The sequence below is a fragment of the Pavona decussata genome, unplaced genomic scaffold (assembly GCF_977016875.1).
Source record: "Pavona decussata unplaced genomic scaffold, jaPavDecu1.1 SCAFFOLD_120, whole genome shotgun sequence".
Taxonomy (NCBI): Eukaryota; Metazoa; Cnidaria; class Anthozoa; order Scleractinia; family Agariciidae; genus Pavona; species Pavona decussata.
In genome coordinates, this window is record NW_028145534.1 from 635,187 (window position 1) to 707,072 (window position 71,886).

Consider the following 71,886-nt stretch of genomic DNA (forward strand, 5'->3'; position numbering starts at 1 on the left):
TTTGTCAAGTGACAGGTGGGCGTCTTCCGACGCTTCGAAAACAAATTCGAATTCTTCTTTCAACACTCCGCGTAAGACTGTTTCATTGAGAAAAGTAACTTAACATTGAGAAGAGTAACCAAAAAAGCTTCCAACGGCGAGAACTAATGGATGGAAACTTGCGAATAACATGTTACTTGAGTAAGCTCCAACAGAAAGGCAAAAATGTCATTTATCTTTCCAGGTGGGATTTACTTTTGCATGACACACAGCAAAATATTTAGATTGAAGATAACTCGATCATTCAGGGAACAATTGTTCGGAACTAATGGGTCTAAATTAAGTAACGTTTAAAAAACGAGCAGGAGTGTTTTATTGGCTTTTAAACCCCGAGGCTCAGCCTAGTGGTTCTAAACAAAAAACCTGCTGCGAGTTTTTTGAACGGCTTCAAAAACATTCCTGGATAAGCGTGTGTCAATAGAGTTCATAACAATTATGCTTTTGTCAACGTTAGGAATTAACATAAGAGAAAGACACGCATACTAATGAGGAGTGTTTTATCAGCTGACAAAACACCGCATACTAATGAGAAGTGTTTTATATCAGCTGATAAAACACCGCATAATAATAAGAAAGAGGTTTATCGATATAAAGTCACTGCACGTGATGTATTATCGACCATTTGATAGGTCAATGGGCGTATGAATTATTAATGATGTTTTTCAAGCAAATTAAATATTACGCTGCTCAAGTTGAAAGCCGAAAATGCCATTTCCCGCTTTTTTTACGCCCAGTCAACTGCTTAACAGGCTACTCACAAAGAAGTAGATGCAAGGAATTTTATTCTGTTCGTCATAAAAGTATCGTGATTTAAAGTGAACTGTGAACTTATAAAAAAAACGCTAGCCAGGTGCTGTACAATGTTTACGCTCTTATTTGAAGAGGACTGTTTCAAAACTAACCGACCATCCGCGTTATCCAATGACAACCGTCTTCAGGAATAATCACAAAAGGCAGAAGTATCAATATTATTTGAAAAGTAAAACACGCTGTCGGCTGAATAAAAAAAATAAAACATTAAAAGAGTTATGAATTTGCCTCTGTTGTTGTTTTTTTTTTTTTAGTGAATTTGCCTCTGTTGTTAGGATCTGATTTTAAAGCTTTCGTTCTCTAGATCTGAAAGTGTTTTGTCTCGGTCGTGGACAGAAGCGGATACTCGAGCATCAAGCTCTTACAAAGTTTTCAAAGCTCTCCTACTTTCAGGTACGTATCGCCCGTAATTTGTTTTATTTTTGTAAGTCATTTTTAACGAGTTTTTAGCTTTATCTTTTTACGGAATATTTTGGAATTTTTTCATTAAAACGTGTAGACTGAGAACAAACGTTGTTGGTAATGATACCAGGGCTAGAATTCAGTTAATCGGCTTTTTAAGTTGCCATTTTTAAAAAATGTTCCCCGTTAAGTGAAACCAAGGTTAGCACTAATAACATCCAATATATAGTATTACTGTGAGTTTCTGGGTGTTAGTTCCGTCTCGTACATTTCGCTTAAAAACTCGTAAAGTTTAGCGGGCGGCCTCTTTGTCACTCCAAAATATCAAATAGTTACCCTTTCTCAAAAATGAGAACAGCTAAGTTCACTTAATAGAAGAGAAGAAAAAGGTTGCTGATGTTCTTTTTCCGAGAGAAGCGGACCGGTGTATTAATTTATCGCGAGATCCAAACATACAGTATCAAAATATAAATTCAGAATAAAACGTGTTTTTCATAATATATGATTTCATCAATGATAAAAACGGAGCGGAGGTCCATTTAGCTAGACAAAAGTCACTTGCCTTGACGTAGTGATAAAATAGTGAAAAATTCCGACAACTAATGTTTGTGAGAAATACATTTTTTATTGAGCGACACAGGCCTGATACTAGGAATAAGAAAATGCAACTTCTCTCAAAAGAGTCAAATCTATGACTATAAAACTGCTAGTTTGGATGGTCTTAAAAAAACGAAAAAATATCAATTACAAGCTTTAGAAGCTGCATTTGGGCAAATAATGACCGTCGTAAATCTTTATTTCTTGTCTACCACATACATATACTCAATAGTGAAGAATATATAACAAAATTTTACACGCCTTGTGAGCTAGGTACGGTCTAAATTTTCATTTGTAATTTTCGCGTTATCCTTGCGCCATTATGCGGCTACAATAGGACCAGGATGTCTTTTCGACTCGAAGAAAAAACAATTTCAAGCCATGCAACTCCTCCTTACAACTAGAAATGTCAAACTGATTTTACAAATTGTGGTGTAAAATTACATCTTCATTCTCTACAGAAATGGCTTCACTCTTCATTACGTCATTTGTTGCCATAACACTTACAGCGAGTACATGTGGCGACGAGCCGTTAAGCGACGCAAACAACAACAAGGATCAACAAATTGAAGTAGAATCACTTCGTCAAATTGTGGGCGATCTTTCCAGGCAAGTCATGCTACAGCAGTTGTTTGTGGGCGATCTTTCCAGGCAAGTTATGCTACAGCAGTTGTTTGTTGAAGAACGCATCAGGTCTCATGGTGACTCCGGGGTAAAACAAGTGCGTCTCGGCCACGAGGGAACACGTAACTACTTTGCAGACACCCACGGCCACTCCAAAAGGGTCATGACCATTCATGAACACGCTAATAACATCCGTACTATTGGTCTGGGAGAATTCATCGCGGTCCTCAATGGAGTGGAATTCAGGACCAGGCACAATGATTACGCACTCGTCATGGCCAATAAAGCTAGTAAAGACTACCATGCAACAGAACCGATTCCATTCCCAGAAGTACCACCAGAGGTCCAAAATAAAGCAACCGTTGATGAGCAGGTCGTTGAGATGCGCGAATGGTTTAAGGCATGGAAAAATCAAGATCACTCTGTCAGAGATTACCGAAAGTACTTCAAACCAGTACTTTGCTATCTGGAAGGTGCATGGACGACAGCAACAGAAGACATCGATGAACCGTTTGAAAGTGACAGGCATTTTATTGACGCAAAAACCTGGTTAGATCTACAAGAAAAGATCCGCTTCACATCCTATACTGGAAGGAAAGACAATCTAGAGAACTTTTCCTTTCTACCCACCACCATCATAGACATCATCAATGGGACGATCCCTGTTTTCGCGCAGTGGAATTATCGTATTTTGTGTCATCCAGTGAGTCGTGACATCCCATTAAACAGGTTTCGTGTAGTTGATGAGTTTCATGCAAGACTTCCTGCGCGAACAAAATACGAAGAACACGCTGACACCAGAGCAGCGAGATTCCAACTCAACCCTCGAGACTCAGGTACGTGGGACAAATACGAGAGGTATAACAATCCAAAGTTTTCACTACTGGATGAGCTCATGGGTGAGATTCCTGGGAAAGATAATTACCAAGGGAGCCTGACGGATGAAGCGTTTAATCTTCCGGCCTACACAATTGACCCCAAGAAAACTGGAAAATTGAACGCGGCTTACTATCATCGCTGGTTCAAGGTTCTGAAGAGAGGTGCAATGGGCCAGTCCATAAGACATCGAGGCTACGCAGATGAAAACTTGTTCATGGCTATGACAACACAACCCAAAGTGGCAGGAATGAAACTGACCACCTGCAAGAAAAGGAGGGGGAAAGAACGTTGCAAGACAGTCAGCCAGAAGTTCTCGTACGCCATCCCACTTGAGATAATCTACTTGACACCCTTAAACAGATGGAATCCGTTTAACATTGAGTACAAAGGTCTTGCAGACAGTCCGCTAGGAGAAACTGTTTTTGCCGATGGCCGCAATGGAGGAAGATCCACAAAAACGGCGTACAATGGCACAAACAGTAAGAAGTATTACCACACCCCCTCAGCATTCTATTCAGGGGAGGAAGTCAGCACCGATGCCGCAGACACAACCCAAAACAGCGTTGGAGTTCTGGATAAGGATGGAGTCGTCAGGATTACTCGAGCCAGTGGAACACGTATTTTCCTTCCTTCCATTAGTGGAGTGGGTATATGTCGTCAGAGGTACCCCATAATGCCCGTCCATGGAGAAGGCAGCGCCGTGTGGAAGGAACTTGAAGCAACAAAAGACATCCTGATGAAGTCCAAGACGTATGGCTTCACCTACAGGGAGCCTCTTGGTGGAGACTCTGGTGTTAGACCAACCGAACCTAAAAAACCCTTGACACTGAAAATGCAGGACGCAACCAAGGATCCCCCAGGTGCACACAGCCACGAAGTTGAGTTGACGCAAACAGAAGTGGACCAGGCCAAGAGATTAGGAACAATCTTCACCTTGACGACAACAACTGGAGCCGGTCACCAGCACACCATCAATGTGCTTTATAGAGGTGAAGCTTGGCGGATAGGTCGTTGTGACGAATTCGATACACAGAATCACCGATGCCGCGACATGCATGGGAAGTTTCTTATTGAAGTCTCTGGCGTTTAGAAGCACTTAGCCTACCACAATAGTAGACAGCTATGTTAAATAAAGAATGCATCCCTATAGAAGAGTCAAGTAGAATAAAGATGCAAAATTGCGTGGAAAATTAAAGTGGGGTTAAATAAAAACGAGAAGCACAAAGAAGTGAACTAGTTTGTTTTAATCTCTGAGATTACCCTACGCTCCAAAATAAGAAATTGAATTTCTCTTTGTTTACGATTTAGCAAAACATAACTTTTACCCGGTGACGTGAAAACACGCACAAGAGTTCTTGGACATGTGGAGACGAAGGCAAGGCTAGCAAAACACAAACATGAGATACTCAATAGCATGCACTTCATGCCCTTGGTGAAATCAGGGGAGTTCAAAACCTAAATTACTTTTTTCATTCCTTTTCTGAGAGCTAGCATTATTTGAGAACGTAGAACGAACACATTTACGGAGTGACATTTTTAGCGAAACCCTTGCACCAAAACAATAACTCAAGATAACTTTTAGGCAATGATTTCCAAAACAAACCGTTTTTGTGCTACAATTCCCCATTTGTCGCTTTTTTCTGTGTTTTGTTCAAAACTATGCCACTGCATGATATTAATATTATAAAGGAAATAACTACTCTAATATTTGACAAGGCACCTTTTCACTAACATCAAATTGCTCCTTAGAGCACTGAGAATAAAATACCAAGGGATTATTCCAGGGAAGATCACACAACATCAGTTGCTTGGGGATTCCTTTAAACTACAGATGAAGAACTAGAAAAAAATTGGCCATTTTTTTCAATTCAAGTTCCAATCGATTTCAATCCTGGCCATCCATAACCAAAGATTATAAATACTGGTCTCCTTGCACTAGTAGGATAATTGTTGACAAAACTGAACCATTAATTTAATGTTCTTAATGATACTAATTTGTTTTTTGGGTATTCAAAGGGACACTAAAATAGGGGACAGTGCCCTATTGAGAAAAAGAAAATCGACCAATTCGACAACAACCATAACGCGACATTCAAAACTAGGAAAAATAAATTAAATGACTTATAGGAAGTTTTACTGAGAAAATTCATCCCAGCAACCTGAAACACTTTTAAGTGTAAATATATCAAGACATCAGACGAAATAGATCACATTAAAATCCTAATTTGGCGCCGAGGCTTAGGGGATTAAAACATTGGAAACTAATTATTCGTATTTGAACCTTGATGTAATTTGCCTTATTTTCAGAGTCAAGTGAGACAATTGGCCTGTTGGCCTTCTCACGTTTTTTTTAAATAAACATGAGCATGAAAACTTGTAAAACGTCTACGCGAAAACGTGATAAAGGCGAGCTTTCTCACACTGTCACGTGATCTAGCCACCGACTGCTCCGAGATTAGGCTATTAATTACCTTCACAATTGACATGAGTCGTCCATACTGCTGTAATCACGCCAAATCATGAAAAATTTAGACCACTTTACTTAATACGTAATAACCAGTATTAAAATTTATAGTTTCTCTCTTTATTACTTACTGCACTGAACTCTCTCCATATATCTGATTTGAAGCAGCGTTCGGGATGTAAGCGACTGAGTGAAACTTGTGTCTGGTACATCTGCGAGCAGTCCGCTTTGTTGTCAGGAATTACAATCGCACGGCGAGCGTAGAAGTTTTACTACACCAGCTGGGATGGAATTCACTTCAAAGCAGAAGGAAAGCAATGAGACTGCATATTGTATAAGTTGCAGATGGAATGCCGCATTTAATCCTAATGCGACGGGCCAGCAGACATCTGAATTCAAATACGTACGAATTACCATATTCAAAAACTAACCATCACAAGTACTCGTTTTCCCCGCTCACAATAAGGGAATGAAACTCGTTACCCGAAGATATTGCCACTCTGCCGAACTTGGACTCTTTCGAAAAAGTACTAGTTTAATGACCGTATCCGTTTGTTTCCTTTACTTGTCTATTTTTAGCAAACCTCAGTGACCGACTATCGCGTAACGCGAAATCTGATTGGCTACACAGGTGCCGTCTATCGATCGATAGACGGCAGTTTGTCAGAGCGCGTGCGATTTAGCATGCATCATTGCACAACTATATCAAAATTTATGAAATAAAAAGATTTTTTTGCTTCATAGATCGATCACTGAGGTATGCTAAAACAATTAGACGGCTCGCTATCGCCTTTGATAGTTGGCTCGGGGCTTCGCCCCTCGCCAACTATCAGCCGATAGAAACCTCGAGCTCGCCGTCTAATTGTTAAATATTTGTTTATTTATCGTTCATCTTTTTAAAATTTGCATACTGTTAGCCAATTTATTTATTTATTTATTTACTTTTAATGACCCCTCACAAGAATCTTCATTTTTGAAGGGGGTGGGGTTTCTTGGATGAAGAAGAAGAAGAAGAAGAAGAAGAAGAAGAAGAAGAAGAAGAAGAAGAAGAAGAAGAAGAAGAAGAAGAAGAAGAAGAAGAAGAAGAAGAAGAAGAAAAAGAAGAAGAAGAAGAAGAAGAAGAAGAAGAAGAAGAAGAAGAAGAAGAAGAAGAAGAAGAAGAAAAAGAAGAAGAAGAAGAAGAAGAAGAAGAAGAAGAAGAAGAAGAAGAAGAAGAAGAAGAAGAAGAAGAAGAAGGACCTACAGCGGAACTCCGCTACCTTGAACTCGCTTAACTCCAACTCCCTGCTAACTCGAACTTAGTTGTCTATAATTCCCATACAAACTACAGGCAATTTATAAAAGACGTATTGCACCCAGGTTATACGTGATTGTGAAGAATGATAATACCACAATATTTATTAGTTTTAAAAGGATAATGGAAATTCAAAGCTAAGCTAACCCCGCTTTATAACTTGCACTAATTTTTGTTTCCCTTCGGAGTTCGAGTTAGTGAGGTTCTACTATATTTTACCAAGGACCTCCCCGAGTTGGAGCACCCGACTTAAGTGTGGAAGTCCCTGTAATTCACCGTATATGTTGGCTTGACTGTGATTGGTCAAAAGGTGTCACGACGCAGTATGCCACATTTTTGATACATTATCACTACGACAACCAAAGTTTGACCGGGAGTCCCCAACATCTGCCATCTCACAGATATATACTTAAAGATTTCTGTAAGTTGTCGCAAATTTAGAAGTATTCTTGGTTTTCACCCACGTGACCTCCGCCTTGACGACGGTTGCTATCTGCCATGTTGGTGCCTAAACAAACGCGCTCAAAAGATAGATCACAGTGAGAAAGAAAGCGTGGCAATGGTGCTTTGCATTGTTTTTGATTGTGGAAGTCGAAGTGACCGAGACAAAGGGATTGGATATTATCGAATACCTCTCAGTGGCAACCAACAAAGGAGAACTTGAAGAAGAACTGACTACAGAACGGAGAGAAAATTGGATAATTTAAGCGATCAGTCGCGGAGACACGGCATCGAAAAACGTGCTCAAAAGCGAACGGGTATGTGGCAAGCATTTTGTTTCTGGGAAGCCAGCTCCTTCCTGGGATAAGCACAACGTTGATTGGGTGCCCACATTGCAACTGGGCAAGAAAAATTATCGTTCTCAATTAGACCATGAAGCGAACGCAGAGAGAGCTGAAAGGGCAAAGAAACGAGAGAAACTTGCGGTCGAACGACAAGAACGCGAAGTGTCAGAGAAACGTCGAAAGCTCCTAGAAAGCAGCCTTCCTTCTATTCCAGTTGCTCAGATCGACCTTAGGCAGCCAAGTACTTCGACAAAAGAAGAGGGAAGTCGAAACGAAGGGAATGAGGAGGCGTTTTCTTCAGATCTAGCGGCCATAGCAGTTAGCGAAGGTGAAAAAAAAGAACCGGAAACTGTTAAAGTCGACGCCGAGTGCCGAACCACCGAGTTTGACTACATGTTTCAAACAACTAAATATCAAGCCCCAAATAAGGATTTCTTTGACACTCACAGACGATAAAATTTGCTTTTACACTGGGCTACCGTCTATGGAAGTACTAATGGTTGTTTTTAAGCACGTCTCCCCACATTTTACATGACAAACACAGTCGCTCAACTGATTTTAAGAGTTCATCATTGTACTTATGAAACTAAGACTAAATGTACCGTTGCAGGATCTTGCATACCGGTTTGTTGTTTCAGTGTCAACAATTTCCAGAATATTTTCCCACTGGATTGTTTCGATGGACACAAGGTTATTTCCCTTTGTGTACTGGCCTGACAGGGACCAACTGTGGAGAACAATGCCACAGTGCTTCCAGTATGCATTCGGAAAGAAAACAACTGTTGTGATCGACTGCTTTGAAGCGTTTATTGAGAGACCTTTAAACTTGCTAGCCAGGGCACAGACTTTTTCAAGTCAAAATTTCAATCAAAATTCTTGTAGGCATAACACCACAAGGAGCTATTTCATTTGTGTCTGAAGCCTGGGGAGGTCGTGTCTCAGATAAATTTTTAACTGAGAACTGTGGTTCCTGGACAAACTGATTCCTGGAGACATGGTGATGGCCGATCGGGGATTCACCATCACTGAGAGTGTTGGACTGAGAAATGCTAAACTAATTATACCGGCTTTCACAAAAGGCAAATCTCAGCTCAACCCAGTGGACGTGGAGCAGACAAGAGGCATTGCGAATGTGCGGATTCATGTTGAACGTGTTATTGGACTGCTTTGACGGAAGTTCACTATACTGGAAGGCATCTTGCCAACTGACTTTCTGATATGTAATCATGAAAACTCTGACAGGCGTACTGCATTGGTAGATCATATGATAAGAGTTTGTGCAGCTCTTGTTAATTTTTTCCTCCTATTGTACCATTTGATTAGATCAACTTCACATTTATATACCTTAACCCTTTCACTCCCAAGAGTGCCAAATATCAAAATGCAAGAAAAATTCCAAATTTCATTTTGTACAATATTGGAAAACAAATGGTACCATGCAAAAGTACTGCCGAAGAGGTTTCATTTGAATAGTCACACCATAGGATTTCGTCCACAGACTAAAAAGTTAGAACTTTAAAATTACAGGTCTCCATAATTGACTCTGGGAGTGAAAGGGTTAAGTCTTCTGATTAAGCCACCTGGGTGTTTAATTTATTTCAGGGGATAGATAATATAATTTTAAGTTAATGTGACAACCATGAAAGGGAAATTGCAATAGTTAACAGCTTAGGCCTCTAAGAAAACAGATCTGTAATGCAATGGCCTCTGTGTTTACATCAAAAGGTCAGTTCAACCTCGTGCATATGACATGCGGTGTCATTATAGGCTAATCACAATACAGCAAACAAGCATCGTCAATCAAGACGGTGGGCTTCATTCACATTCCCGGTGTACACTTCATAATTCTCTTAACCTTTCCAATCATTGGTCCAAACATTGTCTTGTCTGCATATTTGCAACATAATTATAGCACAGAATACAAATTTTATTCAAAGTAATTAATCAACCTTGTGACTTTCTACATGGTGCCATCAATGTCACGAGAAATGATTATTACTTGTGGAATTATTTATTTTGGCTCACTTGTTATGTGATGTTAACCCTGGTGAAGGGTCTTTGTTCCCATTGAGACTTTGTTACAAATGTTATAAAATTTGGGAGGGGACGAAGAACTCCAGCTATCTTGATAGACTCAGACCCCAGGATAGCTGTGTTAAGATGGTAACAATGAGTACATAGTTGGTTGATGATCAGTCTTTTCGAGAGGATAAGGACCTCTCAGGGCCTGGGGATTTGGACCCCATGTGAGGCCAGGGCCTGGGAATTAGGACCCCACAGATGGGAATAAGGCCTCCCAGTGGCCTGGGGATGATGACCCCATGTGAGGCTTAGCACTCTCGTTGCCAAGCGACCTGACCTGTATGATCCTTAAAGATGGATGTGTATCGGCAACTCGAGTACTTCATCCCCTACCCCTTTTTCCCACATATTCGTTGTCATGTGTTATTTCATGGGTTGGGAACATTAAAGAAAAATTATACGCAAATCTCAAAATAGCGAAAATTTGTAAGAGGTCTTTTTTTGAAAGGGGAGGGATGGCTTCATAAATTTCTTTTTCTAAAGAGGGGTGGCTTAATTAGAGGATTGGTATGATTTTGTAAAGGAAATATGTAAGCCTCTGGCTACTGGATATTCTAAGTTTACAACAGTGTTCACTTCCCCTGTAAGAAAATGTAATGACCTCTGCCCTTTTAAATGTCCATTCCCCTTTTACGTTTAGGTATAATATTTTCTTGAATTTTGCTTTTGCAAACATTGTTACATCTGTAATGGTATAACTTTGTGTTCTTCGGCAAAAGAAATACAGGTGTCCCACACTTACTGACATGCAGTGCATGGGTGGTGAGAATGTGTGGTTCCAGAAAATATTCATTCCCACCCTATGGACGGTCGTTGGAAATTCCAAGAGGAAGGGGGTCTCAACAGCCAAAATTTATGAGGGAAAGTATGAACCTTAATTGGAAATTCCAGGGGGGGGGAAGGAGGGCTCAAAAGAAAAAACCTTCCATGGGGGAGGTGTGGATATTATCTGGAACCACACAATGGCTGCCTAATATTTTATGTGAAGGCTTTGTCTGAATTGCTTTAAATCAAAGCCACAGAATCAAAAATTGAAATGCCTGAAAATGATAAAATACAAAATTACAGTCTGACAATCTTCCAGGTTCCATTTACTGTTGTAAAATAGTCATCTGTTTTTAAAATTAAGGAAACAAACTGATTCTGCCATTTCTTAGACATGTTGCTAAATGAGGTCTCATACCTTGCACATCAAATTTTATAAATGTGGGGTCTACTCCAAACACTAAACAGGTGGCAAATGCAACTGCAAAAACCCCACAGTCACTCCCATTGGTTTGTTGCTGCACTGGCTTTGGGTCAAGGGCAATCAAACGTCCCCCTATCAAATCATTAGTTTGTTCCTCTACTTCTTGAATTATAACTGAGTCATGATAGAGGCTATCAGAAAGGTTTACATATCCAGGCACACACCCAATTGAGCTCACACACACCCAATGATCGTTTCCGGGGTGTGCAAAATTTGAACAAATTCATCACTAACAACATCAAAATTTCTCACAGGGCCAAGTGTTGGTCGCTGAAAACCTGCGATTGCCGGATTCTCAGCCTGTAATAAAACATGAGCTCGTTGAATGATATCACAGTCTAGCCATCCAGTAGGGTTAATAATTAATTCAAAATGGTCCAATTATCCAATGCACTGGTCTTATCAGTTTCACCCTGGGTGGCTTTTGTTATAACGACATCACTTTCATCCTCACTACTGGAGGAATCTGACAAAGAAGAACAAGTGGTAGAGGTGGTTGTAGCTTGGGCAGGAGCAACCTTTTTGCATGCAGGGCATTTCAAGGTAGTTCTGTGATTGTTTGGCATTCGCTTCAAATCAAGACAAGCAAGGTGGAAGTACTTTCCATTTTTGCAGCTTTCTCCATGGCACTCAACTAACTTGTCGGTGGGGGTAGGCTTTGCCTTGCAAATACAAATACTATCAATACTATCACATTTCATCGCTGCATGATCTGACACAACAGTAGGTCGTGAGGATTTTCTGGTATTCCTTTTCCTCTTGTACTGAGGAAGTCTGGAACAGTGAGGGCAGTACCAGGTCTTTGGCATTGCGACGGAGGTGGGAGAGAGACAAGAAGGATGAAACCTTTGGTAAGGGCAGTCCTTGTTACAACATAAAATGCTGTCCTCGTCTCTTTCTACGCGACAAAAACAAATTACATCCTTGCTTGGTAGTGTAGGTGGTACTGTGCACCTTCGGGTATACCACCGTCCCAAAATCTCTGGGAGAATGCATATTCTCCAGAATAATTCTAGTTTAGGCAAAACAAAGTTCCAGTGCTGCACATCTGGATATATACGCTGCACAAATAAATGAGTGTTTTTTGCCTTATCAATGGCACACACAACAAAGTCATCATATTGCAGATTTGGGACTGAGAAAAGCTGCTGCTGTACTTGATAGTAGTACCTGTCACTTTTTTTTTCAGCTGTAAATGCCCATTAACTTTTTCCAGACAGGAATTTTTATGTTTAACATAGTCCTCAAAGTTGCCATCAACAATGTCTATTGGACATTTAACTTCTCCATCTCCACTTCCACAGCAGTCACAGGACACAAGAATATCAGGGGTGGCATGAAGAAATGAATTCTCTTTGTTGATGAATAACCCACACTTCTTGACCTCTAAATTCACATGACGTGCTCTCATGGATGCTTCATATGCCTTTATGGCATCACTTTCGTGCTTTTGGCCATACCTCGTAGCTTTGGTGTTGACTTTATAGAGGCCTGGGTAATAAATTGTCTTAATCAAAGACTGGGAGGGCTGAGCAAGGTTTGTGTGAAGGGCTGAAAAGCACTGAGATGCACCAATTCTGCCAGCACGATGTCTATAAAAACCAGAACCACTTGCTTGAGCGCGTGTGCTGATTTCTACTTTGCTAATGTGTTCTTCAGGAACACCCAGTGTTACTCCAACACACATTTTGATTAATTCCGGGTAGTCCAGTTTAAGATTTTCCGTTTCAAACAAGTCAGGAATAATTGGCATCTTGCAGCTATCGTCAATAAATTGGTCGGCATGGGGATCGATTAGGCTAAGTGCTACAGCTTTGATTTTGCAAGCGTAGACTTCCTGCATTTCTCCAAATGATGGAATGGCATTGGATGCAAACTGGGTTTGATCGCAGCGTTCTTCTGTTTTGCTTCCTTCCCCAGTATTTTGATGTAATGTCTCGATTTTCTGTTCCAGCGCGCTTTTGAGTTTTTTAGCTGATGAAAAGTTTATGTCCCTTCCCTTTGCATATGGTACTTTGTTGACATATGTTGGTAAAATCCATGTGCATTTCGTTTGTGTACAGGCGAGCTTTCCATGAATCCGTGTCACAGCTTCCATATCAAACGTCACGCTCGCTAGATGAGAACAGGATTCAGCCAGTCCTGCCTTGCAGCCTAAGCAATGCAAGGAGATAATGGTGCCGTCCTTTTCTACAATCATCCAAATGTTCACAAGAGGATCGTTCATTCGCTGTGAATGTCTCACCTTGGCCACAACAACAATCTTGCCCGCGATTTCTTTCCCTTGAGCTGACGCAACGAAACCAGAAACCATTTGGTTGTACGCCTCCAAACTTTTGAAGGCCTTAAATTGCTTATTTGTTTAATAACTCGTTTCCAAAACTAAATAGGATAGCAAGTCCGAGACCTCTATAGGAGGCAAACATTCTGAGCTGAAATGCCGCTGGATCTACGCCAACCACAAAAATTTTCTTTAAATAGCGCACTCGGACGTTGTGGTTTTTGGTCGCTTTCTTGGGAAATATCCATTAGAAAGATGAATTACTCGAAGAGTTTGAACAAAAGCGCTTAGAAATGGCATAGATTTGCATACAATTTCACACCGCACGTGGGCACCAACATGGCGGAAACCTAATTTGCATAATCTAATGCCGTCAGCTGAAAACCGAGAATATACGTATTAGATGTGGGTGGACATTTTGAAAGGCGTTTAAGTGATATCTTCCTAAACTCCCTTGACGCTCTTAAAAATTCAAATCGTATTTAAAAAAATTGAAATTAAAATTAAACCAAGGAAATACTACGCCCTGTCGTCAAAGCAGAGGATTTCAGAAAGGTTAGATTCGTTCGTGCTTCCAGCCAAAATATTTGAATGATAGCAATCACAATAACATTTATTTCGTTAAGAATTTCAAGTCAGGAATCATATCATAAGTAGGGAGATTATGATGATCAGGGTAAGTGAAGCCGTTAGGGAGGACTATTTGTGGTGAAAACTACTTACGTTTACGTTTCTATAACCTGAGCAGAAGTCATCGTCAGAGACAAGAAATTCGAGTGCTGGCGTTTCGATGGTTATCCTTTCGCCAAAGCGAACCCTTCTGATGAAGGGCTAACGCTCGAAACGTCGGCACTGAAATCTCTTCACGGTGGCTTAAGTACCATATGAACTTTATTTTGCTGATAAACCAAACATTCGTTTCTACTCCCCACCGACGAAGCAGCGCAGTTTCTTTAGAAAAAACCCCTCTTATAAAGGAAATTGTAGATCGTCAGTAGATGGCTTATAAACCTGATTGGTCAACGAAGTCACGATGCGAGTAAATAAAACCAATCATTTGTTGATTGACCCATCAATTTTCTGAGTTGAGGAATCAGCATTTTATTCTCGAGAATCGGGCTTCTAACTTAACGCATTTGTTTTGGTTTTGTAGTAACCAATCACTTTTATGCGGGGATATGAGTATCTGCAGAGGTGCTGCATTCAAGACACCTGAGAAGGAAGTGATGAAGGCTATCTTTGTAAATAACATTGAAAAACTTGGTCATCATGATGCTCGAGTTTTTGATGGATCATGGTTTATTTGTTAACCCAGTTAGAAAGAAGTCACTGATGCGAATAAAGGTGTAGTTTTCTTCATGTAATTGACTCTTCATAACCAATACCGACACAGGGTTCTTGTTCGGAGTCGGTAACCGGTTATTTTTACCGTCTATTCACGAAGAAGTTATCGGCTATTGTAAAAAGACTGTTTCCGAAATTATGAAACCACTATCAAAATTCATCGCATTTTGAAAAAAAGCGTTAACCCATCCTTGGTTTTTGGAATTTCCTTTTCACAAAATAATGTAAAACGATCACACAGATAATATCACGTTCAAAATCCATCGCCTCTAAATAAGCCACTTTTGGTTTGAGCACTGAGCATTGAGTTGAAATGCACTGGTGGCTATTCCTATAGTAAGCACTTCCTTTAAGAACTTGACTTGAGGTTACTGAAGGGCTAGGGGTAAAATGTAAACTGGAAAATTTCCCTTCTTTTCACAGGCAGGGAAAATGGGATTTAACGCCCTGGGAATTGGATCTTGGCAAAATTGGGATTGTAAGATATGGGTTGGGATATGAGATTTGTAAACCCTACCCCTCTTACCTCAGTACCCCTGGTCACATTTTCTGACTTGTTCTTATACTTATGCTCCTTGTTAAGTAAATCGAGATTATATGCTATTTTTAAACGAAAAATCATCAGAATAATATAAAAACTGCATATTAAAAATTGAAAATGTTTGTTTGCAAGTGGCAGGTGGGCGTCTTACGGCGCTTCAAAAACAAATCCAAATTCTTCTTTCAACACTCTGCGTAAGACTGTTTCATTGAGAAAAGTAACTTAACATTGAGAAGAGTAACCAAAGAAGTTTCCAACGGCAAGAACAGTAATGGATGAAAACTTGCGAATATCATGTTACTTGAGTACGTTCCAACAGAAAGGCAAAAATGTCATTTATCTTTCCAGGTGAGATTTACTTTTGCATGACACACAGCAAAATATTTACATTGAAGATAACTCAATCATTGGAACAATTGTTCGGAACTAATGGGTCTAAATTAAGTAACGTTTAAAAAACGAGCAGGAGTGTTTTATTGGCTTTTAAACCACGAGGCTCAGCCTAGTGGTTCTAAACAAAACACCTGCTGAAGTTTTTTGAACGGCTTCAAAAACATTCCTGGAAAAGCGTGTGTCAATAGAGTTCATAACAATTATTCTTTTGTCAACGTTAGGAATTAACATAAGACAAAAAGACTGCATATTAATGAGGAGTAATTTATCAGCTGACAAAACACCGCATACTAATGAGAAGTGTTTTATATCAGCTGATAAAACACCGCATACTAATAAGGAGGAGGTTTATCAATATAAAGTCACTGTACGTGATGTATTATCGACCATTTAATAGGTCAATGGGCGTATGAATTATTAATAAGTTTTTGAAGCAAATTAAATATTACGCTGCTGAAGTTGAAAGCCGAAAATGCCTTTTCCCGCTTTTTTTACGCCCAGACAACTGCTTAACAAGCTACTCACAAAGAAGTAGATGCAAGGAATTTTATGCTGTTCTCCATAAAAGTACCTTGATTTAAAGTGAACTGTGAACTTATAAAAAAAAAACGCTAGCCAGGTGCTGTACAATGTTTACGCTCTTATTTGAAGAGGACTGTTTCAAAACTAACCGACCATCCGCGTTATCCAATGACAACTGTCTTCAGGAGTAATCACAAAAGGCAGAAGTATCAATATTATTTGAAAAGTAAAACACGCTGTCGGCTAAATAAAAGAAATAAAACATTAAAAGCGTTATGAATTTGCCTCTGTTGTAAGGATCTGATTTTAAAGCTTTCGTTATGTAGATCTGAAAGTGTTTTGTCTTGTTCGTGGACTGAAGCGGATACTCAAGCATCAAGCTCTTACAAAGTTTTCAAAGCTTCTCTACTTTCAGGTACGTATCACCCGTAATTTGTTTTCTTTTTGTAAGTCAGTTGTAAGGAGTTTTTCATTTTATCTTTTTACGGAATACTTTGGAATTTTTTCATTAGAACGTGTAGCCTGAGAACAAACGTGGCTGGGAATGTTACCAGGGCTAGAATTCAGTTTATCGGCTTATTTAAGTTGCCCTTTTTAAAAATGTTCCCCGTAAAGTGAAACCAAGGTTAGCACTAATAACATCCAATATATGGTTTTACTGTGAGTTTCTGGGTGTTAGTTCCGTCACGTACATTTTGCTTAAAAACTCGTAAAGTTTAGCGGGCAGCCTCTTCGTCAATCCAAAATATCATATAGTTACCCTCTCTCAAAAATGAGAACAGCTAAGTTCACTTAATAGAAGAGAAGAAAAAGGTAGCTGATATTCTTTTTTCGAGAGAAGCGGATCGGTGTATTAATTTATCGCCAGATACAAACATCCAGTATCAAAATACAAATTCAGAATAAAAATGTGTTTTTTATTGATTTCATCAATGATAAAAACTGAGCGGAGAACCATTTAGCTAGACAAAAGTCACTTGCCTCAACATAGGGGTAAAATAGTGAAAAATTCCGACAATTAATGTTTGTGAGAGATACATTTTTTTAGTGAGTGACACAGGCCTGATACTCGGAATAACAAAATGCAACTTCACCCAACAGGAGTCAAATCTATGACCATAAAACTACTAGTTTGGATTCTCTAAAAATTCGGTTACAAAAAAAAAACGAAAAAAAATATCAATTACAAGCTGCATTTGTGCAAATGACGACCGTCGTAAATCTTTATTTCTTGTCTACAACATACATATACTCAATAGTGAAGAATATATAACAAAATTTTTTACGCCTTGTGAGCTAGGTCTAAATTTTCATTTGTAAGTTTCGCGTTATCCTTGCGCAATTACGCGGCTAGAATAGGACCAGGATGTCTTTTCAACTCGAAGAAAAAACAATTTCAGCCATGCAACTCCTCTTTACAACTAGAAACGTCAAAGCGATTTTACAAATTGTGGTGTAAAATTGCATCTTCTTTCTCTACAGAAATGGCCTCATTCTTCATTACGTTACTCGTTGCCATAACACTTACAGCGAGTACATGTGGCGACGAGCCGTTAAGCGACGCAAACAACAACCAGGATCAACAAATTGAAATGGAATCACTTCGTCAAATTGTGGGTGATCTTTCCAGGCAAGTCATGCTACAGCAGATGTTTGTGGAAGAACGCATCAGGTCTCATGGTGACTCCGGGGTAAAACAAGTGCGTCTCGGCCACGAGGGAACACGTAACTACTTTGCAGACACCCACGGCCACTCCAAAAGGGTCATGACCATTCATGAACACGCTAATAACATCCGTACTATTGGTCTGGGAGAATTCATCGCGGTCCTCAATGGAGTGGAATTCAGGACCAGGCACAATGATTACGCACTCGTCATGGCCAATAAAGCCAGTAAAGATTACCATGCAACAGAACCGATTCCATTCCCAGAAGTACCACCAGAGGTCCAAAATAAAGCAACCGTTGATGAGCAGGTCGTTGAGATGCGCGAATGGTTTAAGGCATGGCAAAATCAAGATCACTCTGTCAGAGATTACCGAAAGTACTTCAAACCAGTACTTTGCTATCTGGAAGGTGCATGGACGACAGCAACAGAAGACATCGATGAACCCTTTGAAAGTGACAGGCATTTTATTGACGCAAAAACCTGGTTAGATCTACAAGAAAAGATCCGCTTCACATCCTATACTGGAAGGAAAGACAATCTAGAGAACTTTTCCTTCCTACCCACCACCATCATAGACATCATCAATGAAACGATCCCTGTTTTCGCCCAGTGGAATTATCGTATTTTGTGTCATCCAGTGAGTCGTGACATCCCATTAAACAGGTTTCGTGTAGTTGATGAGTTTCATGCAAGACTTCCTGCTCGAACAAAATACGAAGAACACGCTGACACCAGAGCAGCAAGATTCCAACTCAACCCTCAAGACTCAGGTACGTGGGACAAATACGAGAGCTACAACGATCCGACGTTTTCACTACTGGATGAGCTCATGAGTGAGATTCCTGGGAAAGATAATTACCAAGGGAGCCTGACGGATGAAGCGTTTGGTCTTCCGGCCTACACAATTGACCCCAAGAAAACTGGAAAATTGAACGCTGCTTACTATCATCGCTGGTTCAAGGTTCTGGAGAAAGGTGCAATGGGCCAGTCCATAAGACATCGAGGCTACGCAGATGAAAACTTGTTCATGGCTATGACAACACAACCCAAAGTAGCAGGAATGAAACTGACCACCTGCAAGAAAAGGAGGAGAAAAGAAATTTGCACGACAGTCAGCCAGAAGTACTCGTACGCCATCCCACTTGAAATAATCTACTTGACACCCTTAAACAGATGGAATCCATTTGACCTTGAGTACAAAGGCCTTGTAGACAGTCCGCTAGGAGAAACTGTTTCTGCCAATGATCGCAATGGAGGAAGATCCACAAAAACGGCGTACAATGGTACAAACAGTAAGAAGTATTATCAAACACCCTCAGCTTTCTTTTCAGGAGAGGAAGTCAGCACCGATGCCGCAGACACAACCCAAAACAGCGTTGGAGTTCTGGATAAGGATGGAGTCGTCAGGATTACTCGAGCCAGTGGAACACGTATCTTCCTTCCTTCCATTAGTGGAGTGGGTGTATGTCGTCAGAGGTACCCCATAATGCCCGTCCATGGAGAAGGCAGCGCCGTGTGGAAGGAACTTGAAGCAGCAAAAGACATCCTGATGAAGTCCAAGACGTATGGCTTCACCTACAGGGAGCCTCTTGGTGGAGACTCTGGTGAAGAAACAACCGAACCTGAAAAACCCTTAACACTGAAAATGCAGGACGCAACCAAGGATCCCCCAGGTGCACACAGCCACGAAGTGGAGTTGACGCAAACAGAAGTGGACCAGGCCAAGAGATTAGGAACAATCTTCACCTTGACGACAACAACTGGAGCCGGTCACCAGCACACCATCAATGTGCTTTATAGAGGTGATGCTTGGCGGATAGGTCGTTGTGACGAATTCGATACAGAGAATCACCGATGCCGCGACATGCATGGGAAGTTTCTTATTGAAGTCTCTGGCGTTTAGAAGCACTTAGCCTACCATAATAGTAGACAGCTATAGTAAATAAAGAACGCATCCCTATAGAAGAGTCAAATAGACTTAAGATGCGAAATTGCGTGGAAAATTAAGGAGAGGTTAAATAAAAACGAGAAGCAGAAAGTAGAACACTGGTTTGTTTTGATCTCTGAGATTACCTTATGCCCCTAAATAAGAAATTGAATTTCTCTTTGTTTATTATTGAGCAAAAACATAACTTTTACCCAGTGACGTGAAAACACGCACGAGAGTTCTTGGACTTGTGGAAACGAAGGCAAGGCTATCAAAACACAAGCATGAGATACTCAGTAGCATGTACTTCATGCCGTTGGTGAAATCAGGGGGTTTCAAAGCCTAAATTACTTTTTCCATTCCTGAAATGAGAGCTAGCATTATTTGAGAACGTAGAACGAACACATTCACTGAGTGACATTTTTGGCGAAAACCTTGCACCAAAAAATTAACTCAAGATAACTTTAAGGCAATGATTTCCAAAACAAACCGTTTTTGTGCTACAATTTCCCGTTTGTCGCTTTTTTCTGATTTTTGTTCAAAACTACTCTTATATTTGACAAGGCACCTTTTTACTGACTTCAAATTGCTCTTAAGAGCACTGAGAATAAAATACTAAGGGATTACTCCTGGGAAGATCAAGCAACATCAGTTGCTTGGGGATTCTTTTAACTACGGATGAAGAACTAGAAAAAATTTGGCCATTTTTTTCAATTCAAGTTGCAATTGATTTCAATCCTGGCCATCCATAACCAAAGATTAGCTAAATATTATAAATGCTGGTCTCCCTGCACTAGTAGGATAATTGTTAACAAAACTGAACCATTATTTTAATGTTCTTAATGATGCAAATTTGTTTTTTGGGTATTCAAAGTGACACTAAAAATTGGGGACAGTGCCCTATTAAGAAATAATAAATTCCGATCGACAACAACCATAACGCGGCATTCAAAACTAGGAAAACTAAATTAAATGACTTATAGGAAATTTTACTGAGGAAATTCATCCCAGCAACCTGAAACACTTAATATACTAAGACATGAGACGAAATATATCAATTTCGTTACGAGGCTTTGGGGATTAAGACAGTGGAAATAACTTATTCATATTTGAACCCTGATGTAATTTGCGTTATTTTGCCATAAGTCTCAGAGTCAAGTAAGACAATTGGACTGTTGGCCTGCTCACGTTTATTAAATAAACATGAGCATGTAAAACGTCTACACGAAACCGTGATAAAGGCGAACTTTCTCACACTGTCACGTGATCTAGCCACCGACTGCTCCGAGATTAGGCTATTAATTACGTTCACACTTGACATGGGTAATCACGCTAAATCATGAAAAATTGAGCAAGCTTTACTTAATACATAATAACCAGTCTTTGAATTTATAGTTTCTCTCCTTATTACCGACTGCACTGAACTCTCTCGATATATCTGATTTGAAGCAGCATTCGGGACGTAAGAGACTGAGTGAAACTTGTGTCTGGTACATCTGCGAGCAGTCCGCTTTGTAGTCAGGAATTACAATCGCACGGCGAGCGTAGGAGTTTACTACACCAGCTGGGATGGAATTCACTTCAAAGCAGAAGGAAAGCAATGAGACTGCATGTTGTATAAGTTGCACCATGGCCTAGTGGCAGCAGATGGAATTCCGCAGTTAATCCTAATGCGACGGGCCAGCAGGCATCTGAATTCAAATGCGTAAGAAGTACCCGATATTCAAAAACTAACTATCACAAATACTCGTTTTTCCCACTCCGGTAAGGGAATGGAACTCGTTACCCGAAGATATTGCCACCCTGCCGAACAAGGACTCTTTCGAAAAAGCACTAGTTTTATGACTGTATCCGTTTGTGTCCTTTACTTATCTATTTATATTTGTTTATTTATGGTTCATCTGTTTATAATTTGCATATCGTTAGCCAATTTATTTATTTTATTTACTTAACGACCCCTCACATGCACAAGAATCTTCATTTTTGAAGGAGGTGGGGTTTCTTGGATGAAGAAGAAGAACAAAGACCTACAATAGAACTCCGCTAACTTGAACTCGCTTAACTCCAACTCCCCGATAGCTCGAACTAATTTTGTCTATAATTCCCATGCAAACTACAGGCAATTTATAAAAGACGTATTGCACCCAGGTTATACGTGATTGTGAAGAATCATAATACCACGATACTTATTAATTTTTAAAAGGATAATGGAAATTCAAAGCTAAGCTAACCCCGCAATATAACTTGCACTAATTTTTGTTTCCCTTCGGAGTTCGAGTTAGTGAGGTTCTCCTATATTTTACCAAGGACCTCCTCGAGTTGGAGCACCCGACAAAAAGGTGGAACTCCCTGTAATCCACCGTATATGTTGGCTTGACTGTGATTGGTCAAAAGGTGTCACGACGCAATATGCCCCATTTTTGATACATTATCACTACGACAACCAAAGTTGGACCGGGAGTCCCCAACATGTCAGTCTGTAAGTTGTCGCAAATTTAGAAATATATGCGTACTAGATGTGGGTGGACATTTTGAAAGGCGTTTAAGTGATTCCATGACGCTCTTAAACATTCAAATCATATCTAAAAAAATTGAAATTCAAATTAAACCAAGGAAAAACTACGCTCTTTCGTCAAAGCAGGGGACATCAAAAAGGTTAGATTCCTTCGTACTTTCAGCCAAAATATTTAAATGATAGTAATATTTGAACCGTTCTGGTGAAGGGCTAACGCTCGAAACGTCAGCACTGGAATCTCTTCACGGTGGCTTAAGTACCATATGAACTTTGTTGATAAACCAAACATTCGTTTCTACTCCCCACTGACGAAGCAGAGCAGCGCAGTTTCTTTAGAAACAAGACCTCTTACAAAGGAAATTGTAGATCGTCAGTAGATGGCTCATATAAACCTGATTGGACAACGAAGTCAAGATGCGAGTAAATAAAACCAATCATTTGTTGATATCTTCGTTTGAATCATCAATTTTCTGAGTTCAGAAATCAGCATTTTATTCCCGAGAATCGGGCTTCTAACTTAACGCATTTGTTTTGGTTTTGTAGTAACCAATCACTTTTATGCGGGGATATGAGCATCTGCATAGATGCTGCATTCAAGACAACCGAGAAGGGAGTGGTGAAGGCTATCTTTGTAAATAACATTGAAAAACTTGGTCATCATGATGCTCGAGTTTTTGTTGGATCATGGTGAATTTGTTAACCCGATTAGAAAGAAGTCACTGATGCGAATAAAGGTGTAGTTTTCTTCATGTTATTGACTCTTCATCAGACCAATACCGACTCAGGGTTCTTGTTCGGAGCCGGTAGCCGGTTATTTTTTACCGTCTATTCACGAAAAAGTTATCGGCTACTGTGTAAAAAATATTTCCGAAAATATGGAACCACTATCAAAATACATCACATTTTGAAAAAAAGCTTAGCTTATCCTTGGTTTTTGAAATTTCCTTTCTGCAAATAATGTAAAACGATCAAACAGATAATATCACGTTCAAAATCCTTCGGCTGCAAATAAGCCACTTTTGGTTTGAGCATTGAGCATTGAGTTGAAATGCACTGGTGGCTATTCCTAGTACGCACTTTCTTTAAGAACTTGACTTGAGGTTGCTGAAGGGCTAGGGGTAAAATGTAAACTGGGAAATTTCCCTTCTTTTCACAGGCAGGGAAAATGGGATTTAACGCACTGGGAATTGGATCTTGGCAAAATTGGGATTGTAAGATATGGGTTAGGAAATGAGATTTGTAAACCCCACCCCTCCTCCCTGAGTAGCCACGGCGTGGGCATAAACGCAACAACATTTTCTTACTTTTTCTTATACTTATGCTCCTAGTTAAGTAAATCGAGATTATATTCTATGTTTTTGAGGGAAAATCATCAGAATAATATAAAAACTGCATATTTAAAATTGAAAATGTTTGTTTGTCAAGTGGCAGGTGGGCGTCTTCCGGCGCTTCGAAACAAATCCGAATTCTTCTTTCAACACTCTGCATAGGACTGTTTCATTGAGAAAATTGACTTACTATTGAGAAGAGCAACCAAAAAGCTTCCAACGGCGAGAACTAATGGAAGGGAACTTGCGAATATGATGCTACTTGAGTAAGTTCCAACAGAAAGGCAAAAATGTCATTTATCTTTCCAGTTGGGATTTACTTTGGCATGACACACAGCAAAATATTTACATTGAAGATAACTCAATCATTAGAACAATTGTTAGGAACTAATGGGTCTAAATTAAGTAATGTTTAAAAAACGAGCAGGAGTGTTTAAAACCACGAGGCGCAGCCGAGTAGTTTTAAACCCGTTAAAACAGGTGCTGCGAGTTTTTTGAACGGCTTCAAAAACATTCCTGGAAAAGCGTGTGTCAATAGAGTTCATAGCAATTATGAATTTTTTTTTTTTTTGTGAACGTTGGGAATTAACGTAAGAGAAAAACACCGCATACTAATGAGAAGTGTTTTATGGAGGTTTATTACTGTACATGATATATTATCGACCATTTGATAGGTCAATGCGCTTTTTTACGAACAGTCAACAGCTTTACAGGCTATTCACAAAGGGAGTAGATGCAAGTAATTTTATGCTGGTTCCCCATAAAAGTGAAAAAAAAAGTGAAATGGCTCTACTCAACGTAGCGAGCCTGGATAAGTGAACGGTTTTTTAATATCACCAACTTATAAAATAGCTAGCCAGGTGCTGTACAATGTTTACGCTCTTATTTGAAGAGGACTGTTTCAAAACTAACCGACCGTCCGCGTTAACCAATGACAACCGCCTTCAGAAGTAATTACAAAAGGCAGAAGTCTCAATATTATTTAAAAAGTAAAACACTCGAGAAGCGATGCAGACTGTTGGCTTCACGAGTCGACACTTACATCAACGTGTGGAGGAACACAAGCGATCAACAATTGGCAATCACGTAAAGGGCGAGCATGGACAGGATCCAGAGACCATTAAAAGCAACTTCAAAATCCTGAAAAAGTGTCAGAACGAACTCGACTGCTTGATCTTCGAGATGTTGTTTATTCGCGACCTAAAGCCGAAACTGAACAAACAATGCGACTCGATACGCGCGAAGTTATTTGTTTAATTATTTCACTTTTAAATACCTTTTAAATACCTTTTATCGTTTTTAGCGTTCCTTTCAATTTATCATTCACGCTATTATTTTCTTATATTGTTTAGATGTGAACATCTTAGAGCTTTTTAAGTCAGTATCTTATTAGTTTTTTCACAATTGTAAATAAGCACATGCTAATTTTTACTTCCCATCTTGAACTTGAAAATGACCGTCGGACGGTCGAAACGTCGTTCTCTTTTAGCGTTAACTTTTATTGTTAAATCCATTTCGAAAAAAAATTGTTGATTGGTAATTAAAATGTTCCTTGTAAAGTAGAACCAAGCTAGTTTAGCACTGATAACATGCAATACATAACATTATGGGTTCCATAATGTTTGCTTTTAGCCAACCCCCGAATACTCAAGCTGTTAGTTCAACACAACCGCAGAAGGTGCACGTTTATACGAAACCTGTTTTTCTGTTGCAGAATCCAAAATGGGCCTTGATTTCAGCAAATTCCTGGGGGGGGGGGGGGAAGTTGAAGAAGACGTGAAAAAGACAGTTCAAATACTGCAAAAGTAGTATCCGCTAAACTCGAAGCTTACGCTACAGAAATGGTGGCAAGAGCCTTTGAAAATAAATCCCTTCCCATAATTGCAGTAGTTGACAAGGTGGAGAAGTACACGGTACAAGTAAAGGAGGAACCTTCTGATGAGATCAAGAAAACGCTGAATGATGCAGGTTCAGCCTTGATTTCTTTACAGGTCGTTTTCGGCTGGTGAATTCCACAATTGTATTTTCAATATAAAGTACTGCTCCTGACCAATTTAACACGAGATAAAGGAACAGAACGACAAAGCGCCGGCTGTTTCGTTGACGGCGGTTTACACTTTTTACGGAATGCGACAGTTTTTCGCTTTCAGTGATTTTTAGCTTGTTCTCGAGAGGTAATTAGATTCCCTGCAACCCTATCCGCCACTTGTATCTTGCTTTTGTCTTTCAAGGAATTAAACAAGTTTACTTTCCTTTCTCAGTAATGTTTTACCTTTTCCCCAAACAAACGCTTTTGACTGAGTTGAAGATTCTTATAAAAAAGAGTGTTTCAAGTATTATCTTAACCTTAAATACCGTTTTGAATTAAGTTCATGGTCGTTGTGTTCTCCTACTTGATATACCTGATCAGTCCAACAAAACCTAACTGTTAGTAAACGATCTGGCTGTCACTGAAGAAACGTCTGGTGAGAAGGGATTTTCCCTTTTCCTCGGTGGAACTGGACAGAACAAATATTCAGAAAAGTTTAGAGAATCTAAACCGTCATTATTGGGTTTCCTTTGATTCCAAAGCGAATTCTACAGTAGGAGCACTGTAATGTTAAACATCTTTGATTGCAATGTGTCTGTTAGTAGTTAAGTAGCCTTACTCATAATATACCATACTTGTTAACTGAACAATATATCATCGATCTTGTTATTTCCCAATAAAATTTGTATCAGCAATTCGTGAGTCATGGCTTAAAAGAATATTACTTCTTTTCTCAGAATGAGTTGCACCACTTTCAATAAAGTTTTATTTTTACAATAAATTTTACTGCTTCTTATTAGAGTTGAAAGAATAATGCAAATAATCTTTCAATGTTTTTTCCCTGAACTCTACCATAATTTAAAAACTTCTAACAGCGGGATTTACGGGTAAAAATAAATCGCACATCTACCTGCTCCAGAATCGTCCTCAAACTCCTCCAAATCCTAGCGCCTCGATAAGGTCTTCTCTGCAAACAATTACAAAGTGAACAGTGCGCGATTCTAATTCGGATTTATATTGTACTGCACCATTTTGGATCGTTAGCGAAATTTTGTAAGGCGTTTGTTAAATGTTTTGTGTAGTTTTAGTTTGTTAAATGTGCTTTGTATTTCTGATTGTTTGCACGAAAACAGACCCTATGAATATTGACTCAACCGTGTATAACTGGATATTTTGATGGACAAAATGCACCTGGATAAAGAATAAAATCACTGCTTTTGTCCTTCTTTTGATCTGACTAGCATTTGAGTTTTGTTTTAAACATAACATAACATAACATAACATAACACAACATTTTATTCAGGAGGCTACAACATAAATACAAAAACATCCTGAAAAGGGAAATCGTGAGGTTAACCCTGTACAAAGCAATTTCCCTAACAAAAAACTTAAAATAAATTAAATTAAAACAATTGTATCAATGTCTAACCCATGGCTCTTTTAATTTTCTTGGTCTTCTTCCATAAAAGGGCAAGCCGTTCTTTTCTCACCTTTGTGGGTGTGAAATTCAAATTTAGACGCCGTTCAGTCAAGTTGTTGACTCGAGTGACCTCTGAAAAAATGTGCCTCAAAATCTCATAAATAAAATAAAATACCATGACAACAATACAATATTTCAGTTTCAAATTTGTTTACAAGGGTTTCTGATTCCGAAAACTAAGCCACTTTTATCCGGAATGGTGGGAGAAAAGATGTATGTTGTTTGTCATTTGTCAATTGTTTACGCTCTGACGGTTGAATGGCAACAAAAGTTGAGAATAGCCAGACCGATAGAAGTTTTTAAGGTTTCTACACAAATTCCCTGTCTTTATTTATTTATTGATATGACCTCTTTATTTTCATTTTTTTTTTTTCTGGTAAGAGGTGAGCGCCTTTCAACATTGGCACTGTATCAAGCAAACAGAGTAAAAAGACTAAAAAATAAATATCCCTTGGAAATTAATTTCTCTCATTTTTTTATCAGGTACATGCCTAATGAAAAGAGCACCAACGGGTCCTCGGGGTCCCATGCGAGGTGCCCAATACAGCACCCGTACAGCCCACCAATCAATTTGGTAACGTTCGGCATGCCACCCACTCAAAGCTCTGAGGATTGACTGAAAATATGTAAATTTAATACATTCTCTTCAGTTCACCTGACCTAAGACCTCATAATTTTAAGGGTGCACGTTGCGAATGATCCGTATAGCTGTCGACTAAAGTTTGGCAAACAACCGAGAAATGAGTGAAATTGAGCAATTTAAAAAATCACTTGACCTGTGACGTTGGCTTTTTGGCTCTTTGTTAATGATTCAGTATCAGTTTGCTAAAATGTGGCAGTACCGAAGATCCTTAACATGAACGAGAATTGCATCAAAATCAACAGTGTTTGAATTAATTCACATGACTTGTCACATCATCACACTGGGGATCACGTTTGGGGTCCATATGCTTTCTAACCTCCGATCAGAACCCATTTTTGTTTCGCTTGGTAAACCATTCTCAGGAGAAATGCGAAACGAAAAATAAGAGAAAATAAGAGTACTGCTATCTGATCAGACCTGGTCGAAGGTCATATATATTTCCAATAAAAAACGGTTAGCAACTACACACTGAAAAAATACAGCAGAATGTTTTCTTGACATTAAGGCTGGTTAAGTTTCCTTCCATTAGAGTGAGAGTCATTTTGTTACATTAAGCGTTGAAGTTTAGCACATTTTGGGTTGTTACTATAATAGCACTGATGCACAGTCGTGACCTCACAACACGCGAACGATGATTAATGCAATTTACCGCTCGCCATTGTAAAACTTCATAAAATCCCTCTAATTGTAATAAAATGCTCCAACCGTTCGCTAAAAAGAATTGCTATCTATTTTACTGAAGTGATGGGGAATACAAGTTTCATTTGAATTTTAATACCATTAACTCTGTTGATATTGTTAGGATGAAATCAAAATGAAATCCAAAGTATGTCACGAGCTTTCGTACACCGGTCGGCAAAATGATCTAACAACTAAGTAACTAGGAGAGAATTTTTTTTTTCCACTTTGCCTTTTCGCTAGGACTTTATTTTTTTTTTTTTAACAATTTTTATTTGCATACATGACATGAGATTTACAATACTGAGCACTATTAACATTACGTACAATACACAGAGTACTAACCACAGTAACTATATCTACATTGTTAACAATACTTACTATACTTAGAAAACTAAAAGTGCTTACAATGTCCACACTACTTAGGAATAACGTTATGTCTTTTAGTGAACACTTTTTCTTATTTTTACTAACAAAACATTTCTCTACATCAAATACAATTTTTACAAATTTTACAGTGATTCCATACAAAATGAACGAGCTAGAAAGCAACTGCTGAAGATTCTTACTAAATTTAAAGAAAAATATATATATATTTATATAAAGCAATTTTTAAGGAAGAAGAACTGCCCATCTAAGTCTAAAATTTGACAAACACTTATTAGCGACAGCAATCTGTTGTAGAGTCTGAATTTTATCGGAAAGTCGTGAAAGGAAGCTCTGGAAGCTCAGTACACCCCCGCCTTTGCTTGTACAGAAGATGTGGTATTTTGCTATGAGTATTGAGTAGTTTAAAGATAAAGATATAAAGCAATATAAAGATTTTTCGAAAAAGCCGTAAAGTATATTACTTTGATTTAAAGAAAGCTTAACATGGTTATTTTGTAGCCACCAGTCTTGAAATGTATTCCAGAAGGAGTGCACTTCGGTGCAGAGGACGAACAAGTGGTATAAGGTTTGTCTCTCATTTTTGCACAGAGGACAGATGTCACTTTCGGCTATTGCATCGCGGTGTAAGCTAAATTGGGTGGGTAGTATGTTATGTATAATTTTAGACTGAAACATCACTAGTTTGACCTCTTTGTAATTTTAAACGGTAACTGGTATACTTTGGCAAGTGTTTTAAGGCAAAGTCATGTCTCAAAATTTTATTCTGGGAGGTTGGTGGTTCAAATGTATCTGTTAAGATTGACGAGTAGATAGAGCCAGTTTGTCACGGAGTTTTCTTCAGCGTTGGTATGATTCTGCGGAGTTATTGTTTTTTCCACAAAGATGGAATGGCATCTAACAAACCATAAAATGTTGTAAAGGGCACCTGTAGGTTATACAAAGTCTTAAACTCAGAGTAGCTGCAGAGATTTCCGTGTCTGTTAAATAAATCACATACGTAGACGATGTTGTGGGACTAGGAGAGAAGTTGCGAGTAAGGTTCGTGTGTTGCAAGGTCAGGACCAAGCTTAAAAAGTTGCTGTCTAGCCTCTCTTTCTATCTTAGCTTCTCTTTGAGAGCAAGTGAGACAAACTTAAAATTTTTTTATGCTTTCCTTTACGACTTTAAAGTTCCGACTCAGGTTTATCTTCAGAGACCCTTTGAAGTAGTCGAATATAGGCTCCAAGAGTCTGGGCTTGACTCCCATCGTAGGCTCTTAATGTTGTTCAGCCTTCGGGGAGGGGTACAAAGTGCACGAGCGGAACATTAAAGCAAACACTATCAAACTTTACAATTTCTCCCTCGAGAAAGGACCCTGGACACGGCTGGTCATGTGACACCCATAATTAACCGCGATGCTTGACAAAAATTACCACTTAAGAAGGGTAGTACAGTATGCAGTTGTATCTTTGTAAGAAAGGCCCGAGAAGCCAGCTCCGTAGTTCGTTACAACAAGAGGTTTTATAACCAATCATTTCCACACTGACAGACGGACGCAAAACTCAAACCATGATGCATGGCGATCAGAACGGAAGTGTCGCTGGCTTTATGCCTTTTAACAGAGCTTGAAATGGAATGGAATAGAAAGCAATCTCAGTTTCAGTATTGCCGAATAGCGGATCACCAAGAAGGCTTGGCAAAAGCAGACGACGTATTGATGAAATTGCAATTGTTCAAAATACCAACGGACGAGAGTTCCCAACGTCTCTGCCTGACTTAAAGCAGTATTTTATAAATGAAAAAATATTTAGCTTAGAGTGCTGATTGCGATCAAAAACGATGTCCTTCTCAAAGGAAATCAAAGACCAAAACAATTTTTGTGTTTTGCGAATTAAATAGTATAAAACTGCTAATTATTGACAAGAACGTATTTGTATTTTCGTGTGAGTGATGGAATTATAAAGCTGTTACTGCAAGAATTATGGATGAACTTAGGCAGATAAAATTTCATTTTATACAGCAAACGATGTATTTCAGAAGTTTAAGCTTAAATAAGCGATTCTTCTGGTAAAATTTTTGGAAACACTTTTACTCCAAACCAAGTTGCCTGGGAAGTTGTAGAATTAATTATCAACCGCTGCTTCTTTGACCGCTTAAATTCACTAGATTCTACCTAATGTACGATTTTTTGCAGAGCTCATGAAACTGCACAGAATTCTCGCATTCATCTTGCTTTGGTGCCCCTTGAAAATCTCTGTTTGGCTATTGCGAACAAAATAATAGAGCCAGTCCAACCCAGCTAGGGAGAAGCCGCAACCAGGGTCCTTTCTCGTGGGAGGAAGAAAGAGGACCCTGGGTACGAGGCTGGAAGTTTTTTTTTTATGTGAAACAATTGGGCAAGCGTATGACGTCGTGAAATCCAAATGGCGGCGCATGGGAAATTTAAAAGCGAGAAAAGGGAATGATCAAATGCTGTTTTTTTTTTTTTCGATAGGGAAATATTATTTCCATATTTTCCAAAGAAATTTAAAATTAGATTGTATTTTCAACAACATAACGCTGAGAGTGGTAGTTTCCTTTAAGGCTAAATCTTACTAAGGCCAAGAGTAAATAAATAAAATGCTGGAATCCCATTTTTATTTCCCAATCTATTTGTTTTTACAGACAGAATAACTCGTCACGTTTCTATTTCAAATGAATTGAAAGCAACTCTGACTATGACTGTCAAAGGAAACAGAAATTTCACCCTAACCAAAGCAGCCTTAAAATATACGTTCCAAACGATAATAAATTGTATGGAAGAATGAGATTCTAGACGTTGGAATTCTCATTTAAGTACATCCCATGTCGGTCACGGCAACGATACCGTCCCCTGTCGTATTCATCACAATGCTTTATTCGCCATTTGCCACTTTTCCATTCCACATTAATGGTGTGTTGGTGACCAGCTCCAGTTGTTGTCAGCAATTGCATAATAGGCGTTCCTTTCTTGGCCAGCTCCACCTCCTCTGGGGTCAAAGTGATTTCATGACTGTGTGCCCCTGGGGGAGTCTTGGTTGCGTCTTCCATCTTCAGTGTCAGTGGTCTGTTCGCAGGTTCAGTAGGTACAACACCAGAGCCTCCTCCAAGCGGTTCTCTGTAGATGTAACCGTACGTTTTGGAGTTCATCAGGATGTCTTTTGTTGCTTCAAGTTCCTTCCACACAGCACTTCCCTCTCCATGGACGGGCATAATGGGATACCTCTGACGACATATTCCCACTCCACTAATGGGGGGAAGAAAGATACGTGTTCCACTGGCTCGTGTGATTCTGACAACGCCTTTTCTATCCAGTACTCCAACGCTATTTTTGGTGGTGTCTGCGGCGTCGGTGCTTACTTCTTTTCCTGAGTAGAAAGCTGATGGAGTCAGGTAATACTTCTTACTGTTTGTGCCATTATACGCCTTCTCAGGGGTTCTGCCTCCATACCGACCACCAAGAAAGACTGTCTTCCCGTACGGCGTCCTCTCGGAGCCTTTATACTCAAGATCAAATGGGTTCCAGCTGTGAAGAGGTGTCAGGTAGATTATTTCGAGTGGAATGGCGTACGAAAACTTCTGACTAATTGTATTGCATTTTGGTCTCCACCTTGAACCCTTACAGGTCTTAAGTTTCACTCCTGCCACTTTGGGTTGTGTTGTCATAGCCATGAACAAGTTTTCATCTGCGTAGCCTCGATGCCTTATGGACTGGCCCATCGCGTCTTTTTCCAGAACCTTGAACCAGCGATGATAGTAAGCGGTGTTCAGTTTACCAGATTTCTTGGGATCGATGGTGTGAGCTGGAAGATCAAATGCTTCATCCGTCAGATTACCTTGGTAGTTATCCTTTCCTGGAATCTCACTCATGAGCTCATCCAGTAGCGTAAACCTCGGGTTGTTGTACCTCTCAAACTTGAACCCTGCGTCTGAGTCTTGAGGGTTGAGTTGGAATCTTGCTGCTCTGGTGTTAGCTTGTTCTTCGTACTTTCTTTTTGCTGGAAGTCTTGCATGGAACTCGTCCACTACACGAAACCTGTTCAATGGGATGTCACGACTCACTGGATGACACAAAATACGATAATTCCACTGAGCGAAAACAGGGATCGTCCCATTGATGATATCTATGACGGTGGTGGGCAGGAAGGAAAAGTTCTCTAGATTGTCTTTCCTTCCAGTGTATGAAGTGAAGCGGACCTTTTCTTGTAGATCGAACCAGGTTTTTGCGTCGATAAAATGCCTGTCACTTTCAAAGGGTTCATCGATGTCTTTTGTTGCGGTGGTCCATGCACCTTCGAGGTAACAAAGTACTGGTTTGAAATACTTGCGGTAATCTCTTACGGTGTAATTTTGAGTTTTCCATGCTTTAAACCATTCGCGCATCTCAGCGATCTGCTCGTCAACGTTTGCTTTATTTTTGACCTCTGGTGGTACTTCTGGGAATGGGATCGGTTCTGTTGCATGGTAGGCTTTGCTAGTTCTGTTTGCCATGTACAGTCGGTAGTCATTGTGCCTGGTCCTGAATTCCACTCCATTCAGCACCCCGATGAATTCTCCCAGACCCACAGTGCGGATGTTGTTAGCGTGTTCATGGATGGACAACAGCCTCCCAGAATTTCCATGGGTTTCTGAAAAGTAGTTGCGTGTTCCTTCGCGATTATGACGTACTTGTTTCACTCCAGAGTCACCATCAGATCTGATACGTTCCTCGACAAACATCTGCTGTAACATGACTTGTCGGGACAGGGCGCCCAGTATCTGACGAAATGACTCCATTTCGGCCGAAAGTTTCTTATCAGCATCTTCGAATGCAGTTGTCACTCCACCAAGAATCTCAGCGTCGCCAAAAAATGCGCCGGGTGTAAGTGCTATGGCGAAGATCAACAGCTGTAAGGCGAGAGCCATTTCTGAATAAGAAAAGGAAAATTAAAGTCAGGTAAGTTACTTCAGTTGTCCATCTGGAAAGCACTAATATTGAACGTCACCTGTTTTTTTAAGCATCACTCGTAATTTATTTTTCTTGTGACTCGAACACAAAGTTAAAATTGTCTCATCACTGAGTTTGAAACTAACTTGGCTAACATTTTCTAAGCAAAATACATGTGAATCAACAACCTGGTAATCTAAACAATCTAAAATAGCTACTCTTGTGGCCTTTTTTCGATCTGATAACAATCAATGATTCTTTTTTCAATACATTTACAAAATCCATAGGATCAGTCTTAGTGGGAATAGGTATACTGTTTTAAATTATAAAAAGACAGTCATAAACTTTCACCCTGGATCTTTAAAAAATAGAAATTTATCAATGAGTAGCTCAACGGAAAGAGAAACTAAATTTATATTACATATATGCCACATCTACCTGCTCCAAAGTACAACCTCTCTTAAACTCCTCAAAAACAGCGCACTCCGGTGAGGTGCTCTCTTAAGGGAAGGAGAAAAGAAAATGATTTTAATTTCCGATGGTCTTTTCTTTTCACTTGTTACAAGCACAAATGAATAATGTATTGTGCATTTTGGCCCATTAGCAGGATTCTGTCAATAGGTTTATCTGTACCTTTTGTTTTTAATTGTTTACACTGAAAGGGTCCTGATGGATCAGATTGAATATCCTTGGGGTAAATAGTTATTTTGCCTTTCAGCAGGATTTGAAAAAGAAAGTTACACCTGGAAAGAAAGTAAACGCGAATGTTCAAATTTGTTTAACAACTCATCGATAGGCAATCTACAATTCTAATTTACTTGCATTAATTTTAGTTTCTTCTCCAATACATTTATCAGTATGAAAGTATAATCGAAGACCCGTTGGAAAACTGTTACTTATAACAACGAATATTCTCAAACAGCTGAATCGATAAACATAAATTTTTTCAACATTTTTTGCCTTCTTGCCATACTTTGCATTGGAACTATGAGGTGTAACCAAGTGAATTCAAAACTTATGATGCGCTCTCTTATCATCAGATCAGTGCAGGCCATTGTAGTGTTGCCGTTTCTGTGTTAAAACTGTTGTCCTTATGCGAACTCTTTTCACAAATGAACCTCATGCAATAATATGAGCTAAAACAGACTTTTTATTTTCACTGTCTGTCCCACTTTGTTCCATCATGATGTTATAAAAACATCACTGCACTCTTTCGCCCTTCTCTTTTCTGAAGAGGCCTTGAAAAATTAATTAACTCGCCTGCAGGATGGTGTAAAAGCAAACATCAAATACAACTAATTGGTTTTCGTCTGGAAATTTTCCTTTATTAATTCGCTTGTTCAAGAAATTGGCCACGGGGTTCACAGTTTCGTTTTCATGTTATTTCAAACAATTCTTGTTGACTCAAATTCTGTCTTGAAAATTAAAAGACAGCTTAAAGCATCGTAGGACACGCTGTCCGAAACTGAAACCTTGTTATCTTACAATCGACCGCTTACCGTTCCTTTCAACAAAAGGTCTTTAAAATGCTGCAGCTCTGTTATGAAAAACAGTGGTTCCGCAAGGGAAAAAAGAACAGAATCTAATATCATAATCCTACATCCCGCCATGAAAAATCTAATCTAGCAATTTTTAGCCCATATTCCGTGCAACGTGTGTCAGGCCTAACATAGCAACATAGAACGCTTTGGTGAGAGCAATGCTGTCATTAGAGCGCCGCTCAAAATTTCATTACTTTAATACCTTTTACATAAAACATCATATCCGCAGCACATTGTTATCTTATCATACACCAGCTTTCAGATGTTGATTGTTTCTCATGTAAAATCAGTTTCGATAAACAGGGACCGCTTATTATTAACACTGAAATTAGGGAGGTTCGTATATATTTCTGAAGACTAATGAAAGACTAACAAAAGGATTAGAGGAAGAGGAACACATGTATTGTGTATGGCATGATGTAGTAATAACGTGAAAATCGTGTGGATATATAGATATATTCTGTATATTGGATTTGTTTGTGACAAGCTATCAGAATTTAAACTGAGGAAAATGATTTCTGAAATTACTGTTTTATCTAAAATTAAACGACAAACACGTTGTGTACCGGTAAGTAGAAGAAGATAAAAGCAAGTTTCTAAGTGGACGGCATATCTTGCGTGATCCCAACATTTTGTTAATCCATTATAACGACTTATATATATATAGTGTCCCAGTAATATTTGAGTTTTAATATTCCCTTGAAAAATCCTGAAACTTCCAGTTTAAAGATTCAAGTAGATGGAGCATGAACCGTGGCGGATTGGCAAAGCTAAAGTTTATGCAAGTGTTATCCTGGTGATTAAAAGATACAAGCGATATTAGTCACCCGAGACAGAGAAAAAAAAAAGCATTACCAAGTGCGCACTGAAATACTACTAGACGGTGTAAAATTTTCAAGGAAAACCAACGATGATTCTTGTTATTCATGATGTTTTGTGTTTTTTATTATTATCATTTTATTTTATTTTATTTTATTTTACTTTCGTTTCGTTTGTGCGTGTCAATGTGTTTTTTTTTTTATGATAATTATTTTCAAGTCATACCTGTGTTAATAATGAACAGGTCCCTAAATAGTTAGTTCCTTTGCAAAAAGTCTACTTTTTCGGTGATTTTTTTGCAACAGAATTAAAATTCATTTCTCAATGAACTTGAGAATCCATTTCACTTCCTAGGTACCTTGCCAGTTCAGATGAGATTCGAATGAGATTTATTAAGGATTCTGCATTTGATGTTATCGATAACGCTACGACAAAAGCGAATAATTATGCCAGAGTTTCGGATAGTCCCGGTATAGCTTCATGAAAGAGTCTCAATGCTTCGTTGAACTGGTTCAATTCTCCCGAAATTTTAAGAAAAACAAGTGAGCCCTTGGTACAATATTGGTCAATATCTAGCAAAGCGTCGTTCAAGAAAGACAAGTGGATAGATTTCAACTCCTCGTTCTATCATCCGCAGGCGGCGGGTAAAAAAAAATTACTCATAAAGCGCTTTATTGTAGTCTCAAAACAATGAACTCTTTCTTTATAAAGGTCAACAATGCCTGAAGGACTACATGGCATCATGCACGGCCGAATGTTTTGATCATGTTTATTTAATGACAGTTTCAGCACACTTCAGCGTGTTTATTCTCAAATATTGAAATATAGATTTCTTTGTTTTACCGTCTTTATTCAGTAGTGCTATTATATCTCGGATAAACAGTTATTCAGTATTACTGAAAACAAAAGACAACCGTGAGATCAGTATATAATTGACATCCAGTTTTTCCTTACTTTCTCTATCATTTACAGTAAACTCTAATAGCACTAATAGTTATGTCTTTAATATTTCAAATTTGCTAGTTTTATACACCTCCTATTAAAGGATAATTAAAATAATTAATCTCCGGTAACGAGAAGAACTCTGACAGGTTACACGAGACTTTTCTAGCAGTCTTGCACTACTTACACAACCCTACTTTGTTTAAATCCACTTTTTTTTCTATCAGTTTTCATTATATGACGCTATTATATCTTGAACAAATAGTTACTTAGTCCCTCTGTCGAAACAATGATACAAAACAGTAAAAATAAACACAATTTTTCTCAGTTTCTTAATTTCTCGCCTTGCCTGGATTTTGTTTTGATGAGTTACTCAATAAATAAATGAATATTTTTTTTATTTAATTTTATACTGCCCCTTCATAAATATCTCTTCGTCAAAGATAATAACCTTCATCCTCTCTTGTAACCTTATATTAACCCCATATACGAGAAAGCTCAAAGTAGGTTTGATAAGATTTTTCAGCAGCCCATAACTTCTTGGCTCTCTGAATGCCAATTAAAATCATAAATTTTATGTTCATAAGTTGTAGCCCTCTTTAATAAACGTTTCTCTCTTTTTAATGTTCACTGGTTCCTAAACAGAACTTTCTAACGTAAATCTATGGAAAAAAAATCGTGCACATTTGTGAAAAGGCGCATCTGCAGCTGAAAAGCGTAACAACAGGCCCCAGTCCAGTTCAAAGAGCGGATAATTTTATCCAGTGGGTAAAATGGGTTAGTTTGAGTAAATTTTATCCCGCGCTAGATAGCGATTTATCCACTGGATAACGTTATCTGCTCTTTGATCAAACGAGCCCAGAAATTATAAATGATACCTGAGATAATGTCCAAAGTTCCAAAACGTCTCTTTATCGGGTTGAACTTTCAATTCTTTTTTTACGTGTGGTTAAAGCTAAAGTGATTCAGTATTCTGTTGCGCTGCTTTTTAAGGACGAGTTAATGAAGTATGAATCAATATTCTGACATCAGTAGCATGCACGAATGAACACTTTGTTTAACGATGGCAGTAATATTAACAGTCAACATGCGTTAGCTAGTCATTGCCTGAATTAACCATCATTTTTTTTTCTTTCTTATTGACCAGAGCACATTATTCACTCTGTATTGTGCACTGAAAGAGCTCTTCTTGTTGCTGAAAAATAAACCTTATAATAGCGAACTTATGTTAAACTAATAGGCCGTGAAGTTGTCATCATTCTTCGTGTGTACCCGCACATCTCGAACTTTCCAACAAAACCCAACGTGACTTCTTGGTCGTAACGGTTAGTACAAACTGCACGTAGACCACGTACCGTGCCTTGACTTATTGCACGTAACATGGTTCTAGCATTTAACCCTACGAACGAAAATCCTGCACCGTGACAATTCGAATAAAGCTACTGAGCAGTACTTTCCTGTGGTGCTATGCTCTACAAGGTGGATCTAGCTCTTGTGTCTGTGGATATGAAATACAGTAAAAAAAAAAAAGTCCTAAAGTATAATTAAAATGAAAGCTACTATGCTGTAGAAGGTGTTCCTAACTTTTGAATCTGTGAATGAAACTCTAAAGTGTGACCATTTAAAAGAAAACTGCTGAGCATTTCGTACTTTTCTGTACTAACTGTTTGGTCTGCAAGACGAAATTCTAAGGAGTGAATTATTAAGACGTAAGCTATTGAGCAGTTCCTCTAGGACTGTAGTACCGCTTATTATGACATAACAAGGTGGTTCTAGCTTTTTTCCTTGTCCGCTGATAAAACCCTAAAGTGTGACTACTAAATTAAGGACGGTGCCTACTAGTATCGAAGTATTTTTGTGCGTTTTAAGACTATGCGGGAAAAGCAGATCTTAGAAAGGCCTATTGGAATCCAAAACGAAAATTAGGGGTAGCCACGCATTTTTCAGAGATAATTAAGCAATAATATCTCTAAAAAGCGCCAAAATATGAAGCAATGTATGGGATTTTTTCCTAAATTGAAGCTTAATTATCTCTGAAAAATGCATGGTTACCCCCAATTTTCTTTTGAGATACCAAAAGCGTTTGCTAAGTTCTGCTTTCTCCGCATAGTTTTAAACCGCGCAAAAATATTCCTGTATTAGCAGGCACCACCCATAGGAAACCCGAGTATCTCGAGATGCACAGAACGTATGCGCAGTAACAATAGTAGGCACCGTCCTTAAATGCTACTGTTAGCCCAAGCTGAATTTAAGAGAACGCTAGCCAAATATCGGCGGTGTCGTGTTAAAGAGATTTGAATTACTTATGGTTAACTGTATTACTTCCTGTCTGTGCAATCAGTTTGATGATTTAATGCGTTTTAGCGGGCAAGGGTTCAGAGGCGGATACAGGGGAGGGGTTAAGGGAGTAGCAACCCTCCTTTGAGCAGCGTTTGTTTCTTGTCATTTTGTTTGATTCTTTCTAAATTAATAATAAATAAAAAAAAATTTACGAAATGTTTTCACTTCCACCATTCGACTGCTTGTCAAGTTACGATTTCGCGACTGAAGCAATTGGAAACATCAAGTCCGCTAGGAAAAACATTGACAGCGACTTTCAAGTTTGGTACAAACAAATATTAGACCTTGCTGAGAAACTGGGAATCGTTGAAGCTATTCTCAGAAAGACAAGCATACAGAGCAATCGCTCAAACATTCCCAGTTCAAGTCCAATTGATCATTACAAAAAATCTATGGCTATTCCCCTTCTTGATTCTCTGATTATTCGAATGCAAGACCGATTTTCTTAGGAGGATCCGTCATTTGCTTTATCTAGTACCCTCCATCATAGTTAATAACAACACCCTGGAGCTATCTGAAGCAACAGAAGGCATGTTGGTCTTCGAGAATGAGCTTCCCAAATCGTTTGGGAATGAGCTGCGAAGATGGCAAACTATGTGGCAGTCAGAAGAGAAAGAACTTCCAAGCAATTTTCAACGAGAACTTGGCACGTGTGACGTGACGAGGATGCTTTTCCAATCATCCATCGTTTTCTTCTCATTGCATGCACCCTACCAAACAGTAGTGTGGAAGCTGAGCGGTCCTTTTCGCTCATGAAACGGATCAAGACGCACAGGCACCTGATCAACGATGTCTGAAGAGCACTTTTCAGATCTTGCTGTTATTGCTATGTATTACCCTGAGAGATTCGAGGTAGACGAGATATGCAAGGTCTTCGTGTAAAAGCTCATCCTAGAAGACTCTTTCAGGTTACGTTGTTTGATTAACGAGGTATGTAGTGAAACGACAAATAACTATTGTTGATACTGCTGTCCCCTTTAATCATGCATTATTATTTTGGGGTTTCTGGCTGAGAAATAAGATAAACTCCAGATTTTAGTTCACAACGGCTTTTCAAGTCTCAGGAATGCTGCAAATGGCGCTTTAGATGGAATATCGGAAACATTTTTTTTTGGGGTGGGGGGGCATGGCTCCGGAACCCCTTAAGAGCTCGCGCCAGAGGCATGGGGCCGTCAGTCGCCTTCTACACCATTGGTGTTGAAGGTTACTACAATAGTGTACAATCCCCCCTTTCAAAAATCCTGGATCAGCCCCTGCCGGGTTATACCGTTCCCGTGTCCTTTTCTTTGATGGAAGGACACGATGAAGTATAACCGTCACTCACTAAAATCTATTAAATCAACAAAGTGATCGCACAGAAAGCAAGTACTACATCATGGAAGTATGGTAAGACATTTTTATTGCGAGATTTATTTTATTTCTATGTCCTTCGACCAATTCAAGAAACCCCATACACAATCTTATATGTTTGTTGTAACCATTACACAACTCAAATTCTTTTAACACACCACCGCCAATATTTGGGTAGCGTTCTCTCAAATTAGGCCTGCACTGCCTGTGACGTTATTTCCTGCAGAAGATACCGTATAGCCCGCATTTATCGGAACCGCCCGAAAGGTGCTAGGTGTAATTGCTGAGATCTAAGAGGTTGCACTCACTAAAATTTTTTTTCAGAAAATAAAGGGGTAACGCAGTGCGAGGCAATAGAAAATTCGAATTTTACGTAATAGAATGATTTATAAAACGACTTAATCACAGTTAAAGGACGGTGCCTAATAATACCGAAGTATTTTTGCGCAGTTTATGACTATTTAGGAAGAGCAGATCTTAGCATGGGCTATCGGAATCCAAAAAGAAAACTGGAGGTAACCACGCATATTTTAGAGATAATTAAGCAACAATTGTTACAAAAAGCAGTAAAATACATGACAACGTATGGCGGGTTTTTCCTAATTGAAGCTTGATTATCTCTCAAAAATTCATGTTTACCACTCCCCCCCCCTCCCCCAATTTTCTTTTTGGATACCAAGAGCACTTGCTAAGTTCTGCTTTCTCTGTATAGTTTTAAACCGCGCAAAAATATCCCTGTATTAGTAGGCACCACCCATAGGAAGCCCGAGTATCTCGAGATGCGCAGAGGGTATGTGCAGTAACAAAAGTAGGCACCGCCCGTAAAGGTTCAAAAGTAACGATAGTTGCGTAGTAATATTGTAGTCGTAGCTATACGCCAAGTTGTGATCGAAGTAACTGAAGTATCAGTAGCGGTTGAGTTCGAACTGAAATACGATAATTAAAAATATATTCTAACTTAGATAAAGAATTATAGCAATATTGGCAAACATAAATGCGGACGTGATAATTGATACACAAAATTAAACATAACTCACATAACAAAGTACGCTAAAACTGAAAATATCGTAACATAACTAGTCTTAGATTGAATTGAATCAGGCAGTATTGAGAATATCAGTCTTTAGAAAGAAACAATTTTGATAAATCGTACAAATGCTTTTGCTAGTGATAATAACGTTAACATGACAATATTGAATCTTGTGTAATTGATTTTAACACTGATCTTAGAAACTGACGTTCCTTGTGGCATAAAACACTAATTATTCAATAAGAAAACTGTTAAAAATGAAAATATAAAACTTACTTTGGTTGACGACTCGCACCAAAAGAAAGCAAAATACAACTATGATCCTATGATCCTAGCACGGTAGCTTGTGTTGGTGAGATTCGTTCGTTATGAGTCGCTTTTATAACATGTGGGTTCATGGATCTGCTTAGGGTGTTGCCTAAAATGTCTGTTTTAGGTTCAACGTTATTTCCTAACAGTAAATTTATCAGCGAATAAGCGAGAAACTGCAAATTCGTCACAGAAGCGTCATACTGCTGTGAGCACGTTTAACCAACCTAATAACGATATGTAATTTCCCCCACCACGAACACAACAACACAACTTGATTTGTGACATGATAGAAGTGTATTTCTAAGACCTGAAGCTTAAACGAGGACAGGCTGCATCAAAATAAGGATAAACCTCTCTACCACCTCGGGTGGGAAAGAGAAACTACCAAAACAAAAACTATCTTCATGTACGAACTACAAGAGCGTATACAATCTCACCAACTAAAAGCTAACCAAATTTTGACCGGGGACAGACTGGGGCAGTACCCAGGACGGAAGGGGGGGGGGGCAGTGTCGCGTAACGGCCGGATGTTAAGTCCTCTGCTGATGAGTGCTTAAAGGGAAACAATTACTAGAAACACTTTTGGGAGGAAATAAGCAGGAGCTGCACTTGTCTGCTGCGTTAATTAGAAATTTGTATTTCGTTCGCGAGCAGAATATTAAGGAAGGCAAAACGTAGACAACTGACGTCCCCAGTTTGTCCCAACAACTCATTTTACGAGTTACTTCTACTCACGTCGGGTTTTATTCAAGTTTGAAATTCACTGCAGGGAATGGGTCTCTATTTCCGTTGTGGTAATTTAAATTGACTTGCGGTCTATGGAGGCGTCGGCGTCGCGTAGGCGGGTAGATCACAATTTGTGATCTTTTCCTGCATTTTGCGATTTCAAAATATCGTGCCGTTCAGAACAGTAAACTTGAGTGATCCGGTACGGATCATTCAACGTTGGAAATCGTTAAGCGAGTGTCTAGTTGTGTCAGTCGTGTCTTTTAAATCGAGTAGTTTCACGGTAAACGTGAGTGATCCCTGATTTCTTTACACATTTCTTGCGAATTTCAAAGAAATTAATTCCCCCTGTAAATGTAGAAAAAATGTAGAGCCCCTTGGTAATGTTTTGCTGTTGCACAGTTAAACATAGTCTACGCTAACCTACAGAACAGGCGTTATTTTTATTTTATTTTTTTTCCGTTTTCAGTTATGGTATTACATCCTTACGTGAGGCCCACCACTGTACTGTAATAAGCAATTACGGGGGATCTTTACAAAAGGTCAACTGAGCTTGCTTAACATCTCCTTGCCAGACCTAATAATTGAGTTTTCTGTAAAGGATGTAAGGAAAAAATAAATAAAGATTAATCTTCCGCAGGCGAGCGGAGGCAAGCACGAGGCGAGCGCGAAGCGCGAGTCACGTGCGCGTCACTCGCGCTTACCTCCGCTCGTCTGGAAAAGGCAAAAAAAAACGCCTGTTCAGCAGGATGTCTACGCGTGGTATGGCGTAGGCTACTTAAATCATGGGCAGGAGTCCATGCATAATTTTAGTTCTTTAAGAAGCCCTTCATAGCGTCACAAGATTTCCCGGATATATCTCATGGCCTGTTTTAATTGAATCTTTTCTTTCACTTAAAACGCAAATATTTCTTTATTTTCGCTACCGTAACAAGACGAACTGTGGGCATCTCGAAAGACCTTGTCCTAGTTGATTCAGTTCACTTCTAAAAATTTGGTTCTGATCTTTGAAGTAAAACTGACTAAGGATGCGTTCGATTGACCCTATTCCGGAATAGGAATATATGCAATAATGACCAGAAACCCATCATGGAAGACTTAGGAGTTACTAGAGTACAAAATCGCCCTTAAATTATCATGTGTCAGCCAATTTTTGAGGAAATGTCTTCCCAGATTTACTAAAAGAGCGAAATCTAACGGCTATTCCACTTATTATTATTCTGGAAAACGGTCAATCGAACGCGACCTAAACTGCCACCATAAAAAGATTTGAACGCTGACGTTTCAAGCGATAGCCCTTCGTCCAAACAATTTTTAGTTTTTTGTTATTTTCAAGTTTGGAAGGGTGAAACTTTCATAGGCTACTGAAAGGAAATAAATAGTCTTAATGCCACGGTTCAATAAATTTATTTTGAAAAGCTCCAACATCGTACACAAACTGGTTAACAAAAGACAGCTGAACAACCAAACAAAAATCTGCATATCCGAAAACAAATGTCGAACGTAATTATGATACAGATTTCATATGTTTTCCAATCATTTGACTTATTTCTTATCTAAACTGAACATTTTGAATATAATACACGAAAAGGTGAATATTTGCATACTGTGTAAACTCAACCATATCTGCTGTAAATTGAATTTTTCCGATTATTTCAGTGTCGTCAAGGACGCAAGTTGTTTCCACCTTGAAATCTGCATCGATCATCTCAACAGTTAAATGTTAAGTTTAAGTTGGTTTCTATCCGATCGTTTGGTAAGTGTCTCGAATTTACATCAAGTGCCGAAAAATTGAGGCGATGAACAGTTAATATTTTTCCTTGATTTTTAGTGTTAGTGAGTTGAGAGTCAAAAACTCCAAGCTATCCTTTCGAGCAATCAAAAGACACAAATGACCTAAAAAGATTATCAGAACTCGAAGCAAATTCGTTTCGGCGTTAAACGTAGCAACATGTGTGCGAAAAAAAAATCTTCTGGCATTGGTCTTTTCTTCGAATTCTGATTGATTAAGAAAGTGGTGCGAGTATTTCTTAACAAATCACTGAACTCGTAGTTGAGTAATCCTAAGCAAACCTTCGACACTTTAAAGTGTCAAACCCTTTAATGGTCAAACGTACGAATTCGTTCGCTTTACTGGGTTACAGCTTTCAAGGTTAGCCACGTTGAAATCCAGAGACCTGAGTGGTTATTATGGTCTGTTTACAGTGTCAGCCAGTAAGTGCCAATAAACTGAGGATAACCTCTCTTTGCCGTTCAGTACAAAAATTTGTTTTCAAGCAAAACCAAAAATGCCCGTTTTACGCGTCTTGAAATTGGTGACGTCACAAGAGAACTTGAGTCCCCGATATTTTCGAGTAGCAAAAATTTCTAGGGAGACCTTCATATCAGACAACTAAATCCCTTTTGGTCGTCTACTTCCAGAAAATTGGCAGAAAAGAAAGAGTTCAAGGAATTTGCCGGTTAAGGGGTTAATTGAAAATTAAAACTCACTCAAATAATGTCCGAAATTATTTGCCTATATAACAATGCACATGACAAGGAATTTTAAAGTGGCTAGAATATACTCAACTCAGGCCTGTAGCTCAGTTTCATCGCCAACCCAATCGCTAATTATGCCCAGTCAACCTCAGGGTCACCGGGTCTAATTAATTTCCGTTCCCGTTTAACGTTTCATAGCCCAAAATTGCCTTGTCTCAAACTGTTTGATGCTTTGCGCCGCGGTTCAAGCTATCTGCTGTTGTGTATAGTCAAATGAAGAATGATGTTAAGAAAACAAATGAACCCAAAATTTTCCCTTAAGGTGCACTGCAACTATGAAGAAAATTATCATATAGGGCAGCTCTGTAACAAATTTATACGACCCACTTAAAGTATTCCTGTTGTACATGCAGGAAACAATTCATTCGACATACAAAAGCCATTCGATCTTTCCATCAGTTGTTAAGGAAGACTAAACACACAGATTCTGTAACCAGGAACATGTTATTAAAGTCTGAAAGAATACAGCTTAATTAAATAGTTTACGGTCTGGTTGAATTAAGATTTCCTTTTATTTTAATCATTTTTAACAGTTTTATAAGTTGGTATTTTAATAGCATAAAACAGCCGTTCTCTCCCTTTAAAAACTCTCAACTTTTCTTCTACGCAATTGCGGTTAGGAGCAAATTAGACCGTCGGAGTAAAGTGAAAATTCGAAGGATGTCCGTTGGTGGGAACTGATCCTGCAGTAGTCTTGAAAATGCTTTACTCAGTCAAGATCAACAACATTGACAAACTGTTACTGTTCCATAATAGGTCTCTGTCTTTAAGCGGAGACTTTGAAACATCTCTGGCGCTTAGGTTGGTAGACATGCAGGTCCCTGTTAAATATTTCCTAACACGAGGAGCATGTTGCATCATCGATCATCAGTTGAGGCATGAGGCAATTCTGGTTGTCCTAACAGGAAACGATTTCGATTTAGGTTGGATTAATGAGAAAGCACCACCAGTGTGACCACATCTCGCCCGAAAATGAGTCGGATTCACGGATTCGAGAACGAGTTTCATTTACATACAGAGACTATCGAAATACGAATCCTTTTTAAGTTCTGGCTTGTGGTATATAAATGTCAGTAATGTAGACAACGATTTTCATGTTTCGCTTCACATCTAGTGGGTCGGGAAAGGTTTTTGTGTTCAGGGTCTAATCACATTTTTTTCTGTAATTTGGAATACGGTATCTTCACGCTTCATACGATTGCCTTCTTTATAAAATTACGCTCCTAAGCACTTTGTCTCCTTCTTCTCTTTAGTCATCGTCAGTCCTCCACGCCACTTTTTTGTCTCTTTCTCGTTTCCTCCTGACTTTCTCTTTCCTTTTCTTCCTTTCTCTGTCTTTTTCACTTTGAATCTTTTGAGGCACCGATACAGGACCAGACCAGCGTGCTTTAGCTTTTGATCGATATTTATCCATGCGATCTTCCATTTCAGAGATAAAAGTTTCCTCCTCTGGGTGACCACGCATTTCTATTTTCCTCAACGATTTAAAACCTTTTCTCTGTGTCTGTCTGTTTTCACAGAAATCAGCGTAATAACGTAAAACGATTTCCCATGCGGCATTAGATTTCTTCTCTTTGCCACCAAAGACAAGTTGTAAGCGAGTAATCTCTCTGTAGAAGTCCCTCATGCGTAGTAATTCTCGGTGAAAATTCTGAAGCTGCTTTCTGTATTCTAGGTTGGGAATAGTTTTTTCAAGCCCTTGAATGACTAGTTCGAGATCAGCTTTCTCAAGATCCAGTACTCCCAATTGTACTACATAACAAACAGTATTCTTAAACTTGTCTCTCAAACCTTTGGAGCAAAACGTGTATTTATAAAGATAATAATCTACTCGCAGAACACTGTTGTTTGCAAAAACGACATGAGATACCATTGTTTCTGCTTCACCTTCAGATGTCTTTTCAAGTAGTTCATTTACATCTGTCACTGCCATTTTTACTAAGCCACCAAGAAACTTTGTGCGAAACGCTTCACTTAGGCACTTTTTGATTTCTGCAACAGTTGCCTTCTGTGTTGCAATCAAATATTTTTCTAATGTTCCGACCACTGTCGCTACTGGAAACCGTTTATCTTCAGTGGCCGTGACTCTCATTCTATTTGTCTCTGTTCCAATTTTAGTGGTCAACATTTGTTGGATTAGTTGGAGTTGTTCAATCGTTTCTTCTTTGTTATCGATTTCTGACTGTTCCGTCCCTTTCGTAAAGCTGCTCATCGTTTGTCCCATCAGTCTGTCGTGCTTTTGGTCCTCGGTTGGACCAGTTGCTTCCGAAGGTAATTACCTTAAATCGCGGTGATCTGAAATTAAACTGCTTTGCTGATGGACTTTGACACGTCTTTGGAAGTTGTCTTGTCATCAACAGTGACCGGAATAAAATTAATGCATGTTTCAATTATTAATCGCGGAAATGTGAAAAATAAGTTTGCCCGTGAATTTTGACATATCTTTGTTAAGATAATTAACGACAAAAGGAATTTAAACACCTTTATGGCAATGTCACGGTCCTGCTTTGTTCTCAAACTTCTCTCTCTCTCTCTACTGAAATTTGTGCTGCTCAGTTCCATCGAAGAAAGCTGAAAATCCCTGGACTGATCAGGTATATCAAGTAGGAGAACGCGACGACCATGTAACTTATTTTATACGATATTTAAGGATTAGAAAACACTTAATATCGAGTGATGGGAAAATGTTTTTCCTGTTCTGGAAAGATCCACTAGCAAGGGTCAGTTGAATCAGCACAGCTAAGAGGAAAAAGTTAAGGCTACTTTGTGAATAAAGTTTAAAGAAAACGCCTAATTATGTAACCACAAATATGAGTAGCATCAATCATTTTAAGAATTGCCTTTATGTTACATTCTCTAAACAAAACACAGTAAGTAGGAAAACAAAAGCATGACTTTATTGAAGCTTCCTCAGTGCCGCTCATTAATTCTGTTGGAAGCGCAAAACTCAATAATAAACAGGAAGATCTAAAGCTGTTTTTTTTTTCTTTCCTTAACAAATCGAGCCACCATTTGTAGGCACTAATAACTTACTTATAAACACAATATGTGTGGTCATCATCAACCTTTTACACAACTGTAGCACCCAACAATCCCACAAATTCTTGGTCTTATTTGTTTTCAGAAAACAATCAGAGAAATTTGAAATTTTGTTTTTTCAAATAAAAGTTAACTTCTTTCTATGTTTATGATGTTGTTTTTGATCTCTAAAGAAAAGTAGAGTTAACAACTCGATTATAATGAATTCTGAATTCTGAGACAATGAAGGTCTTCTACAATTTGTCTTATCTTCAGTAAAATCACCTTGTAGCTTGGTAGTACAAAGAGGGGAGGAGAGAAAGGGGAGAGAGGGGAGTAAGATGGGCCTTTCAAATGTAAATTAATGACTTAAGACTCGAGTAACTACAAATATTTTATTCGCTGTTCAGTCAATCTACAAAGGTTTCCTTTACAGTGTCTCCATCACGGAAATTACTGACGATTAATTCCCTTGTATATCTAAAGAAAGGTATTCAAAAATGAAGATCTGTCAAGGATTTTTGAATTAAACATTTATGAAGCTTGTATTTCTTTTTTAACACGCTGCAGTTGTTGTTTTTAACTGAGTCGAACTAGTGGCTATATACTTTTTCGCTGAAACATTTACTAAATCCTACGGAAGGTGGTGGTACAACACTCTTCTGTTTTATAGCTACAAAATATATCGTTTGAAAATCACTGAGCTAAACTAGTGCATATTGCTTCACACAGGAGTAATATATTGAAACTCGTGATATCACACGCTGAAAAAATCTGTTAAAAACGAACAGTGTTCAGTTTTCTACTCCAGTTCCTTGTGCAATACGCAGGCCATGGATGACTTTGTACAGCTCTTCCATGTACTTTCCTTCCTCCTTTAGCTTTTCGGTGGCGGCTTGTATGTTCTCCGAACCAATGGTCTTGTCCAGCTCGTAAAGCACGACTTGTGGATCCACTTGCTGAAGATCGAGTACTGCCGTTTGTATCACATAGCAGAAGGCATTCTCTGCCTTTCCTTTAAGGCCCGCAGAGCTGAAATCATATTTGTACATATGGAAGTCGACTCGAAGAATGCTGTTATTTGCATAGACAACATGAAAGCCCCTCTTTTCTTTTTCTCCTGCAGCTGCGTTGCCAAGAAGCTCGTTCAAGGCTGCTGTTACTAAGTTGTGAAGACCATCAAGGAACTTTCCTTTAAAAAGATCACCCAGCGTTTGCTTGATCTCATCAGAAGATGCTTCTTGTACTTCCACCATGTACTTCTCCGTCCTGTCAACCACTGCACTAATGGGAAGGGATCTATCTTCAAAGGCTTTTGCCTCCATTTCTGCAGCGTAAGCGTCGAGTTTAGCGGAAACTAACTTTTGCAGTATTTGAACTGTCTCTTTGACGTCTTCTTCAACGTCGCCCCCAAGGAATTTGCTGATATCAAGGCCCATTTTGGATTCTGCGACACAAGAACAGGTTTCGTACAAACGTGCACCTTCTGAGGTTGTGCTGAACTAAAAGCTTGGGTATTCGGGGCTTGGCTAAATACAAGTGTAATGTTTAGCATAACTCCGCATTCTCAAGAGGTCGGAAGTGACGTCCATTCAAATTACTTGACTTAAGAATGTATTTTCTTGGAACAATTAAAAACAACGCTAGACAGATGAGGTCTCAATTCATTGATTCGTTATTCTTATTATGAACATCGACTAAACATCCCGCATTAATCACGGAGCATGAAGAAGCGAAATAAAAATCTGCGATCAAACTTTTCAACATACAAATATACTCCACTAGCTCAAATTATTTGTGTACCAAATAAAAGTATTTACACTCTGTCGCTAAGTCGGTTGATACAGTATGCACCAAATTTTCGTGGTGTGCGATTACAGCGACTCAAGTGAGTTCAGATCGATATGGCGGTTTTACGCCATCGAAACGCAGCCTTTTGAAAGGAGACGGTTGTGAAGCCTTTCCATCGCTGTTGATGACGTCGACGACGATCAAAAGTAAGATGACTGAGGAAAAGCAACTAAATTTTTGAGCAAGATGTATTTTTTTGCTGGTTAGTGACACAGGCAAACAAGAAAAAATTTGAGTTCTTCCAACAAAAATCGAACCTCCCAACCTCCCAAGGATTTTCGATTTTGTTTCTTTTGTTTCCATATTTTTATTTTCTTATTGAGGGGCACTTAAAAGTCTGAAAAGTAATGTTTGATTTGGCGATTTCAAAGGTTTTAAAAAGCATAAATTAAAAGTTGGACGAAACATAGTCCAGGATGTCTACTAGAAAGGATAGTCAAGTGTTGCGGTTACCTAAAATGACATTTTATACATCAAAGATGCGATTTAATTTGTTTACACACATGCAGCGAATCAAAAACTCATGCTTTAGAGAAGCATCTCAGTTCCAACCGACGTAACTTTAATGTTCACTCGGTGGATCAAACCGAGTCCTTTTTTTTTTCTTAATAAAACCTCCACATTTGACATCGTTTTCTGAGCGGCACAGTTTTGCGCGCGCTCGATTAGTCTCCTAACCACGTGACATGCTATCGACTGATAACTTACGAGCAGAAATGCTGCTCAAAATGGATAGTGACAAAATGGTTCTTTTGAAAGGCAACTTTTATTGGTAAGTTGATAACATTTATTATATAACAAAACAAGTTTCATGTAAGCCAACTCTTTGTTGGTGCTGCACGCTTGGTTGACAATGAGTTTAAAAACAACTCCATTGAGCAAAATAATTGTTAAGTATTCTGTTCTACACAGAAAGGTCACAATTCATTCGGTTTAACAAGAAAGCTTTTCGATCTTTCTATCAGTTGTTAAGGAAGACTAAACAGACGGATTCTGTAACCAGGAACATGTTATAAATGAAGATACCCCCCACTCGTGGGCCCCTCCCGGGCATCTTTTCATTTTGAACACTTTTAAATGGTATGTTTATTATAAATAAGTTGTCAGTGCCTACAAGTGCCTAGCTGGTGGTTCGCTTTGTTGAAAGAAAAAAACAGCTTTAGATCTTCCTGTTTATTACTGATTTATCCGCTTTCAACAAAATTCATAAACAGCCCCTTGTGGAGGCATCAAATTCTTGATAGAGTCTTTTGTTTTCCTCAGTTAATATATGGGTTGTGTTCAGAGAATGAAATATAAAAGCAATTGTTGAAAAGATCAATGCTACTCATATTTGTGGTAACATAAGTAGGCGTTAGGCTTTTTTTTTTCTTTTAATTTTAATCACTAAACTGCCGTAACTTTTTCCCGTTTTCTGTGCTGATTCACTTAACTCTCGCTAGTAGATCTTTCCAGAACAGGAAAAACATTTTATTATCAGCTCTCAATATGAACAAATACCGTTTTGAATTGAGTTACGTGATCGTCGCGTTCTCCTACTTGATATACCTGATCAGTCCAACAAAACTTAAGTGATCCGGCTTTCAAAGTCTGGCGTGGAAGAGATTTTCTCTTGTCTTCGGTGGAACTGAGCAACACAAATTTTCAGGAGAGGGAGAACTTTGGGAGCAAAGTAGGACATTGCCATATAGGTATTAAATCTGATGCCTTGTAATGCAATGCAATGCAGTATAGCCCATTCCCTCCTGGCCCCCTTACCGTTGGGGGTTCTGTCATTGAAAGGGTTGTGACCTATAAGCTCTTAGGTGTCTATATATCTGAAGATCTTTCATGGAACGTACACGTAGAGCATATAGTCAAAAAGGCCAACAAGCGTTTGTACGCACTGCGCGCGCTTAAGAAGAGTGGCCTCACTATCAAGCAGCTAGTGCAAGTGTACTGTAGCATTGTACGATCTGTACTAGAATATGCCTGCCCTGTGTGGGCAGCTCTGCCAAAGTACTTAGATGACGCTATAGAATCTGTACAAAAAAGGACCCTACGCATCATTCTACCGAATTGTCACTATGACGAAGCCCTAATTCAATCTCACATCACTGCCCCTTCCCAGAGAAGGGAAGAAGCTTGCATAAATTTTATCAAGCGTGATTGCCTGTCGTCTCCTGTCCTTAAGCCATTAATTCCTCGCGTGTCAATTGACAGGCCGTACTGCCTCCGATCAGGCGAACGTGTTCCGGTGCGCTTTGTCCCAAAGAAAAAGCGGTTCGCAGATTTCTGCACCATTAAGTATCAAGACCAGCTGTAATCCTTTTCTCTGTTATGTTTTCTCTGTTTTTTGTGCTTTAATCATATTTATATAATTATTTATCTGAATGTCTTTATACCGTAGTGTCTTGTACTATTGTAACTGACCATCCTTGTAATTCAGCCTTTTAGGCTGCGAGAGGGATTCCAATAAACTATTATTATTATTAATTTGAAGTCGTTTATTACGGTACCAAAGTTGTTCTAAACTTTACGGGAAAGCTAATTTTCACATTTCCGCCTTTAATAATTGAATCTTGTATTAATTATTATCCAGTCCATGTGAATGACTGCTAAGCTTCCAAAGACACGACAAACGTCATCAGCAATGCAGTTTTATTTCACATTACCGCGATTTTAAGGTAATTACCTTCAGAACCAAGGAGATCAACAAGACAAAACACCCGGTAGACGGATTGGACAAACGATCAGCAGCTTTACGAAAGGGACGGAACTGACAGATAAGAAAGAAGAAACGATTGAAGAACTCCAGCTAATCCAACAAATGTTGGCCACTAAAATTGAAACAGAGACAAACAAAATGAGAGTCGCGGCCACTGAAGATAAACAGTTTCCAGTAGCAACAGTGGTCGGAACGTTAGAAAAGCATTTGATTGCAACACAGAGGGCAACTGTCGCAGAAATCGAAAAGTGCCTAAGTGAGTTTGTTGATGGCTTAATTAAAATGGCATTGACAGATGTAAATGAACTACTTGAAAAGACATCTGAAGGTGAAGCAGAAACAATGGCATCTCATGTCGTTTTTGCAAACAACAGTGTTCTGCGAGTAGATTACTATCTTTATAAGTACACGTTTTGCTCCAAAGGTTTGAGAGACAAGTTTAAAAATAATGTTTCTTATGCAGTGCAGTTGGGAGTTCTGGATCTTGAGAAAGCTGATCTCGAGCTAGTCATTCAAGGGCTTGAAAAAACTATTCCCAACCTAGAATACCGAAAGCAGCGTCAGAATTTTCACCACGAATTACTGCGCATGAGGGACTTCTACAGAGAGATCACCCGCTTACAACATGTGTTTGGTGGTAAAGAGAAGAAATCCAATGCAGCATGGGAAATTAACATTTTGCATCATCGCCTTCTCCTGACCGATTTTCATCCAAACAGACAGACACCGACGAAAAGTTTTGGATTATTGATGGAAATGGAAACGAACATTACGCCGGTACAGGAAACGAATGTTGGCGTCGAGCAGTGTTGTCCCAAAACGGTACCTGTATCGTCACCTCGGAAACGGTTTCGCCACTTGTGCTGCCCGTTTTAGGATTGTTTGCTTTTTCTGTTCACTTATCACTGTGTAAAAATGTAACAAGCGTTAATAATCGTGGACAGTTTTCGATATTTTGAGCTTTTAGGTTCGACATTTCGATATCAACGTTTCGATATTAAACCAAAGCGATTGATTAAATAAGGCAGTCTTCGTCTTCGTCTGCGTACTGAGTCAGCTGAGTAAGGCAGTGAGATCAACAGTGTATTAACCCATACAGCGTATAGTTCATTCGTAGTATCGCAGCGTAACAAGAACGTAATTGACTGTAATAACATAATAAAACTTTATCTTATCTCTTCCTTGGATAACAGTAATAGAAACCGTTTATCTTCAGTGGCAGCGACTCTCATTTTGTTGTTATCTGTTTCAATTCTAGTGGCATTAGATTAGCTGGAGTTGGTCAATCGTTTCTTCTTTGTGATCGTTTTCTGACTGTTCCGTCCCTTTCGTAAAGCTGCTGATCGTTTGTCCCATCCGTCTGTCGTGTTTTTGGTCCTCGGTTGGACCAGTTGCTTCCGAAGGTAATTACCTTAAATCGTGGTAATCTGAAATTAAACTGCTTTGCTGATGGACTTTGACACGTCTTTGGAAGTTGTCTTGTCATTAACAGTGAATATAATTAATGCATATTTCAATTATCAATCCCGGAAATGTGCAAATTAAGTTTGCCCGTGAATTTTGACATATCTTTGTTAAGATAATTAAGGACAAAAGGAATTTAAATACCTTTATGGGAATGCCACGGTCCTGCCTTTTTCCCAAACCTCTCATTCTCTCTTCTGAAATTTGTGCTGCTCAGTTCCATCGAAGTAAACTGAAAATCCCTGGACTGATCAGGTATATCAAGTAGGAGAACGCGACGAACTTGTAACTTATTTTATACGATATTTAAGGATTAGAAAACACTTAATATCGAGTGATGAGAAAATGTTTTTCCTTTTCTGGAAAGATCCACTAGCAAGGGTCAGTTGAATCAGCACAGCTAAGAAGAAAAAGTTACGGCTATTTTGTGATTAAAATTCAAAAAATCGCCTACTTATGTAACCACAAATATGAGTAGCATCAATCATTTTAAGAATTGCCTTTATGTTACATTCTCTAAACAAAACACAGAAGTCCCTCAGTGCCGCTCATTAATTCTGTTGGAAGCGCAAAACTCAATAATAAACAGGAAGATCTAAAGCTGTTTTTTTTTTTTTTTTTTTTCGTTCCTTAACAAATCAAGCCACCAACTAGGCATTTGTAGGCACTAATAACTTACTTAAACACAAAATGTGTGGTCATCATCAACCTTTTACACAACTGTAGCACCCAACAATCTCACAAATTCTTGGTCTTATTTGTTTTCAGAAAACAATCAGAGAAATTTGAAATTTTGTTTTTTCAAATAAAAGTTAACTTCTTTCTATGTCTCTATGTTGTTTTTGATCTCTAAAGAAAAGTAGAGTTAACAACTCGATTATAATGAAATCTGAATTCTGAGACAATGAAGGTCTTCTACAATTTGTCTTATCTTCAGTAAAATCGCCTTGTAGCTTGGAAGTACAAAGAGGGGAGGAGAGAGAGGGGAGAGAGGGGGAGTAAGATGGGCCTTTTACATGTAAACCAATGCCTGAAGACTCGAGTAACTACAAATATTTTATTCGCTGTTCAGTCAATCTACAACGTTTCCTTTACAGTGTCTCCATCATGGAAATTACTGATGATTAATTCCCTTGTATATCTAAAAAAAAAGGTATTCAAAAATGAAGATCTGTCAAGGATTTTTGAATTGAACATTTATGAAGCTTGTATTTCTTTTTTAACAAGCTGTTGTTGTTGTTTTTAACAGTCGAACTAGTGGTTATATACTTTTTCGTTGAAACATTTAATCCTACAGAAGGTGGTGGTACAACACTCTTCTCGTTTTACAGCTACAAAATATATCATTTGAAAATCACTGAACTAAACTAGTGCATATTGTTTTCACACAGGAGTAATATATTGAAACTCATGATATCACACGCTGAAAAAATCTGATAAAAACGAACAGTGTTCAGTTTTCTACTCCAGCTCCTTTTGCAATACGCAGGCGATGGATGACTTTGTACAGCTCTTCCATGTACTTTCCCTCCTCCTGCAGTTTCTCGGTGGCGGCTTGTATGTTCTCTTGTATGTTCTCCGAACCAATGGTCTTGTCCAGCTCGTAAAGCACGACTTGTGGATCCAGTTGCTGAAGATCGAGTACTGCCGTTTGTATCACATAGCAGAAGGCATTCTCTGCCTTTCCTTTAAGGCCTGCAGAGCTGAAATCATATTTGTACATATGGAAGTCGACTCGAAGAAGGCTGTTATTTGCATAGACAACATGAAAGCCCCTCTTTTCTTTTTCTCCTGCAGCTGCGTTGCCAAGAAGCTCGTTCAAGGCTGCTGTTACTAAGTTGTGAAGACCATCAAGGAACTTTCCTTTAAAAAGATCACCCAGCGTTTGCTTGATCTCATCAGAAGATGCTTCTTGTACTTCCACCATGTACTTCTCCGTCCTGTCAACCACTGCACTAATGGGAAGGGATCTATCTTCAAAGGCTTTTGCTTCCATTTCTGCAGCGTAAGCGTCGAGTTTAGCGGAAACTAACTTTTGCAGTATTTGAACTGTCTCTTTGACGTCTTCTTCAACATCGCCCCCAAGGAATTTGCTGATATCAAGGCCCATTTTGGATTCTGCGACACAAGAACAGATTTCGTACAAACGTGCACCTTCTGAGGTTGTGCTGAACTAAAAGCTTGGGTATTCGGGGCTTGGCTAAATACAAGTGTAATGTTTAGCATAACTCCGCATTCTCAAGAGGTCGGAAGTGACGTCCATTCAAATTACTTGACTTAAGAATGTATTTTCTTGGAACAATTAAAAACAACGCTAAACAGATGAGGTCTCAATTCATTGATTCTTTATTCTTATTATGAACATCGACTAAATATCCCGCATTAATCACGGAGCATGAAGAAGCGAAATAAAAATCTGCGTTCACATTTTTCAATATATAAATATACTCCACGAGCTCAAATTATTTGTGTACCAAATAAAAGTATTTATACTCTGTCACTAAGTCGGTTGATACAGTATGCACCAAATTTTCGTGGTGTGCGATTACAGCGACTCAAGTGAGTTCAGATCGATATGGCGGTTTTACGCCATCGAAACGCAGCCTTTTGAAAGGAGACGGTTGTGAAGCCTTTCCATCGCTGTTGATGACGTCGACGACGATCAAAAGTAAGATGACTGAGGAAAGGCAACTAAATTCTTGAGCAAGATGTATATTTTTGCTGGTTAGTGACACAGGCATAAAAGAAAAAATCTGAGTTCTTCCAACAAAAATCGAACCTCCCAACCTCCCAAGGATTTTCGATTTTGTTTCTTTTGTTTCCATATTTTTATTTTCCTATTGAGGGGCACTTAAAAGTCTAAAAAGTAATGTTTGATTTGGCGATTTCAAAGGTTTTAAAAAGCATAAATTAAAAGTTGGATGAAACATAGTCCAAGATATCTACTAAAAAGGATGGTCAAGTGTTACGGTTGCCTAAAATGACATTTTATACATCAAAGCTGCGATTTAATTTGTTTACACACATGCAGCGAATCAAAAACTCATGCGTTGGAGAAGCATCTCAGTTCCAACCGACGTAACTCTAATGTTCACTCGGTGGATCAAACCGAGTCCTTTTTTATTTAATAAAACCTCCACATTTGACATCTGAGCGGCACAGTTTTGCGCGCGCTCGATTAGTCTCCTAACCACGTGACATTGCCTGATTTCATACCGTGGGGGTCTGGGTACGAGTCTGTGTATTATGGGTTATGGGACTCAACACCCACATAGCCGGAAAGAGCACATCGAACTTTACAACATCCTCAAGTTTGGTGTCAATCAAGCTAATATTAGGCGAGATACAGCCATTCAAAAACTTAAAAATTTACTAAGAAATGTTCCTGCTTACAGAATCCGTCTGTTTAGTCTTTCTTAACCGATGGAAAGATTAAGTAGGATTTTTGGAATGTTGGGTGCTCCAGTTGTGTAAAAATGGCGATGCTGACCATGTAGATGGTACTGTTTATTATAAATAAGTTATTAGTGCCTATAAGTGCCTAGTTTGTTGAAAGAAAAAAACAGCTTTAGATCTTCCTGTTTATTACTGATTTATCCGCTTTCAACAGAATTCATGAACAGCCCCTTGTGGAGGCATCAAATTCTTGATAGAGTCTTTTGTTTTCCTCAGTTAATGTGTTGTGTTCAGAGAATGAAATATAAAAGCAATTGTTAAAAAATTGATGCTACTCATATTTGTGGTAAGATAAGTAGGCGTTAGGCGTTTTTTTTTTTTGTTTTAATCTTAATCACTTAACTGTCGTTACTTTTTCCCGTTTTCTGTGCTGATTAGACCTTTCCAGAACAGGAAAAACATTTTATTATCAGCTCTCAATATGAACAAATACCGTTTTGAATTGAGTTTCATGATCGTCGCGTTCTCCTACTTGATATACCTGATAAGTCCAACAAAACTTAAGTGATCCGGCTTTCAAAGTCTGGCATGGAAGAGATTTTTCCTTTTCTTCGTTGGAACTGAGCAACACAAATTTTCAGGAGAGGGAGAAGTTTGGGGACAAAGTAGGACATTGCCATATAGGTATTAAATCTGATGCCTTGTAACATTAATTTGAAGTCGTTTATTACGGTACCAAAGTTGTTCTAAACTTTACGGGAAAAGCTAATTTTCACATTTCCGCTTATAATAATTGAATCTCGTATTAATTATTTTTCAGTCCAAGTGAATGACTGCAAAGCTTCCAAAGACGTGTCAAAGCCCATCAGCAACGCAGTTTTATTTCACATTACCGCGATTTTAAAGTAGTTACCTTCAGAACCAAGGAGATCAACAAGACAAAACAACCCGGCAGACTGATGGGACAAACGATCAGCGGCTTTACGAAAGGGACGGAACAGTCAGAAAACGATAACAAAGAGGAAACGATTGAACAACTCCAGCTAATCCAACAAATGTTGACCACTAAAATAGGGACAGAGAGAAACAGAATGAGAGTCGCGGCCACTGAAGATAAACGGTTTCCAGTAGCGACAGTGGTCGGAACATTAGAAACATATTTGATTGCAACACAGAGGGCAACTGTTGCAGAAATCAAAAAGTGCCTAAGTGAAGCGTTTTGCACTGAGTTTGTTGGTGGCTTAGTAAAAATGGCATTGACAGATGTAAATGAACTACTTGAAAATACATCTGAAGGTGAAGCAGAAACAATGGCATCTCATGTCGTTATTGCAAACAACAGTGTTCTGCGAGTAGATTACTATCTTTATAAATACACGTTTTGCTCCAAAGGTTTGAGAGACAAGTTTAAAAATACTGTTTGTTATGCAGTGCAGTTGGGAGTTCTGGATCTTGAGAAAGCTGACCTCGAACTAGTTATTCAAGGGCTTGAAAAAACTACTCCCAACCTAGAATACGAAAACCAGCTTCAGAATTTTCATCAAGAATTGCTACGCATGAGGGACTTCTACAGAGAGATTACTCGCTTACAACTTGTGTTTGGTGGTAAAGAGAATAAATCCAATGCCGCATGGGAGAACATTTTGTATCATCTCCTTCTCCTGACCGATTTTAATCCAAACAGACAAACACCATCATTGATGGAAATGGAAACGAACATTACCCCGGTGCAGGAAACGAATGTTGGCGTCGAGCAGCCCAAAAAGGTACCTGTATCGTCACCTCGGAAACGGTTTCGCCACTTGTGCTGCCCGTTTTAGGATTGTTTGCTTTTTCTGTTCACTTATCACTGTGTAAAAATGTAACAATCGTTAATAATCGTGGACATTTTTCGATGTTTTGACCTTTTAGGTTCGATATTTAACCATAGTGGTTGATTAAATAAGGCAGTCTTCGTCTTCGTCTCCATACTGAGTAACGCAGTGAGCGCAACAGTGTATAGTTCATTCGTAGTATCGCAGCTTAACAAGAACGTAATTGACTGTAATAATGTAATGGAACTTTATCTTATCTCTTCCTTGGATAACAGTTATAGGTACGCGTAAAAACGAAAAGAGGTAAATCATATTTTCTGCGTGAGATTAAGTATCCGAAGAAAATTTAATTTAGTAGAGGTTCATTTGCTTAAATTTCTTTTCCTAAAACCCTGCAATTATTCAAATAGATGCCCAAGGAAATTCTAAATATATCTTGTTTTCGCGCTATTACCAACAAAAGCTCGTTTCTTATTCGAAAGAACAGGGCAAGTGTTTAAAAACATTCTATAAATTTCCTTTACGATTAGAAACCCGCAATATTTCCTAAACTAAGTGAGAAACCCGCAATATTTCCTAAACTAAGTGAGATCTACTTTCTCTGATAAAATGTCCCCCCGTAACTATGTTAGAAAGTCTCAGCTAAGAGACAGACCTAGAATGTGGCATTAGCCACAGTTTTTCGGACACCAGGATTAGTTTCCAACAGTTCACTCTGCATTTTTCACTTTACTTCGTTGAATTTGCGGTAAGGCGGGATTGCGTGAGGGACGTGAAGGAAAACTGAATGTTTTTAAAAGGGTATTAACACTTGTTTCCGTATCTCAAACTGATCATAGACACCTTGTGAGGTTCACTCAATGTAGTATTCCTTCTCTGGCGTCATAGAATTCACGAACACAGAACCCCATTTATTAGGAAGATAACTGAGTGAAAAGTGCTACAATTATGCAAGGAAACTGCATTTTGGGGTTTAACACCGATAGTACAGTATTTAGGGTAAAGCACTGATTTGAAAACGGTTAGCGTTGATTTATTGTGATGGGTAACTATACAAATTCGTTAAAAATTACAATCCTCGGTAGCTAGCTCTGGTGGTGTAGTGGTTACTGAGATAGAAGAAGCCGGAGGCAAAATACAATTATGATTTTTCCTTCTCAGTTTACTCTTAAGTTTTACTTCATTGAATTTTGATAAATGTCCCAGGTCAGTTTAACTAAGATGGAAACAAGTCTTAACTGTTGTTTTGTGCATTAAAACAGCAGCTGATTGTTTATGCAAAAACTGTTAATTGCTGATAAAAATGTTTAAAATGTGAAGATGCCCAGGAGGGGCCCACGAGTGGGAGGTAACTTCATTAATAACATGTTCCTGGTTACAGAATCCGTCTGTTTAGTCTTCCTTAACAACTGATAGAAAGATCGAAAAGCTTTCTTGTTAAACCGAATAAATTGTCACCTTCCTGTGCAAAACAGAACACTTGACAATTTTACTCAATGGAATTGCATGTGAAGCCATGCATTGTCAACCAAGCGCACAGCACAAACAGAGTGTTGGTTTACATGTAACTTCTTTTGTTATATTGACAGTGACTTTCCTGAATTACAATAAACATTATTAACTTATCAAAATAAACTTGCCTTTCAAAATAACCATTTTTTTACTATCCATTGAAAAGCTTTTTTATTAAACCGAATGAATTGTCACCTTCCTGTGTAGAACAGAATACTTAACAATTATTTTGCTCAATGGAGTTGTTGTTAAACCCAACCAAGCGTGCAGCACCAACAAAGAGTTGGCTTACATGCGCAAAACTGTGCCGCTCAGAAAACGATGTCAAAACATCAAACCTAAAAATCATGTTGGTTGGAACTGAGATGCTTGCCTAAAGCATCAGTTTTTGATTCTCTATATGTGCCAGGCAGTTTTTTGTTGTGACAAATGTAAAATGTCATTTTAGACAAGCGCAACACTAGACTGTCCTTTCTAGTCAACATCATTCTCGGGATCTGTTTTGCCCAACTTTAAATTTATGCTTTTGAGTATCTCTTAAATGGCCAGATGTAACATTATGTTTAAGTGCCCCTCAATAGGAAAAGAAAAATATGCAAGCAAAAGAAAAAAATCCTCGGCAGGTTGGGAGGTTCGACTCTTCTTGGAAGAACTATTTTTTTTTTTCCTGTATGCCTGTGTCACTGACCAGCAATAGAATACATCTTGCTCAAGAACTGAGTTGCATTTCTTCAGCTATGTTCATGTTGATCGACAATGATGGAAAGGCTTCACAAACGTCTCTTTTCAACAAGCTGTGTTTCGATGGCGTATAAAACCGCCATATCGATCTCAAGTCACATGACTCGCTGTAATGACAAAGCACGAAAATTTTATTAGTTATGAACTAAAATAGGGTGTAAATATTTATTTCTCATTCACAAATAATTTGAGCTAGTGGAGGATACTCGTTGAATGTGATTTAGCTCCTTTACACTTCGTGATCAATGCGGAATATTTAGTCGATGTTTATAATAAAAATAAAGAATCAATGAATTGAAACCTCATCTGTTTAGCATTGTCGTTAATTGTCCCAAGAAAATACATTCTTTAGCCAAGTAATTTGAATAGACGTCACTTTCGACCTCTTGAGAATGCGGAGTTATGCTCACATTACACTTACATTTAGCCAAGCCCCGAATACTCATGCTTTTAGTTCAGCACAACCTCAGAAGGTGCACGTTTATACGAAACCTGTTTTTGAGTCGAAAAATCCAAAATGGGCCTTGATATCAGCAAATTCCTTGGGGGCGATGTTGAAGAAGACACGAAAGAGACAGTTCAAATACTGCAAAAGTTAGTTTCCGCTAAACTTGACGCTTACGCTTTAGAAATGGAGGCAAAAGCCTTTGAAGATAGATCCCTTCCCATTAGTGCAGTGGTTGACAAGACGGAGAAATACATGGTGCAAGTACAAGAAGCATCTTCTGATGAGATCAAGCAAACGCTGGGTGATCTTTTTAAAGGAAAGTTCCTTGACGGTCTTCACAACTTAGTAACAGCAGCCTTGAACGAGCTTCTTGGCAACGCAGCTGCAGGAGAAAAAGAAAAGAGGGGCTTTCATGTTGTCTATGCAAATAACAGCATTCTTCGAGTCGACTTCCATATGTACAAATATGATTTCAGCTCTGCGGGCCTTAAAGGAAAGGCAGAGAATGCCTTCTGCTATGTGATACAAACGGCAGTACTCGATCTTCAGCAAGTGGATCCACAAGTCGTGCTTTACGAGCTGGACAAGACCATTGGTTCGGAGAACATACAAGCCGCCACCGAGAAACTACAGGAGGAGGGAAAGTACATGGAAGAGCTGTACAAAGTCATCCATGGCCTGCGTATTGCAAAAGCAAATGTAGTAGAAAACTGAACACTGTTCGTTTTTAACAGATTTTTTCTGCGTGTGATATCATGAACTTCAATATATTACTCCTGTGTGAAAGCAATATGCACTAGTTTAGTTCAGTGATTTTGTAATTATATATTTTGTAGCTATAAAACGAGACGGTTGTTGTACCACCACCGGCTGTAGGATTAAAATTTTCAGCAACAAAAAATATGTATCCACTAGTTCGACTTTAAAAAAAAACAACAAAAGTGTGTTAAAAAAAAAAAAAGAAAAGAATAGAAGCTTCAGAAACGTTGAATGTAAACATCCTTGACAGTACTTCATTTTTGAATACCTTTCATTTGACATGCTAGGGAATTAATCATCAGCAATTTTCAATGGAGACACTGTAAAGGAATCATTGTAGTTTGAGTGAACAGCGAATAAAATATTGGTAGTTACTCGAGTCTTTTGCAATTAGTACAGTTTACAATCACAAGGCCCATCTTACTTCCCTCTCTCCCCTCCCCTTTTTGTTCTTTTAAGCTACAAGGCGATTTCACTGAAAGTAAGACAAATTGTAGAAGACCTTCATTGTCTCAGAATTCAGATTTCACTATCAGATCCAGTTGATAACTCTACTTTTAGAGTTAAAACAAACCAGGACCCAATAGGCTCCTGAAAAAACATAAAACATAGAAACGTAGACTGAAGAGATTCAAATTTGAAATAACAAAATTTCACATTTTCCTTCTTCTCCGAAAAGAAATAAGACCAAGCAAGAGTTTTGGATTGTTTGGTGCTCCAGTTATGTAAAAAGATTGATGATGATGATGACCATATGGTGTGTTAGCTATAAATAAGTTATTAATGCCTACAACTGCCCTACGCGGTGGCTCGATCTGTTGAAGGAAAAGGACAGCTTTAGATCTTCCTGTTTATTAACGAGTTTTCCGCTTCCAACATGTTCACAAATTCCTGAGCGGTCCCTTGAAGAGGCTTCAAATTCTTCATAGAGTCTTTTGTTTCCCAACTTATTGTGTTGTGTTCAGAGAATGTAATATATAAGCAGTTGTTAAAAACATTGATGCTACTCATATTTGTGGTAACATAAGTAGGCGTTGGGCGTTTTTTTATTGTTATTTTAATCACAAAATAGCCGTAACTTTTTCCCGTTAGCTGTGCTTATTCAGTTGACCCTCGCTACTAGAATTACATGGTCGTCGTGTTTTCCTACTTGATGTACCTGATCAGTCCAACAAACCTTAAGTGTTGAGCAAACGATACGGCCGTCAGTGAAGAAACGTCTGGCGAGAATTAAGAGACTTTCAGTTTTCTTCGGTGGAACTGAGCAGCACAAAGTTTTAGGAAAGAGAGAAGTTTGGAACAAAGTAGGACATTTATACCATATAAGTCTGATGCCTTGTAACATTCCTTTTAAGTCGTTAATTACGATACCAAAGTTGTTCTGTTCTGCTCGGGAAAAGCTAATTTCAGATTTCCGTGATTTATAATTGAATCTTGTATTAATTATTTTCCAGTCAATGTGAATGACTGTAAAGCTCCCAAAGCCGTGTCAAACGGCATCAGCAAAGCAGTTTAATTGCACATTACCGCGATTTTAAGGTAGTTACTTTCCGGAAGCCAGCCCTGCCCAGAACAAAAAACACGACAGATTGATGGGACAAACGATCAGCAGCTTTACGAAAGGGGTGGAACAGTCAGAAAACGATAACAAAGAAGAAACGATTAAACAACTCCAGCTAATCTAACAAATGTTGGGCACTAAAATTGAAATAGAAACAAACAAATTGAGAGTCGTGGCCACTGAAGATAAACTGTTTCCAGCAGCGACCGTGTTCAGAACATTAGAAAAGCGTTTGATTGCCGGTAGAGAGGGCAACTGTTGCAGAAATCGAAAAGAGCCTAAGTGAAGCGTTTCGCCCTGAGTTTGTTGATGGCTTAATAAAAATTGCATTGGCAAGGGCTTGAAAAAAGTATTCCCAACCTAGAATACCGAAAGCAGCGTCAGAATTTTCACTAAGAATTACTACGCATGAGGGACTTCTTCAGAGAGATCACTCGCTTACAACTTTAGTGTGTTTGGTGGTAAAGACAAGTTATCCAATACAGCATGGGAAACGTTTTGTGGCAGCTCCTTCTCCTGACCGATTTTCAACCAAAACAGACAGACACTGACAAAAAGCTTTGGATCATTGAGGGAAATAGAAACGAACTATAAACCGGTACAGGAAACGAATGTTGGCGTCGAGCAGTGAACATTGTTCAAGTGCTTGTATCGTCACCTCGGAAGCGGTTTCTCCATATGTGCTGCCCGATTTAGGATTGTTGTTTCTGCGCTTTTTCTTTTCACTTGCTACTGCGTAACAACGTAACAATCGTTGATAATCGTAGACATTTTTCGATATTCTAATGGAAGTTTATCTTATCTCTTCCTTGGATAACAGTAACAGGTACGCGTGAAAACGAAATTGAGGTAAATCATATTTTCCGCGTGCGATTAAGTAGCGGAACGAAATTAAAATCAGTAATGTTCCATTTGCTTAAATTTCTTTTCCTAGAACCCTTCAATTAATCAATTAAATGCCCAGGGAAATTCTAAACTTTTCGACTTTTTACAAACTGAAGCTTGTTTCTTATTCGAAAGAACAACAGGTGTTAAACACGTATAAAATTTGCTTTACGATTAGAAAAGCTGCGATATTTCCTAAACTGAGTGAGATCTACTTTTACTAAAAAGTGTCTCGTAACAAATATTACAAAGTCTCAGCTAAGAGACAGAGACCTACATTGGGGCATGTTGTAGCCGCGGGTTAAACAGTTTTCAGGACAGCAGAATCAGTTGCCACCAATTCATTCTGCATTTTTCACCTTCCTTTGTTGAATCTGCTATAAGGCGGGATTGCGCGAAAGAAAACCTGGTTGTTTTTAAGGACGGTACCTACTAATAAAGACGTATATTGTGTGGATTATGACTATGCGGTTTAAAGCAGATCTCAGCAAGGGCTATTGAAATCAAAAAAGAAAATTGGGGAAAATACAATGGCAATGCATGGCGTTTTTTTCCAAATTAAAGCCTTATTATCTCTTAAAAATGCATGGTTACTCCAGTTTTGTTTTTGGATACCAAAAGCACTTGCTAAGCTCTGCTTTCTGCGCATAGTTTTAAACCGTACAAAAATATCCCTGTATTAGTAGGCACCACCTATAGGAAACCCAAGTATCTCGAGATGCGCAGAACCTATACGCAGTATCAAAAGTAGGCACCATCCTTAAAAGGGTGTTAACACTTGTTTCATATATATCTCAAATTGACCTTAGACACCTTATGAGGTTTACTCAATGTAAGTAGTATTTCTTATCGTCATATTATTTTTTTCTGAAGCATCTCACCGGGGCGGAATCCCAAATCCTCGAATCTGATTGGCTAATCGCACGCTCGTAACCGGTCTAGCTCAGACTCGTACCCAGTCGCTATTTACGTGTTTTGTGGGGTGAGAAGATTGGATACGAGGATGGATTGAGACGCGCGGGGTGACATGGGAAGAGGCGAAGGAAAATAGCGACGGTTGTTCCTAGAATGGATACTCCAAAAGAAGGCTGGACACTGTATGGTGTTTACACAATGTAGTATTCTTAATCGCGATAGCCCTGACGTATAAGAGAACAGAAGCTCATTTGTTAGTCGGAGAACTGAGAGAATGGGGCTTCATTTAGGCAGGGAACTCAATTTTGGGGTTAAGCATTGATCTACACTACTAAGGCCTAAGCACTGTTTTATAAACGGTTAGCTGTTATTTGTTGCCATGGCTAACTCTCTGGGTAAGTTAAAAATTACTATTTTCATCAGCTAGCCCTCTTTGGTCTAGTGGATATGGATAGGAGCAAATGACCCGGGTTCGAGGCGTACAGTAATTTGATTTTGTAAACTTCTTTTACCGTTTGAAATACGAATTCTGTTGTGTAAGAATCATAAGGTGTACAACCTTGTTTTGGAGTATCCATTCTAGTAACAACCAAATAGCGACTGGTAGATTTCGTTTGAAAGATCTGTGCAATCGTGCGTGGAACCGTGCAGTGCTCTTTTTTACAAAAAAAGGAGTAATTTTAGACAGTTCTTGCAGTCAAAATTCACTGCGGGTTCTGGTTTGTTATTTAACGAGCTAAAGCGTTCGTCCGATGAGTGATTTCTTTTTTGTTGGCTCATAATGTCATGCTGCCGTAATGGCTTCTTCGCGGAAACATTCGAGGGAAGACGATGTGGGTGATTTGGACAGTTCTTTCAGTGAATTGTGGATCGAAGGTTAGTATCACAAACATATTTCGTCTTCCCGCGAATATTCCCGCGAAGAAGCCATTACGGCAGCACGTCATTACAAGCCAACAAAAAAGAAATCACTCTTCGGATGAACGCCATATTGGATCGAAATCTGCCAGTCGCTATTTTTCCTTCGCCTCTTCCCATGACACCCCGCAGAACACGTAAATAGCGACTGGATACGAGTCTGGGTCCAGCTTTTTACGATACGGACCACGGTCCGGATTTGTATCCGCGCTATTCGCGGCAAATTGAAATTGTTGCGAAAGTTTACAAACAAAGGCAACAGTTACTCGTAAACAACTTCCCGTGAAAATATGTAAGGGAAATATAAATTCTGAAGAAAATGGATTCAGACGAGAGTGTACACAGCGAAAATGAATTTCACTACCCAGAAGAAGAAACCCCCAACGAAATGACGGCATTGAAATATGTAGAAGTTGAACAAGACAGGCAATTGAGGAAAACATTCCTCCTAACGAGCTCAACATTCTGCTGTGCAGATTATTCATGGACGTCCGTAAAAAAGATGGCGGAGTGTACGAGCCAGGTACACTTACATCGCTCCAGAGAAGTATTCAGCGCTGCTTGAAAGATAACAACATTAACGCATATTCTCAAAGATAAAGAGTTTGCAAAGTCAAGGGAGGTCCTAACAGCTCGCAAGCTCGCAACGCGAAGAGAAATCGTCCACAGGCTGCCCGAGAGCTATCTAAAGGTGAAGAAGACCGCTTGTTTCAAACAGCTCAGTTTGGAGAAGAAGACCCCGAAGTTATCCAGCTTACAGTTTGGTGGGTGCTGTCATTACATTTCGGTTTTAGTGCACGAGATGAGAGCAGGAGACTTCAGTGGGGAGATATTGCAGTAGAAAATGATCCTGTCACTGGAAAGCAGGTCCTGGTGTGGAAAGCAGAGCGAGAATCAAAAACAAGGCAAGGAGACGGCCATTGCAGAGCTTTTAATCCAAAAGCCTACTCCACCGAAAACGAGCATTGTCCAGTTCGCTTGTATCTAAAGTTCGCCAGCCATCGCCCTAAGAAATGAAGAGACCCGAGGTGCCTTTCTTCCTGGCAATAAACCACAAAAGAAAGCCTGCGAATCAGGTGTGGTACAGTTGTGCTCCTCTCGCAAAAAACAAGATCGGAGAATTTTTGACGAAGGCTGCGAAGAATGCAGGACTGCCTGGAAATGTAACCAACCGTTCTGTGCGAAAAACCTGCATTTCAACGCTGATGGATGCAGAAGTTCCTGTCAATTATGTAGCTCAGCTGAGTGGACATAAGAATTTAAAAAGGTTAGATTCCTACAAAACTGCTTGCAACGACCACCAGCGCAAGATGTCCTTGCTACTGAGCAGCGGAACGAAATCTCCCATCTCTTCAAACGATGCACCGGTTAATCAAGCAGTCAAAGCCTTGCAGCACCCATTCAAGCCGAGAGAAGACAAGCAAGCTTCTTCAGGCGAGGATCCCTTCACTGGTTTTTTTGCTGGTTCGATCATCAGTAAAATTGAAGACTGCACGTTCAATTTCTCTTTCAATACAGCGCCTTGCAGCAGTAGTGAAAGCTCGGCTCGGTCAAAGCCGCAGTAGGAGATAGCAAGGGGTGACAGGCCTACACGACTTCTTCTTGAGAGTGAAAATAAAATTAAATTTCCTATAAACATGCCACTTGAATTGATGCCCTATTTACATTTGTTTCATAGGATTTTGCTACCACTTTCCTCCTCCAGCCTTAAACTTACACTCCTACACACGTTCCAGCGGGAAAAAAGCAAACAAACGGAAAAAATAAATAAGTTATTTACTGGTCTAGGTCGGTCCGTATGGGAAAAACTGTGCCCTTGGTCTTGAGTGCGGCCCAAGACCTCGAGCACAGTTTTTTCCCATACGGACCTCCAGCCCGGTAAATAGCAGATATTTGCTGATAAGAATGTTTAAAATGTGAAGAGACCCAGGAGGGGCCCAGGAGTGGTAGGTAGCTTCATTAATAACATGTACCTGGTTAGTCTTCCTAATAAACTGATAGAAGATCGAAAAGCTTTCTTATTAAACCGAATGAATTGTCACCTTCCTGTGTAGAGCAGAATACTTAACAATTATTTCACTCAATGGAGTTGTACGTAAACCATAAGCATGGAGTTGGTTTACGTGTAATTTGTTTTGTTATATAGACAGTGACTTTCCTGTATTACAATAAACCTTATTAACTTTCCAAAATAAACTTGCCTTTTAAAAGAACCCTTTTTTCACTATCCATTTTGAGCGGCATTTCTGCTCGTAAGTTTTTAGCCGATAGCATGTCACGTGGGTGGGAGCCTAATCGAGCGTTGCCCCGCTACTGCGATCCTCGACTTACAGAAGGTTGTACAAAGTTTGCCATACTGCTCGCAAGGTACCATCTACGTGAACTTACCTTTGTATAGGTAAGAATATAGCTACCTTTTTTAGCACGAACGGTATTTCACGTACTTTAAGGCGCGGATCACACTAGCGGGGCAGCTTCCATTTTCGCGTGCCATGTGTCAGATTTGAAACTTGATTGGTTCGTAAGAACCTGACATTAAGCTAAATCATAGATAAATTCCCACTTGTTTTTAGAAGGAGAGTTATTTCTTTGAATTTTTCTTTTCATATATAAGAACCTTTTTTATAAGAACGCTGAGATTAACAAAAATTTAAGAACATACTAAGAACATTACCCTGGCTTAGTCAGTTAAGAACATTTTTATTACGATCACATGCTTTTCCGAAAATGAATAGTATAAATTCGGATAAAATAATACTGGTTAAAATTCAGTCTTTTTTGTCCAATTAAGACAAATAATATGTCTCTTGGTCACGTCCGCATAGATTTATTGCAATACTATAGAAGATAACTTAAGAATACCTTAAGATCTTTTCAGGCTCAAATTGACCAAAAAAAATAAGAACGTTCAGCCTCAGCCTCAAAATTAGACGTTCTTGTTAAAAAAAATAGAATGTATAAGATTGCTTTGGCTACATACTAGGGTTACAACCCGGCAAAGGGGCGAGTCAAATGGCCTCATCCTAAAAAGAATGATGAAGTTTCACGCTAAGTAAAAGTTTGAAGTCCATTTTTCAAAAAACAATTCTCAATAACTTATACTTCACAATTAACGAAAAAGTATGATTGTTAATGAGGTGCACCGAACGGAGTGACAAATAAACGACGCAAAACTTGTGTAGCTTATGTGATAGTTAGCGCCCAGACCCCCAAGCGGGTGTAAATCCCCCATAGGCCCTTGTGGACGGAGAATAAAACGAGAATGCACATGGTCAACATGTTTGTGTGTTGAGAGGTATATTTTGCCGTTTCTTGGAACAAAACCAGCCCTCCAAGACTTTGTCGAGGACGCGAGTTACAAAATTGGTGGTCCGTGAGAGGCAATCCCGTTGACAGATGCGAAGCCGAAGTAGATCCTGACTTTTCGTGGGAATGTTCACCAGGTGTCATCGAGCAAGTTGTTTATAGTTTCGATCGAGCGGATATAGCACCGACAGAACGTCCCGTTGGAGGACTAACTTAAACTGGAAATTAAATTTCAAGGCGATAAACTGTCAATGACGGTGACGCTATCGAGGTAGGAAACCTAAAACTTGTAGAATTGAGTGCAGTGTTGCAACGGGATTTACTGCGAAAACACAGTATAAGAAATTCAAGATGGCGGAGGAGCTTCAATTGCGAATTCACACCGAACTTTGAAAAGCAACCGTCGAAAGCGCAAGGATTGTGGCGAAACATTTGAAAATAAGCGACCCCGAAGTGAAAGACAAAACGAAAATCTCGATTATCAATAAAATTGGAAATGTTATTGAAGAGCAATTAACTAGCATGGCCGAAGAGGAAAAGGTTGACTTTCTCCAATCTATCTCTGAGATTTTGATTCACTCTCCACCGCCTCTCGAGGGTGTTGAAAAGGACATGAGTGAGTTACTCGTTCTAAAGAAAGAGATTGAAGCACTTAAACCCATGCATGAGCAGATACCTAAGGAGGCTGGGGTGAAAGAAGCTACCACCAAGGTTAAACAATCCCAAGCACAGGTTAATCCACAGTCAGGTGATGGCATCTCCTCCCTCCATTCTCTTGTTGATTCCACAAGTGTACTTGGACGCCAGTTCAAGATAGTGGGTCAGATTGGAGACCCAGACCAAAAGGATAGGTTGAGTTACAACTCATTGCGGAGACAAATTGATATAGGCGTTGAGCAGAAGTACAAAGAGCATGAGATTGTGGATGGGGTTATTTCGTGCCATCAGCCCAAGGCTTGTTTTAAGGAGCTATCTAGAGTCCTTTAAGACCTTGTGTCGTGACCGCCTCAAGAAAATCCTTCGCAGTCATTATGGGGTTAAGAACACTACGGAACTGTACCAAAGTATGGCAATTAATGGAAAGTGGAAAGTGGAAAAGAAACA

At 39.0% G+C, this 71,886-nt stretch overlaps 5 protein-coding genes and 2 pseudogenes across 6 annotated transcripts; 4 read left to right on the forward strand and 3 right to left on the reverse strand.

Annotated features, from left to right (window-relative positions):
- The first annotated feature begins 1,106 nt into the window (after positions 1-1,106).
- Positions 1,107-4,579, forward strand: LOC146469693 (uncharacterized). Its single transcript, XM_085122947.1, has 2 exons — positions 1,107-1,242; positions 2,310-4,579. Exon 2 carries the CDS (start codon positions 2,312-2,314, stop codon positions 4,439-4,441), a length of 2,130 nt encoding a protein of 709 aa, XP_084979073.1. The 5' UTR covers positions 1,107-1,242; positions 2,310-2,311; the 3' UTR covers positions 4,442-4,579.
- A 2,984-nt stretch (positions 4,580-7,563) lies between these two features.
- On the forward strand, positions 7,564-9,340 carry LOC146469694 (uncharacterized; annotated as a pseudogene).
- A 1,760-nt stretch (positions 9,341-11,100) lies between these two features.
- Positions 11,101-14,261, reverse strand: LOC146469695 (uncharacterized; annotated as a pseudogene).
- Positions 14,262-16,615: 2,354 nt separating this feature from the next.
- On the forward strand, positions 16,616-20,019 carry LOC146469696 (uncharacterized). The gene is made up of 2 exons (XM_085122948.1): positions 16,616-16,721; positions 17,789-20,019. Exon 2 carries the CDS (start codon positions 17,791-17,793, stop codon positions 19,876-19,878), a length of 2,088 nt encoding a protein of 695 aa, XP_084979074.1. The 5' UTR covers positions 16,616-16,721; positions 17,789-17,790; the 3' UTR covers positions 19,879-20,019.
- Positions 20,020-31,564: 11,545 nt separating this feature from the next.
- LOC146469697 (uncharacterized) lies at positions 31,565-38,170 on the reverse strand. Of its 2 annotated transcripts, XM_085122950.1 has the most exons (3): positions 38,070-38,127; positions 34,328-34,389; positions 31,565-33,869 (listed from the first exon to the last, which is right to left on the reverse strand). In XM_085122950.1, the coding sequence occupies exon 3, from the start codon at positions 33,865-33,867 to the stop codon at positions 31,756-31,758; it is 2,112 nt and encodes a 703-aa protein (XP_084979076.1). In that variant the 5' UTR covers positions 33,868-33,869; positions 34,328-34,389; positions 38,070-38,127; the 3' UTR covers positions 31,565-31,755. The 2 variants fall into 2 exon arrangements, with proteins under 2 accessions (XP_084979076.1, XP_084979075.1); XM_085122949.1 differs by lacking the exon at positions 34,328-34,389 and having other exon boundaries at positions 38,070-38,170.
- Positions 38,171-48,881: 10,711 nt separating this feature from the next.
- Positions 48,882-49,986, reverse strand: LOC146469698 (uncharacterized). The gene has a single exon (XM_085122951.1). It carries the CDS (start codon positions 49,942-49,944, stop codon positions 49,300-49,302), a length of 645 nt encoding a protein of 214 aa, XP_084979077.1. The 5' UTR covers positions 49,945-49,986; the 3' UTR covers positions 48,882-49,299.
- Positions 49,987-52,323: 2,337 nt separating this feature from the next.
- Positions 52,324-53,939, forward strand: LOC146469699 (uncharacterized). Its single transcript, XM_085123003.1, has 2 exons — positions 52,324-52,354; positions 53,023-53,939. Exons 1-2 carry the CDS (start codon positions 52,324-52,326, stop codon positions 53,937-53,939), a joined length of 948 nt encoding a protein of 315 aa, XP_084979129.1.
- The last annotated feature ends 17,947 nt before the right edge of the window (positions 53,940-71,886 follow it).

What these genes read in the sequence shown, in the direction of transcription:
- LOC146469693 (XM_085122947.1), top strand. Translation starts at nt 2,312, where the DNA reads ATGGCTTCACTCTTCATTACGTCATTTGTTGCCATAACACTTACAGCG.
- LOC146469696 (XM_085122948.1), top strand. Translation starts at nt 17,791, where the DNA reads ATGGCCTCATTCTTCATTACGTTACTCGTTGCCATAACACTTACAGCG.
- LOC146469697 (XM_085122949.1), bottom strand. Translation starts at nt 33,867, where the DNA reads ATGGCTCTCGCCTTACAGCTGTTGATCTTCGCCATAGCACTTACACCC.
- LOC146469698 (XM_085122951.1), bottom strand. Translation starts at nt 49,944, where the DNA reads ATGGGCCTTGATATCAGCAAATTCCTTGGGGGCGACGTTGAAGAAGAC.
- LOC146469699 (XM_085123003.1), top strand. Translation starts at nt 52,324, where the DNA reads ATGCCTGCCCTGTGTGGGCAGCTCTGCCAAA. An exon ending in GTGTGGGCAGCTCTGCCAAA is followed by an intron (nt 52,355 to 53,022) that starts GTACTTAGATGA and finishes CGCGATTTTAAG; the next exon opens with GTAATTACCTTCAGAACCAA.